Source organism: Salvia hispanica, chromosome 3 (assembly GCF_029641045.1).
Source record: "Salvia hispanica isolate PSC_SH4W2 chromosome 3, Shi_PSC_v1, whole genome shotgun sequence".
In the NCBI taxonomy this organism is placed as follows: Eukaryota; Viridiplantae; Streptophyta; class Magnoliopsida; order Lamiales; family Lamiaceae; genus Salvia; species Salvia hispanica.
In genome coordinates, this window is record NC_142694.1 from 21,868,308 (window position 1) to 21,940,147 (window position 71,840).

Sequence of the window (71,840 nt, forward strand, 5' to 3'; positions counted from 1 at the left end):
TGGACCAAATAATGGCCTTAAAATAGTACAAAATGCGAGCGTATCACTAGCCCGCACCTGATTGACCCGCAACCCGAGTAGGATTGGCCCGAAACCTGACGGGTCGACCTGATTGACATCACTAGCTGTGGCACCGCAGACTAGGGTATCCATCCTCGGGTTATTCAAAATTGTTTTTTCCAAAATTTTCTCTAAAGCCGTAGATAGTCCTTTAATTCGAGTGGTACTCATGTTAAAACTATTTCCATGCATTTTCAAGAGACATTAAACCGATTAAAACTTGTAAAAAAAACTTGAGGAAAGAATAGATCTTGCTAAACAGATTTAAGCATCTAACAACAGTAATCGACGTAAAATTACTAGATCTAGTTAACTAGGCAGAAAAGAAATCAACGATGATCAAAACATGAAAAGAAAACGAAATCAACTTCAGTACGACTAGATCCCAAAAGTAGCGAATTTAAAACAATGTAACCAACTTCACAAAGCAAAAAACTTCAAAATAACTAAAGATTCACTTCGAAACATAAAACATAAAGAAATAAGGATTGTTTTGCCCCTCAGCGATGTAACGAAGAGTTCTTCTAACTACGACAACTGCTTTGAGACGACGACGAACTTCTTCTGGCAAATGACAAAGTCTTCTGGTGATTCTAACTAAGGGCGAGAAACGAGAAGTGGTGGAGCTAGCCTCCATGTGTGGAATGGATCTCTCTAAGTGCTCTCTTCTTTCTTCATGTGTCCTCCTATTTATAGAGTGACGTCCCCTGATTCTTAGGGTTGCCTTTTGATGTGAATTGTCGCTTTTGCCCCTTTTAATAGTTGGTCTTTTCTAGCAATCCTTTCTCCTCCAACTCGAGCCCTGCGGCATGCATCCTGACCAGTATTGTACCCTAGTGTTCTTTTCACCTGAAACACTTTTGCACCTTTTTCCTAACTTGTACCATATCCTGCACACTTTAGCGGTCTTCTTGCACAAAATATGCGATTAAGTTCATCATACTGACCAGTAACCAAGGCTTAGAATACAACTTATCATATAGGTACAAACAAAGTAACTCTGATCATATCATGTTCCTAAAGAAAAAGAGAGGGAAAGATTACATGCCTAATCATCTATGTAAATGACATGATTTGAAATGGGTCAGCTAAGGAAGAACTTGTTTGTAGAATTTGAAATGAAGGACTTGGGGCTACTAAAATACTTTCTAGGTATAAAAGTCCTAAGATCTTAGAAGGGGATCTTCATCAGTCAGAGGAAATATGTTCTTGATCTCCTAACTGAAACAGGACTATATTCCAACGTTGCAGCTATTGAATTCAGTTGCAAGTCTTCAGATGCTAGCGATATCTCCGGCCATGAACGAAGATTGACTTCGGTTTATAAACAACTCAAGTTATAAACAAAGTACTAAAATAAAACAGAAAGAGACATAAATTCATATATTCATTCATTTATAGGAAATAATAACCATGTCACCTCATTATAATGCTAGTAACTTAACGAACAAGAAATAGATATCCTAAAGATACGACAAATCAAAACTAATTAATTAATAAAGATATGAGGATAGATATGCACGTATTAGGTTCAAAGTAAAATGAATAAATTGATTGGTCTGATATGCCTTGCAATTTCTGTCGAGCAGGTTGAGAAGACATAAATTAGGCATAGGTACCACCAAATTGAATTCCTAAAACATGGACCATAATCAAAACAGAATGCTACCCATACACGAAAAAAATAGACAAGATTGTAAATGACACGAATTTTAATGCATAATTGATAAAGTAAGAAAGAGGAAAAATATGATGGAAGTAGTGTTACTGGATTATGAGGTCCACATTGAGAATGATATGTACGGTTAATATTTATGTAAAAGTTGTCTATTTTCTTTGGACGGAGGTAGTAGTACTTTTTACCACTTTCTTCCCCTCCAAATCCTTGGTTCTTCTACAACTCCTATGTAGAATACTAGTACTCCCTCCGTCCCCAAAATGTATGAACAATTTTTTTTTCCGTACGTCCCTAAAAAGTATGAACTTTCTTGTTTTGGAAAATTCAAACAAAATATTACCCCTACACATAATTTTATTTACAACTTATACCATGACCATTAACAACTTATATCATTACAATAATGTGGACCTCACTCTCCATTAACATTATTTCCATTACCCTTTCTCTCTCTCTTTTACCTTTTCCCTTATTTATTAAAATTCGTGTCGAACCAATTGTTCATAATCTTTGAGGACAGAGGGAGTATAAATTTTCAACGTGCAACACCTGATCTCAAGATAGTGATAATGAATGATATATTAGTTCCTAATACTTAAACATTATATTGACTTTATTTATTTTGTTTTAAACATTTATTCTAATACTTAAATTATTATCGATGTCATTAATTCAATTTAAATAATCATAGCTCAGTATCCTCATTTCTACAACTCCAAATAAATTAATTAAATTAACTATTTTAAATTTTTTAAAATAATAATAATAATGATGTCAATAACAGTTTTTTTAAATATTAAAATTAAATTAAATATATAAAAAACAAATAACATTAATAGTGGAAGCATGACGTTTTAACTAAACATGTATCACAAATACTTGGGTTCATATGCAGACGGTGACAATCAATACTAGTATATGAGAAAATATGGTTTCTTACTTTCTTTCGCATTTTGAGACAAGTTTTGGAAGCATGAATGTTGTGGAATTGAAAATTGAATTGGAGACATGGAGTATTGTTTGGATAATTTTTTTTTTATTTGGTTAAGTATTTCTTAAGCTATTTGATGTAGATAAGTGACGTATATTTTCGGCTATCACATAGAATTCCGATTATGAAAAACTGAAAATCTTTTAGCGAAACATTTATTTCCAAAATTGAAAGAATAAGTATTTAATGATACTAGTAATTAGTAATTACAAAATCAAGTTTTTAAATTATTCTCGTTAGCATTTTGAATGATTTACTTAAGATATCAAGCTTAAGATAATTTGATAATTTGATATGTGTCTTAAGATATCATTTCTTCAAATAATACAAGAATTTATCGCATGGAGATGGACGACCTAAATTTATATGAAGACAATAACTTTATTCAGTAATGACATGCTCTCTATTTATTAAATTGGAACACATTCTTTCTTTAAACCATTTTTGAATTATATCATGAAATGAATTTCTAGCAGTAAAATGTCTATTCAACTCATATGAACTATCTCATGCAACTCATGAATTATTTCATGCCACATCTACATGAAATTATAACATTTCTTAGGTAAGGAAGACAACATTTTATAGTAGTACTTTGTTTTTAATTGGTTAGAAAAGTAAGGATGGCGACTCATGCAGCATAAAAACTCTTTCATCGGTCCTATTTCAAAAAGTTGCAATATATTTCTCCATTTTGAACCTATAAAATATTTGTATATATTGAAATATCATTTTTCATCCCAGTTCAAATCCACATGAAATCCGAGTAAACCATGAAATTAGCGTGTACTATTAACTTATTAGGTGAGAAGAAGGCATCATTATTGTCATTCAAAAATATTCAGTGCATGTATGTGTATAAAAGAGGCATCGACTAACATGTTCTAGACACAAAATAACTCTTATAGTGAGCAAATGGCATTCCAAAATGGAGAAGTGTCCACAGCTGACCTTCTTCAAGCTCAAGCTCATGTTTGGAACCACATGCTCGCCTTCGTAAGCTCGATGTCCCTAAAATGTGCGATTCAATTAGGCATACCCGACGCGATCCACAAGCACGGCGAACCTATAACGCTCTCTCGATTGGTTGAATCTGTTAATGCTGATGTCAGCAAATCCCAATGTATCCACCGCTTGATGCGGGTGTTAGTCCAATCCGAGTTCTTCACCGAAGTGGCCAATCAAGAGGAGGTGCGGTACTGGCTGACGCCATCCTCGCGCCTTCTCTTGAAAGAGGCACCTCTCACGGTGGCACCTCTCGCGCTGCTCATGTTGGACCCCGTCTTGACAGATTCATGGCACCATATGAGTGAATGGCTCACCAGCGAGAACCACCTCACGCAGTTTGAGGCAGTGCATGGGTCGATGTTCTGGGAGCATGTGGCACATGGGCCGGGCATGGGTACTTTGTTCGATGAAGCTATGCGTAGTGACTCAAGGCTCGTGGCCAGTGTACTTGTTCGGGACTACAAGCATGTGTTTGAGGGAATCAAGTCACTGGTTGACGTCGGGGGTGGTACTGGGACTATGGCTAAGGCCATCGTTGAGGCGGTTCCCAGCATCAAATGCATTGTTCTCGACCTCCCACATGTTGTGGCCGGCTTGGAAGGCACGAGCAAACTGAGCTATGTGGGGGGAGACATGTTCGAAGCTATCCCTCCAGCCGATGCTGTTCTTCTCAAGGTATGAATACGTTTTATCTCACCGTCCTTTCATTAACAAAACAAGCCCGTCATTCGCAAACAATACTAACAAGTGACAATAAAAACAGTGGATAATGCACGACTAGGACAGCGACAACTGTCTCAAAATCCTAAAGAGATGCAAAGACATTGTGAAGAGCAACGGCAGCACGGGAGCAAAGGTGATAATCATTGACGCGGTCCTGGACATCAACAGAGAGGATGACAAAGTTGTTAATGATCAACTCTACTTCGACATGACGATGATGGCTTACTTCAACGGGATAGAAAGAAGTGAGAAAGAATGGGCAAAGCTTTTCTCTGATGCTGGCTTCACTAGCTACAAAATTACTCATGCATTTGGTGTTAGGTCTCTACTTGAGGTTTATCCTTAGATACATACCGTGGGCCATAACACCGACGGTCTATATATTGTCTATTCGCACATATACGTGTGGACGTATTTCACAATGCATAGCATGATTATAAAAACAATGTACTAGTATATTTACCTTTCAAGATTGATCTTCATGCCCAAAACTCAAGAACAATTGCGCCGTACAAGATCAACTGTAAATCATAACAGGTAAACTGAAGACAAACCATTATTGCATTATATAGCAAAGACCATTAACATTTCATTTAGCATCATCACCAAACAAAACTTTGTAAAATCGTTTCCTTTCTTCCGCATCAAGGATGCCACCTAAATTACCTTCTTGATTGTTTTGTTCAGAGATTTTTTCATCATCGTCTCTACTCCTACCAATAGGCCTAACTTTTGTAACCCCTTTTTTCTGTTTCTTCTCTAAGTTCATTAAGTAGTGCCTTCGGTTGTACTCGTGCAGGCCTTCCTGCATAAGCTCCCCAAACTTATTCTTCACCACAACAAGCGGATCCTTCTCTATCAATTCTGAACCATTGTATGCTTCCCTAAGAAGAACAGTGTAAATCTTGTATTTGTTCGAGACATAGAAAATACCGGGATGCTTCAGCAACAAAACATTCAATTTCTCAGGAAAGCCAAACTCTCTCTTAAAATGGCTTAATTTGGAAATGGAGAGTTTCTTCCACAAAGTCATCGATAGCAATTCGTGCACTAAAGCCACGTTTCGTTTATCCATTTCAACTGATCCCTCTGCCAAAATGCTCGAGTCTGCATAAGGTGAAATATAGGGAGTCGAGTTGAACTCTAGAAACCTCTCCCACGACTTCACCCATGTAGCTGGCAACAAACATGAAAAGGCCGGCTCAGAACCCTTCTTCTTAGCTGATTTCTCAACAGCAGAAACTGCAAAATCTGGATTCCAGGATATAAGCTCGATATCCATTGAACTCCGCTTCCCAGTATGGTTCACAACCCGAAACATGTCAGCGTGCTTCGGGACAATCCTTAGCAAATAATCATCAGGAAACCCGAAATTCCTTTTCAACTCATTGACCTTTGAAATGTTTAGCCTATGGTTTCTGCTCATCATCAACAACTTTGCTAGCCGCTCAACAAATACAAGCTCCTGCGAATCCTTAATTGATTCTTCCTCCTCAACCAGAAACCTCATACGCTTTGTCAATCGACAAAAGTACTCGTTGTTCTCACGATATACCTCAAAGCAGCAAGGATACTTCTTAAGCCAGTTAGGTGCCTTCCCCTGAAGGTCGAGGCTCTTGAACTTCTTCTGAATGTGATTGATAGACGTGACTTGATCAGGGCACCTGAGGATTATGTTTTTGATCTGATTATTCACCATCCACCTATGGTTTCGTGATAGGGCTGATTCAAGATCGGGATCTTTCTTCATTGACCAAAGGGAAAATTGTCTTTGTAAGTTGGGATGATAAGGTGGTGCGTATAAACAAAAACTCCACCATTTTAATCTTCTGTGGTATTCAAAAATCACCATCTTGCAGCATTTCCTGAAAATTGAAATTATTAGCATTAGTAATAGCCAAAGGCTAAGAAGTTACAACAATTTTTTTTTTCTTTTTGAGTAACTGTAGCAGCTAAATAAACTGTCTTTAAATAAATTTAGGATTGCAAAAATATTGACATAGAGCTAACAAAATGCATTAAAGAAGATTTTCAACAGCCCCAAATTCCAAATTGGCAAAGAGAAGCTGCAGTTCAACAAATAATGCCAAAAAATGAGCCAAATTCAATCTAATACAATCACTACTCGATTAATTGAAACTGAATAAGTGGTGTCACATTTTGGTCCACTCAACTAAAAATCATCAAAAACCTGCAATTTACCAAGCAACTTCAATATAATTGGGCAAAAAGCCTGTAAAATATAGCTATATCTCGGCCGTCACAAAAATACAAACCCCAAGATTTACTCTTTCTTTAAACTTAATACACATTCATATAATGAAATTCATTTCCAAGCTACATTGAAAAGATAAAACCTAGTATTTCTCAATCTTAATCTTTAACACATCATTTTGTGGGGTAATTAAACTTTACAGACGAAATGTTTCACCAATGTTTCAATTGAGTACACAATATTTTGAGTTAACAAATATCATACAAAAAGTTTGACTAGTGTTGCAAATTAGTACATTCCGTCTAAAAATCACTAACATCGTTACTTTTTCTTATTTTTCATCATTTCGACTCTAAAGTTAGCTACAAATATTAGCCGAAAATAAAATGTGAATTCATTGTCTTGATAAAATGCTCATATGGCAATGCATAATTTATTATTTAGAGAAATAATATCATGTTTTTAGGGTACAATTTTAGAGAAAAATAAGAAAAAGTAATAGTGTTAGTGAATTTTAGATGGAATGTACTAATTCGTAACACTAATCAAACTTTTTGCATGATATTTGTTGACTTAAAACATTTTGTACTCAATTGAAACATTGGTGAAATATTTTGTATCTAAATTGTAATTGCCCCTCATTTTGTTATTATCCAACACGTATAACTATTTTACCTTATCCTTTTAACAATTCTCAGTCTGTATACGCAATAACAAGCAACACAAAACTGCATTAACAACGCAGTCTGAATACACCAAATTTAGCTCATAATCCACAACATACTAACTTGAGCTTAAATCATGATTCATGACCAATTGACCATGTTTTCAATAGTTAAAATATAGCTTTCAGATTGTATAACAACGAATCAAACAATTTTCCAAAAGCAATTTAATCAAACATCTCCAAAATTTACATAAAAAACATTAAATTAACACATCATCCCCAATAATCAGATTTTAGTATATCAAATTCCAATCTTCAGCCATATCTATAACCTCAATTGCATAGTTCCGAACTGAACTCACCCAAAAATATAAGATCCTCAGATTCTAAGAACCCTAAATCTAGTTACCAACACAATCCACACTGAAACATTTTCACGCCTTAAGTACAAAGTTGTGGTTCAATTATCAACAACCTAGAATGAATTCTCATCAATTATTCACAATAACTAGCTCCAGGAGAGTAAAAACAAGATTCTAACCTTAATTTTTGACAAAATCCGAAATGGGTATCTGAGCTTGAATCCCAAAATCTGAAAGTGGAAGCATGTTGAGGGAATTTGAAGGTTAGGGCGAGTGGCGCGGACTGGCGGCGTCACGGAGAAGTCGCCAGTTGGCTCGGGCAAAGGATGAGGCGGCGGAAGTGAAGGGGAGAAGAGAAAATGGCGTGAGAGAGAGGAGAGGTGAAGAGATACCGAGATACAGGGGTAAAACAGGGATTTCAGTCAAAACAAACATAAGGCTCGGGAAGGGAAGGAAGTGGCAAAAGCAAACCCCTTGTAAAATTTTAAAATCCGCAGCCTCTACGCCGTCGCCGTCCACGATTGGCACTGCTCTTCATCAATTTATTTATAGTCTCCATGGAGGTGGTGCCAGGCGCCTCTGAAGTTCCGCTGCCCGAATCGTTTCTCGAATTTCTCCATCAAAACGGCTTGGATCCTTCGATTTATGCCGCCTCTCACTCCACTCCTCGTTACATTAGGTACTACTCTCCGGAAACTGGTTTATTCTCAATGGAGTAATGAATATTCCTTACAATTTTTGGACTAGAAAGCGAGTGGAATCTGATAAGGATATTTTGATGTTCACTTACACGCGAGGTTTTCGTAATTAGAAGGTGTTGATTAGGTGTTTTGTTCTTTCTTCAAGGTTAAAACCAGGGTGTAAACTCGAGAAGGAAGAAATTGAAGATGAGATTAAGTGTAGACTTGAAGAAGTTTATTGGCTGCCTGATTTTTATTTTCTTCCGCCTGATGTTCGAATCGCAAGCACAAAGGCGTATCAGGAAGGAAAGGTGCAAACGAGACTCCTCATATTTTTCGATAATCTGTTTCCGAGATGTTAGGGTGCATCTTGTTTAGTGTTCCCTTGTTGCTGTTTTGTGTTGTGAAGAATTTTTGCAAAATAGAATTTGGATAGAATATTGAAGTTATGTTACTTAAATTTATCTTGTAGATATATGGCATAGATGCAGCTTCAGGAGCTGCGGTTTTAGCTTTGGATGTTTCACCGGGTGATCACGTCCTTGATCTTTGTGCAGCTCCTGGTATGTGTTCTTTCATACTGCTTATATGCTTCTGATTGTGCCTTGTTATGTGTGTAATGTGCATATGTTAGTATCTATGTAATCTCTTCAAATTCACATGACTTATCGATTTCATGTGTTTGCAGGTGCTAAGCTATGTATGATACTGGACCTTCTTGGCTGTTCAGGTTCTGTGACTGGTGTTGATATTGCTAGGCATCGGCTAGCAGCTGCAAGAACTATGCTGCAGAAATATGCTATTGGTGACCAATGCCGTCTCTTTGTTGCTGATGGAACGACATTTTCCCTTATTCCACTCAGGACTCAGTCAAATTCTAAATCATGTGGTGAATCAGAAAAAGAATACAATCCTTCAATTTAGTTTTGAAAGTTTGCTTCTACGTCATGATCATACTGAGCTGACATGTGAGTATTTCGTTGTTCTGTAGCCGATACTGAGGTGGGAGAAAAGACCGAGGTATACAACATGTGGACTCCTCGAAGACCATGGAAAGAACGGAAGAGGATAGCTAAAGCTTCTAAAACGTTTTCACAAATTCAAGAACCAGAACTTATATTTTATGGGCAACATTCTGGGGTGGTTGGTTTGAGCAAACATAATGTGTACAGAAAAGTAAATGACCAAGAAATTTCGCAATTCGGCTATGACAAGGTGAAATCATAATCTGTCAGCCAATTTTTTTTATTTTTTTTTTGCTCTTTGAGATTCTTGCAAATGTAACATTTTGCACCATTATTTTGTCTTGGAATTCACTTCAGGTCCTTGTGGATGCAGAATGCACTCATGATGGCTCGATAAAACACATTCAGAAATTTGAACAATGGGGTTGGACAACACTTCAACGCCGTGTACTGGAGGCTGAGAGGACTGATGACTTGACTGTTCTTCAGGTACGTGTCTACTTTTATTTGCACATGGTGTTCTCGCCTAACTCTACTCGATGTCACTCTTAAGACCTAAGCCCGAAAGGAAATCAGGTCTGAGAAACTGATTTTATTTGTTTATATGTCTCTCCATATGCACATGTTTACCCTTACATTAGGATGGGTAACTAAAAACCGTATACTATTGATATTTTTTTGATTTATATGTTGTATGTATCATTCTGTCTCGTTCCAATTTGAATAATTCAGATAAAAGCTTATTGACTTGTGGTGTGACTTAACCTACTTGGTTCAGTATTCCCTCTCTCTCAGACACAATTTCCCCACATTTTATTAAGGTAAGATTCTCTCTATTGCAGTTCAAATTGCTAGTCAATGGATTTAGATTGCTTAAAGTTGGAGGATCACTCATCTACAGCACATGCAGGTTTTTTCACATATTCTCGCTTGAAATTTCCAAACCTTCCATCGTTTTATCACTGAAATTACTCTTAACCATATGTTCATGTTTTCTCCTGTGGTGATTAGTTTGACCGTTGCTCAGAATGAAGATGTGATAGAACGTTTCCTCTCAGAATGTGCATCCGCTAGTAAGATTTTTCTATCCCTAGTTACTTTGAGACCGATTCACCTACTCATGACTCTGCCTAAACAGTCTCCTTGCTGGTATAATTGTTTGGAAATTGTAGTAGCATAAGTTAGTAACCCTTAACCCGCAGTTTTCAACAACCAATTCAAATGATGTAAATAGTAGTTCCTCTTGTTGCCTGAGATGATGGTGATATTCGAACTTTTGACTTTCCCTACTTTGGGGCCTATTTCTTCGTGTCTAACGTTATGATCTCTCACACTCACACTCACACTCACACTCACACTCTGTGCCGTTATGATCTCTCACACTCACACTCGTCCGTGCTGTGTTTTGCAGAGTTGCTGGAGATAGATGCTGCAATGAATTGGCCTTGTAAGCAATCTAGAGTAGCAAATGCTTTACGTTTTGATCCGGTGACTTCATCAACGAGTGGACTGTTTGTTGCCAAGTTCACCAAGTTGATGGCTTGATCTTTCCTCAAAGCTAAGTTTTGAGGAAGAATAAAATTTTACATCCTGCACCTGTAATTTTTCAGTATTAGATGAGTTCTACATTTTATAATATAAAATTAAATTTGTTTTATGCCTTAACTGAAGTTATGCTTTTATTTGTTCTCTTTTGTAAAATTTTACACCCTTGTACCTGTAATTTGTTATTAGATGAGTTCCATATTTTAATTTTAATTTTAAATTAAATTTGTTTTCTGCTTTTTGACTGAAGTTTTGCATTTATTTGTTCTCTTTCGTAAATTTGTGTTATTGTGCTATGGATTTTGTTAAATTGGATTACACTAAAATCCGTAGCAGTAATTTCCAATCATATTCGATTATGAAAACAGAAAATTATTTCAAATTCGCAAGGTGGTTACTTAAAAACAATCATCTAGACTCTAGAGTGTATTACTCGTTTTGTTTTATGAACATTTCAATTATCTTGGAGTGTTTCAGAAAAATTACTTATAAATTAATTTAAGACTATCAATTCAAGATAAAATAAATTGTCTTATTAAAAGGAAACCGTATTTTAATCTCATTGAAAATGGCACATTTCTTAATGTAGAAATAATGTAATCTACTTTTTCCATGCTCATATTTTATTTTCTTCAGAACTCACAAAATAACACTAAATAAAATCATGTATCGAAAAACAAACATTTCATATTTAATATCAATTAGCCGTCTAGAAAACATACATATCCTTAACGCCGATTAGAGTCTAAAAAAAAGACTCACACAAAAATAGTTAAATTAATTAAAAATAAATTTAAGATACAAATAAATCTTCACTTAACCCTCTCTTCTCTCTATGCTCCTAAACTAAAAGAGAAAACCTCTTCACTTAAAAAATTGGTTGCCTTTAAACACCGCCACCTAGGATGTTAATTGGGTCAGTCCAACGAGTTTTGGGCTGCAAGCTAATCTTGTGCGGATTAATTAGGTTGTAATTTTATAGGGTTATAAATATTCAATCCTAACCCTAAATTTTCGGATTTTGGGCTACTCCAACGGGCTAATCGGGTTGCTACGAATAAAATTAACATGTGGTCAATCCAATACATAATGAAGAAAATAGTCATTTTTATAGGATGTAAATCATTTAATTAACCCTTTAAATTTTTAGCAGACTATTCGGGTGAGCCCACGGATTGCGAGCTGCACTGATATTCCTACCACCATCCTATTACCCCACCGCTTTGCGTCGTCTTGCATTCGCCGCCACGGATCAATCGTCAAAAATATAGCAACGAGACATCAAAATTTAATAATATTATTGTTGGATAATGTGTTTAATTGGAGAGAGAGTGAATGGATGCAAGTATTAATCAGAGAGAGAAAAGAGTTAGAATATTTAATTGAAGATAGAAAAAAGTAATTAGGTGTGTTAGTTAGAAAGGGAAAGTCTTAAAAATAAAAATATATCATATTATTTGAGACAAACTAAAAATAAAATTACGTTGTAATTGAAATCAAGGGAGTATTTATTTCGACATTTTGACATAAAATTTTGATAAAATGAAATACTTTATCAAGCACCATCTAATTTAATCCAAATTCTTTGACATGATATTGAACAAGTTCCTTAAATTGGTCTAAAATTTTAGAATGTTGTAATCAAAATTTGAAATGTTGTTTTCCCCCATAAATGACGGCACGTTTCACTCCCATTTCCATTTCTGATAAAAAAAAAAACACCACCATAACTGCTCCTCCCTATCAAATACAAATCCCCGCGACCGAGGAGGAATGAGCTCCGCCTCCACACTCGTTAGCTGTGGAATGAGAAACATCACCTCATGCCTCTTCGCTCGCTGTCTACGTTTTGGTAATTTTAATTTTTAATTTTACAATGAGATGATCGAATTCAATCGCTCACTGTTTCGACTTTGTGTTTGCTTTATACAGAGGAGAAAAAATCCAATTGTGTATCGCCCGAAAACTCGAGCGGCAGCATCGTTTTCGACTTCACTGGCCGCCGCCCTGCGAAAATAAGCCCTGAAAATGTGGTCCACACCTCTCCATCGCGTTCCAACGCGATCGATAATGAAGAAGATTACTTAGTTTTCCTCTTCAGGGAAGATGGAGCTATTGATCTCATAAACGACGGCGAAGAAGAAGAAGATGATGAAAATGTAACATATGCTCATATTGTAACGGTCTCATATTTACGGTTACAATATGAAAAGATTGGAATTAAAATATTATTATTGCAATAGAAGAAATGTGGCTAATTTAGAAATGTTTCTTTCTTTAATTTGTCTTCACAGGATGAAGAGAAAGAGAGCAAAGACGAATTGGAGGATTGTGATTCTAATATTTCAGATACAAGCTCGGCCTCTTTTTCTTTTCCAATGTGAGTCCATAAGTTTACTAACAAATTATGGAAATTGGTATTTGAATTTTGTATTTATTGAATAATGCAGATTGAAAATTGAGGAATGGATGGGGAGTCCAGTTTACATGCCCAAGCAGGAAAATCAAGGTGTTCGTCTACACTGCTGTAGATTCTAACTTCAAGATGTAGTTTTCAAAAACTTTTTTTGTTTGATCAGTTTTAGTTTTCATAATAATTGTTAGTCGATATTTATACATTGGAAGGAGAATATTGATTTTGTGTTTTTATTTATAGTATTTCCGTACGTTTTACTCCATCCGTCCCCTTTTAGCAGTCCCATTAACTTTTCTGTCATCATTTTGTACAAAATGATAAAAAATAATTAAAGAGGAGAAATGGTAAATTAAGAGAGAGAATAATATAGAGAATAGTCTTATCTACATTATGTCTATCTTACTTTACCATTTCTCCACTTTAACTATTTTTTATCATTTTTAGAAAAAGAGGGCAGAAAAGTCAATGGGACTGCTAAAGCGGGACGGATGGAGTATCATGTTTAAAATATACGCTTCACAATTATAATAGTAATTAAAATAATTAATTATATAAAGGTAATTATATTTTGTTCTCAATTAATAAAATACTTACTAAGCAAATATTAATATAATTTTAAAATAATTAATATTATTTTATCAATTAGAATTTTTTACTTTCCTTGTCTTTTTAAGACAAATAATATATTTATGAATTTAATTAATAAGATTCGAATAACTTTGATATTTATCTGAACTGAATTTAATTAAATAAATATTAATTCAAGATAACAACTTTGATATTTATGGTAATAATATCTCATAAATCAGAATCACACCGCCCTTATTAATGTTGTCTCAGGATAGCTTCTGTATATAATATGCTTGTATCAAACGATCATATTTGAGTTGTAGAAAAAACACAATATCAAGATAATAAAATTGATTGAAATTAATTTTTTTTATTAAAATTGAGCATAATCAACTTAAATTGATTTCAATAAATATGTTTTTGATATTTAGTGTAGTTTAATTTCTTTAGCGAGAGCAGGTCGTCGCGTGCCGGCCGGGGGACGGACTGGGAACCCCGTGCCCAGTCCTCAGAGCCAATCCTTTTCCCGAAGTTACGGATCCATTTTGCCGACTTCCCTTGCCTACATTGTTCCATCGACCAGAGGCTGTTCACCTTGGAGACCTGATGCGGTTATGAGTACGACCGGGCGCGGACGGCACTCGGTCCTCCGGATTTTCAAGGGCCGCCGGGGGCGCACCGGACACCACGCGACGTGCAGTGCTCTTCCAGCCGCTGGACCCTACCTCCGGCTGAGCCGTTTCCAGGGTGGGGTTATATTGGAAATAGCTTTTCTTTCCATAAAATATGATACACTTGTCAATTTTTTAATGGTGTATTATGTAGTGTAGTATACAATGCATGAGGTGATCTCTTCCGGAGAGCTACCGCTGGAAAATATCATAAATTCAACTCAACTGATATTGCTGTTGTCATAACTACCTGCTGCTTACGTCATCATCTCCTCCGATAGCAATAGCATCTTCAGGGTATGCTCTTCCACTGATTATCTCCTCCCCTTTTCTGCTCCTACTTTCTTTCTCTTTCTGTGTTTTTTTTTACCAATTTAATTAGCCATTTTACTATTGGTTCCGTGTATTGGATATAATTGCTGCTAATTCCATCAATTTTTTCAAATTTGATGTCTAGGGTTTTTATTCCTTGCTTTTTTTCTTTTTTATTTTGTTGAAAATTGATGTGTGGTTTTTCTTTTGTTGTAATGTGTGGTTTTTCTGTTGTTGCAATTTATGTTTATTGGCAATTTTGGGTAATTGATGTTATCTGTCGCATATATTAATATATGTGTTGCCATGTAAGTTGATGTCTTTGGTGTTTATTTCGAATGGTTTATTAAATGTGATGAAATCGGTTAGGTTATTTTGTTCTGGTAGGTTATACAAGTGTAATTTAGCTAATGGATTGAATTTTTTGTAATGCTTCAAGTTCTAGCAATGTGATTTTTGACCTCTATTTTCACTATATTACTTGAACGAGATTTAATCTACTGCAGAGATTGATTGTTTTCCTGTTGCTTATCTTGTGACATTGTAGTCTTAAAAGGTTCCGAGGTGAAAGAAGAATGACGAGAAAACCACCACTGTTAGTCGATTTGTGTGTTAATTTGGCGATAGACAATGTTCGGTATTTAGGAGATGTTGGACACACCGACCACCATCTCTTAGAACGCATTTTATGCCACTGCACACTTGATCAGTTGATGCACATCGAAAATAGCTCGACAGTACGACATTTTGCACATCAATTCACCATTTAAAGCATATTTCTGTACATATATCGTTACTGATTCTCGATTTTATTAAAGGATAGATCTTAGCCCAGTCACCGATAAATTCTGGAAGAAATTTTTCAAGGACAGTTTTGGTGAGGATAGCTTCAATACTCTTGTTGCGAAGATGGAGCAGAGAAAAGTATCCTTCAAATGGATAAAGTTGTATAAGGTACTCGACTTGCTCCATTGTACAATACAGCCTTTGCCCTTCGCGGTTGTGTTATCTTTACATCAGTTATACTTTAAAACAGGCAAAGCTGAAAGAGAGGGAAGAGGCTAGACCAAAATCTATTGTTCGCTTAAAGAAGCGATATCAAGAAGAAGATGCAAGTCAGTACATTTTTCGATCTCCTCTGTTACATACTAGGAGATCTTGGTTATAAACTTATACTCCTCATTGGTTAACCTTGTAGGAAAAAGAACTAGACAAATACAGTTGTGTTCGAAGGTTCCACCTTCTAGCAAGAAGCGAAGCTATTGGGGCAGTACTTACTTCCTTCGCCTTGGCTCAACTATAACATGTTTTTCGATTTTTGGGAAAATTAAGTGTAGTAAGTGTTTTGTTTGAACATCCGTAGGTGATACCACAAGCAATATTTACAACACGAAAAGCAGCATAATGAAGAAGTCTAAGATCGATTTCATTAACAGGTGACGACTTTTATGTTATAGGTGATGTAATTTTATACTCCCTCGTAGAATTAGTATGTATCAACCTTTGAATACGATGGATTGGATAAATTGGTACAACATTTGTGTGAAAAAGCTGTAATTTATCAAGAAATCGTAGAGTTCTTCTCATCCTAGGAATACTTCTTACGCTTCTTTCGTTGTGCAGTCTCGAGGTGAAGAATTTGACTGCCATGAAAAGAAGTAGGCTGTGAACAAGAATCAGAGGTAATGCTAACAAATTCCGTAACATGGTTCCGTTTTGTATTGATCTCTGTGTCTCCTGTTCGTAACCATGTTCTGCGTGTTTATTAGTGTTTTGTCCAAACCGAAGTCCGTTACTGCTTCTGGATCTGCTCCGTCGTTGCCATCATGGAACAAAACGATCGAGCCAGTTCGAAAGAGATTCTGAACTGTCGAGTTCTGTTTCTTGCATATATAACTTTTTTGTACATAAGTACTGATTTATGATGTTCCAAGAATTGTACATAACATTTTTTTTGTAGATGTCGAGCATTTATGATGGTGTTTGCTACATATTTTACTACCATCTTATATAATGTTTTTTTATCTCAACCTTCGCCTACACAAATGGAGTATCCAAGAATTGATCATCGTGGGGTTGGATAAGACGATAAAGTATATTTAAAGTAATTAATTTTAACAAAACTATGTTAGAATCTAAATAATTCTATCTTATGTTGTGTGTGATAGCTTGTTTCCACAAATATAAATACATCAAAACTATCAATATCCTTTTGTAATTGATGATCAACATCTTCATATTTGTCAATTTTAATCATGCTTAGTTGTTATTGATTACCACATAACTTTTTATTTGTGGCTCTTGTTCAACACTAGCACTAAAAAAGTATACAAATATTAGATGTCTTCTGAAAAGAAATTTATCTATTAACCTTTAATTTCAGATAGCATGAATAACTAAATAAATATTACTATCTTTCATCATTAAGGAGAAAGTAAACATTATCTTTCATTGTCTCTAAAGTCCCTGTTTTTAGGGAACTAATGGAGTTCGGTAGTCCCTCCGTCTCATGTCATTTGCACTTTTCTTTAAGATTGTATATTTGAGATTGATTTTTTAGTATAATTAATTAATCAGATTTCACTTTAAGAGTACATATTTTATCCATAATAATATGGGAGTAGTTAATTCTATTTATCATTCATAAAATTTTAATTATATTTAAAATTAAATATTTTATAATTATATTTTTTCATTCCATAAATTTTACTACCTCCGTCCACGAAAATTCGTCCCACTTTTCCATTTCCATCCCTCCCCCAAAATTTGTCCCATTTTATTTTTACCATTTTTGGTAGTGGACCCCATATTCCACTAACTCATTCCTACTCACATTTTATTATAAAACTAATATATAAAAGTAGGACCCACAACCCACTAACTTTTCAAATCACTTTCCATTACATTTCTTAAAACCCGTGCCCAACGAATTTTCGTGGACGGAGGTAGTAATATTTTATGTATAATACTTATCATCTTAATTATTAATTTATTCATTAAATTTCAATTATATTTTTTATAACATTCAATTAAATTTATCATCTATATTAAATTTATTCAATTAAATTATATCTACCGTCCATTAACTGAAATTCAATTCATGAATTGATTTTTCAAATCACACAGGCACATCATATTAATTGCTTGCGTGCACCATCAAATAATTTCCATATTTTATTTAATTAACGCAATCAAAGTATTCATGTATGCTTCGAATTTAGTATAGTTCACGATGTGTATAGGCGTCGCTACATTATTGTTATTAAAGATAAATGAAACCAGATAATAGGATCTAGTAATTGTTTAATTTTAGTAGTAACTTCGAATTTTAGCTTTTCCGATTTCAATTCTCCTAAAATAAATTTGCTTCATCATGGTTTATTGCTCTACATTCAGATTCCAGAAAATATATTTCATTGATTCCAAACAACAAGACATGTCTCTTTGATATGAAAATTAAGAAATAATTGCAAAAAGTCTGCTACAAAACATAGCAGTTTAATACTGAACAATACAACAGAAATAGAATAAAATCTCAACCAAAATAATCAGAGTGTGGGATAGGTTTTGGCCTCATTAGCGAGCTTGAAGAGGCGCGCCTGAGCTGCTGCGGCGTTGCTGGAGGTGAGCGCCGCCGTAAATGCATCCCTGACCTGCGCAGACGTGTAAGGGAATTTGGCATCGATCATTGAATTCAGCAGCGCAGCCGTGCCTTGTCTGCAGATTTCACCGTAACCGTCTGTTCGCGTGTTGGAGAGCGCCTGCAGCAGGTTCATCTTCGCTCCCATCCCGGGAATGTTGCTCACGCCAAACGAGTTCCCCACCGATCCCCACCACCCCAACAACCCCCATATCGCACTCGGGTGCGTCTTCCAGTACCTGTTTCCAAGGGCGGAGCCAGAATATTATCTTAGTTACCAAAAACATATTTGGAAAATTCACACAAGGGCGGATGCATAACAGTATAACAGTAGATCGGTAGGGGCTATGTCTACTAAAATTTATTCGAAAATATGTCTACATAAATTTTGCATAAATTAAGCGACAATATATAAAGAAAAATGAAAAAATATTGATTCATTAAATTAAGCTAAAATATATAAAGAAAAATGAAAAAAAATATTGATTCATTAGGGGCTTAAGCCCCTTGATTGTTACATGTGTGTCTGCCAGTGAAAGCACGTGATAATAGTGAGATACAGTATGAGATGAGCCACAGTAGAATATATCTAGAATTAAATCATGAGATACAATCTAATCTTAACATTATGGAGGCATGCCAAGATACAATGTAACTAACTGAGTTTTAAAAAAAAATGTAACCGAAAAAGAGATAAGAATGCCATAACCTTAAGTCACAAGTAAATATGGCAACCGAACAGCCTCTAAGTGTAAAAATGGAAGTGATCTAGTGTACTCACGTGCAGGTATAGGGAGGCGAGGTCGGATCAGAAGGTGGTGGCGGTACTGCAACGCCAGGTGTAGATGGCGGGCCCGAGGTGGATCTTGGGGGAGAGTGGTAGTGTCCGCTTCCGGGTGATGTCGGATTGGATGCGTGGTGGCCCCCGTTAGCTGGGGGAACACCGCAGTTAGCCGGAGAAGGTGTTGAAGTAGCTGGAGGGGTGTATGAAACTAGAAGCACATGTTAGTATTCATCATGAGCAAACAAAATTGTGAAAAAAAAAAAACAGAATTTGAAGTATATACTCACCTGGGTTTGGATCAGAGTAGAAGAAGTTCTTCTGATCCTCAAACTCAAAGCCACTCACCACACAAATCAAAGCAAACAGAATCACTAAACGGCGTCGTTGCATTGCTACTAGCTTTGAAGAAGAATACGAGAAGGATAAGGTGCAAGGAAGGAGGGTGTGAGCGCCATCTATATAAAGGACCAGTTTATACATTGAATCTATTTTATTTTAGTATTGCATTAATTTATTTTGTGCAGATTTAACTAACACACACCTAACTGTCTCAATTTATTGCCCATGTATCTAATTTTTCTGATTAGCCTATTATCCTCTTAATGAGAGCCATAAGATTCTACAACACTCTATAGCGATACTTATACTCAAAAGACGATTCCCTCGCCCCCGCATCCCGACCAGACAGAGCTGTGAGGTGTAAATCACGGTAAATCTCAGTCTGTTCTTCAAGGAAGCAATCGCGCTTCCATAAGTAGCCATTAATTAGGCCCACCACAATGGATGAAACTTCCACATAGCCGTTGCCGGAATTCAAATCTGATGAGACCTTATACTCAATTACCTCCTTGAAGCCCGGGGACAATGTATAGCCAACTTAAATCTGGACTCACTTGGTCTTAAACTCAATTTAGTGTCAATTACTCCCTCCGGCCCTATTAATTGGCACAAATTTTTCTTTTTCGTATGTCCCCAATTAATTGGCACTCTTACTTTTTACTACTTTTGGTAATGGACTACACATTCCACTCACACTTTATTATAAAATTGACGCATAAAAGTATAACTCACATTCCACTAATTTTTTTTCCACTCACTTTACACGACAGTTCTTAAAACCCGTTTCAGTTAACAGAGGACATGAGGAGTATAAGTGTTTGATTTAGAAATCAATTATCATTGTTAAACTCCGACAAAATGGATCATACTTTCTCCCCTTCTCATAACTGAATTTTATGTGAGTAGGTGGTGGATAACTCATGGCGCTGCTGTAGTAAATGAGAAGAATTATGCAGCTTGCAGCTCTGGCAATGCCACTTCTCTATTTATTTAAATAACTGTGTGGCTTCAAAATACAGCTATTATACAGACTATTGCAAAACAATTATTGAGTAGTTTTTGTGGATCATTTATAGTGCAAATCTGTCTAAGCAAATAATATAATGTGTGATTGTCTGAGCTTTTACTCTTTTGTAACTCCACGCTTTCCACAACTGTTGTATATGAATGATAAATTATTATGTACCCTTTTTTAACCAGTAATTGAACCATATATATTCAAACCAATCAACTACTGATGCTGTATTTTTTAATGTGTGTTTCTCATAGTATTGTATATCTTATTCTAATTTTTAGACCCGTTTATAATTCAATTCAAATTTTTTTGTTTGGTAAAATAAAGCAAGTGGTATGAAACTGAATTTGAAGAAATTGTGCACACCACACTAATGACGGAAGCAGGAATTGAAACTCGTGGGGTCGAATATAATAAAAAATAATAATAAATATAATATTTAAATAATTATTTTTAAAATTTTTTTACTTTAGATAGTTTATTTTCTAACTTAAATATTTTAAAACTAATATGTTTATCAATAATTTTACAAAAAAAGTTCAAAAAAAATATAATGAAATTATCATTAATATAATGAACATTATAATTATAATTACTCTTAATTAATCAATAACTTATTTTAACTCTTGTCAATTTTTTAGAGTAGGCCCAATTATTTAGCCATTTTATAGAAAAGTAAGAATTAGAACAGTCTTCGTCTCCATCGTTCTTTCCACAGCGGCGACCTCTCCTCTTCCTCTCCGTCTCTCTCATCTATTACCTTCAATTGTTATTCTCTATTTATTTTATTTCCCGCAAAGGATGAAGAATTGCGGTGGAGATCTGTCCCTTGGCGTCAAGGCGGAGCTCCGTGGGGTCGAAGGTGGAGTTGCACCGGATCTCGGAGGTCCTTTAATGGAGTTTCCGGCAGCTCTCGGCGGACGACGGTGGGGTCGGTCGAACCCACTCGACCCCACCTGGGTCCGTCATTGCACCACACACTGTACACATTCACTAAAAACACAATGTACGCATTCACTGAAAATAAATACACTGCACAAACACATTGCACACATACAACACACTGCGCACACAAAATAACTAAGGTAGCTTGAAGATACACATTTATACGGACGTTACCAATTGCCTAATTAGTTGTAAACACGGAATTTCTATGTTTTTACGGTCTAAACTTTGCATGTATTGATTACATATCATGTCAATTATGTTCCTTATTACACGTGTTTCTTCATTTAGTATTTTGACGTGTTTATCAGGTTTTGATACAAAAAAAAAGACTGAAAAGAGATAACAACGAAGAAACAAAGTTTGGAGCGGAATCTCGGCCCTGACAAGGTTTAGTTGTACGCAAACATAGTTTTTTCTACTCCCACCTTCTGCCATTAAATGTCTCATTTTTCCTTTTTCACCCGTCCGCCAATAAATGTCTTATTTCACTTTTACTATATTTGGTAGGTGGACCCCTCATTCCACTAACTCATTTCACTCACATTTTATTATAAAACTAATACTCCATATAAAAGTAGGACTCAAATTCCACAATTTTTTTCTATCTACTTTTATTTACAAAGTCAAACAATTTCTTAAAACCCGAGCCAATCAAATATGAGACATTTATTCATAAACGAAGGGAGTAATTTATTCCGGTACAACAAAAAAAAGTTCTTGGACTAAACCAAAAACTTGTAAAATATTAATCAAATTAAACTAACATTGATGTTGAAGATCTTAAATACTCCCTCCATCCACGAATAAGAGTCCCTTTTTTCCATTTTAATCCGTCCACGAATAGGAGTCCCGATTCATCATAATTACCATAAATGGTAAAAAGTCCCCACATTCCACTAACTCATTTCACTCACATATCATTTAAAACTAATGTGTACAAGTGAGACTCCAATTCTACTAACTTTCTTCCATCCACTTTTCTTAACATTTCTTAACACTCGTGCCGAAAAGAAATGGGACTCTTATTCGTAGACGGAGGGAGTACAAGGAAATCATTTAATTATAAGGAGCTTCAAATTGATTTGTAATTTGGTTACAAACATGTGGTCAATATTAATTTCCAGAGAAGTGATAATTAATTAATACTACATTCGTCCACCATTAGAAGTCTCATTTATGGGCGACACGAGTTTTAAGAAATGTTAAGAAAAGTGGGTGGAAAAAACACTTGTATTTATTAGTTTTAAATGAAATGTGAGCGAAATGAGTTAGTGGAAGGTTGGTAACCTATTACCATTTATAGTAAAAGTGAACCGGGACTCCAGGGACTCCGATTCGCAGACGGACTAAAATGGAAAAACGAGACTCCTCTTCGTGGAGTACTACTTTTGTCCCACAATAGGAGTCATATTTGGTGTAGGCACGAGTTTTAAGAAATGTAAAAAATAGTGGATTGGAAAAGTTATTATGGAACATGAGGTCCACTTTTTTTATATTAATTTTATAATAGAATGTGAATAAAGTGAGTTAGTGGAATGTGATATCTACTTACCATTTATGGTAAAAGTGAAATGTAACTTTTATTGTGCGACGGACCGAAATACAAAATGTGACTCTTATTGTGAGACGGACTGAAATGGCAAAATGCGACTCTTATTATGGGACGGAGGGAGTATTTCGTTGGGTATTAAATAAATTATTTTAATTTAGGAGCAAGATGGATTAATCTTGTCCATAATTCCTTCTATCCCTAACCTAACCTAACGATATATCTACTTATTTATAATGAGGAAGAAGAAAATTAGGAAAATACACTTAGCTCTCCATTGACACTTGGCAATTTCATTTCTCTCCACTCGTAAGAGCATCCGCAATTGCGGACAAACGCACGCCCTAGCGACCGGCTAGCAACTCGGGTTTCGCGTTTGTCGGCTATTGGAGTCGGCGAACGCGGGTCGGACGAACGGGGTGGACGAGCGGTCGTCCCCGGTTGGAGGGCGTTAGTCGATCGCCCGTCCGCTATTATGCTGACGCGATCGGCTAACCGTCGGCGAGCGGATTTTTTATTTATTTCCAACTCTATATATACGGCTCGATGCCGCCGGGGATGGCCAAGGCGGCTCCGAAGAGTGAGACGTGGGCCGCGTGTGTGAAGCTTAAAAATGGTATTTTTTTTCTTTTTTTTTTTGCACTAGGTATTTTTTAAAAAAATTTGAAATATGTATGTTTTTTTATATGAAATAAAATAGTTGTATTTTCTCCGTATTTGTATCGAAATTTTAATTCCGTATTTGTGAATTTGTTTTATTGACTAGGGCGTCGGCTAGTCCTAGTGCTAGGCTATTACTAGGTTGTGGGAAGGGCTGATGATGTGGCAGGCTGTGGGAAGTCCTAGTGATGTGCAGGATGTGTTTATGGTTAGTTCTAGTACTAGGCTATTGGCTAGGGTGTCCTACTGTGGATGCTCTAAAGAGCTCGTTCTTTTGTTCCCTGTTTTCTAGTCCGAGTTCTTCGCAAATTATTAACTAAATGAAATAGCCAAAAACGATATATGGCAATAGGCCAGATCTATGAGAATGAGTCAGAAGATTGATGTTTGGTATTGAAGATGTAAAAATATGGATCCTCAGTCCCAAGTTAGAGAAGGATTCAAAGATCGACATCAGGTCGAAATTGTGCATTATGATTTTCATAAGAAACAATTTCTAGTAGGTTTAATAAAGCTGATATTACATTTTCTGGAAGACTTCTATTTAGGAGTGCAAGATCTCTTCCGAAGACATAGAGATCGTATTTGTGGCCCGGACGACAATAGAGATCATTTGAGTGGTCAATCGTGCTTTAAATTCATCGATAGGAATTGGGTAAAAAAGTTTCTCCACATAGAGAAGTGCAAGGCATCGTCCGATCTTTGGATATCATATATGTTAATCTTACTTTTGTTCACCGTCCGTCCCATAAAAATAGGGACACTTTCCTTTCCGTCCGTGCTATAAAAATAGCTTAAATCAATTTATTTATAACTTATAATACTAGGATCAACCATTAAACATTAATAATAATGTGAGTCTGACGATCCACTGACATTATTTTAATCACTCTTCTTCTCACTCTTCTTCTCATACCTCTTACTTTACTAAATGTCCTTATTAACTACTGATCTCTATAAATCATATGTAGGGTATAACTCTATATATCTAATTAAATACTCTCACTGTCCCAAAAATTTGCACTTTGGCTTCAACACATGTGTTTAATGCAAAATTAGTAAGGTAAGAGAGAAAAGAGAGAAAAAAAATTAAAATATTTTTAATGAAGATTGAGTCACACCTTATTAGATAGAAAATAGTTTCCAAAATTAGAAAGTGCATATTCTTGTGGGACGGAGTGATGTAAAACTAATTAAATTTTTATTAATAATAATATAATTAATTAAAAATAAAGTAAAATTCTATCATAAGAAAATAATAGTAATAATTATTACTCCCTCCGTTCCACAGTAATAGAGACATTTCATTTTCTGCACTCGTTTTGATGAATTACTTTTCTTTTTTGTTTGTCCCAACCAAGATAACTCATTACTAAAATTGGAAACACATTTATCTCTAGTTTATTCTCTCTATCTTACTTTATTCTTTCCACTTAAACACAAAACAAAGCTGCATAATATCTCATGCCGCCAAGAAAGGGTTCATCTTCCTTGAGACGGAGGAAGTATTATATTATATTAATTTTTATAAGACTCTTACAAAATTCAAAATAATTAGATTTAGATAAAATAATACTCCCTCAACCCTACCGAAGATGACTCACTTTTCTTTTTTGTTTGTACCGACTAAGATGACTCATTATTAAAAATATAAATACTTTTATTTCTAATTTATTCCCTCTCTTTTACTTTATTTTCTTCATTCAATACTAAAAATTAATTTGTATAGAATCTCGTACCGCCTAAGGAAGTGGTCATCTCCTTGGGACGGAGGTAGTAGTAGTAATAATAATTATATAGTAAATAATTAAAATTAAATCATTACTCCCTCCGTTCCTTATTAATTGAGGCATTTCTTTTCGACACGGAGATTAAGAATAGTGTGTTAAGTGGAAGGTGAACAAAGTAAGAGAGTATAGAGTAAAAGAGATAAAACGAGGCGGTGGAGGACGTGGGTCGTCATCCATACAGCTCCGCGGAGATGATGGCACTGTTCGACGCTTGGATCAGCACGTCGTACGATCCCATCGTCAGGAATCAACAAACCCGCAAGTGTTTTTGGGATAAGGTCATCGACGTATACAATGAGAAAAAGCCGAGGGGGACCTTCTGCCGCAACATGAAGATGCTTCGTAGTCATTTTGAGTGAGCCGACGAAGATATCAAAATATTTTGTGGGTTCTACAAGCATGAAGCGGAGAATTACCAAAGCAGAGCCAGTGGAGCCAACATTCCGAGAGCGGCTTTGCGAGTCTTTAAAGCTGACACCGGCAAAGAATTCAAATATCCCGATGTTTGGCAGTCGGTCAAAGAGCTTGATAGGTGGGCTGCCGGTGTCCAGTCTAGCACGGGCTCGAGCTCAAAACGCACGAAGCACAAGGCAGGTGGCCAATATTCGTCGAATGAGGGTGGGGAAGGCAACACCTCACAAGAGGTTGAGTTCCTGACATCCGATGCAGGGGGCTCCTCCGATACACGACGTCGGCCGCAAGAGAACAAGGCGGCAAAGACGGCTTGAGCTCGCGCAGGGAGGGGTCGAGGCGAATCATGCCAAGTGGGCTCCCCAAGGCACGCCGCCGCCCTCCCTAATGTCTATGCACTTCACCGCCACGATGACTGAAACTTCCCACATGACAACTGACCAATATGAAGCCCATCTTGCCTGCATTGCGTATCTGGCAAGACAACTTGGTATTCCGCCTCAAACGGGTGCACCGCCACCGCCTTCGGGGGATGATTCGTCAGTGGAGTTGTTTTTATAATTTAAGTGTGTAGTTTTTAATTCTAGTATTTTAAATTATATCTTTTTTATTTTTTTAAGATTTTAATTATGTGTTTTTTTTTGGATTTTAAATGGTAATTTTCTTTTATTTAATGAAGTGTGTTTTTATTAATTTAATTTGTTGGAAATAAAAATAAAAAATGAAATTGAATGAATAGTTAAGGGATGAGATGGTTAAGAGATGAAAGGTTGCAGGTGTTGTCTCTTAGTTAAGAGATGGTGTAAAAAGTGCAGAGGGGCCCATGAATAGTTAAGGGATGAGACAGTATTGAACAGGGATGTGGATGGCCTAGAGAGAATTACTTTTTGCCTAAAATAAAAATTACTCAATTACTCCATCCGTCACTTAAAATTTGTCACTTATTTCCTTTTTCGTCGTCCCAAAAAATTTGTCACCTTTCACTTTTACCATTTTTGGTAGTAGACCCCACATTCCACTAACTTATTCATACTCACATTTTATTATAAAACTAATACTCCCTCCGTCCCACTCAAGATGGCCACATTCTTCAATGGCACGAGATTTTAGGAAGTGTTGTTAGGTGGAATAATGTAGAGAGGAAAAATGTAGTTGAATATTTTAATAAGGACAGAGGAGAGAGGAGGTTATATTTAAAATTGGAAAGTGGTAATCTTGATTGGGACAAAAAAAAAAAGAAAGGTGGTCATCTTGAATGGGACAGAGGGAGTATAAAAATATAGGATTCACATGCCACTAACTGTTTCAACTCACTTTCTATTGCATATCTTAAAACCCGTGTCGGGTCAAATGGTGGCAAATTATTAGGGACGGAGGGAGTATATTGGAACGTCCTAAAAAAGAAAAATGACTCTATTAATATAGAGGTTGTGCTTGGTTTCCAAGATAAAATAATACCAAGATACAATCTAGGATTGAGTTGTGAGATTATTTTAGTCATAGCCTATAGCTATGACTAATTATCTCATGATTATCTATCTGGTATTGAGTTGTGGGGGTTGAATCTCATGAACCAAACATAGTACAAAGTTAATTTCGGATACAATCTTGCAAACCGAACACCCCCAGAATGGATAGAGTACGCGATATAATCACGGGAGATTGAAAACAACATTTCCATTTTCAAGTGAAAATCCCATAAACCCTACAAATCTGCCGCACACCACAGGTCGCTTATAGCTTTCTCTTTTTTGGTTGTTGAATTTTTTCATTTCACGAAATCAATCTGAGAACAACTGAATCGTAAATCTCCATTTTTAATAGTTTTCTCTCTGTTTTATTTTGCAATTCGATGATTTCAGGATTTGCGATCGAATTGTGTTATTTTAATTTTTGGATTTTTGTGTGTGTTTATAGGAATCGTTAATGGCGGGCGATGCTGAGTATGCAGATTCCAACGAGATTGGTGATCTGGATCAAAAGATGAGTGATATGGAGGAGCATAATAATATAATTAGGAAACATAAGGATTACATGCTACAAATAAAGATGCTGAGGGCATCTGTTGGCGAATTGAGTGCCGATACGACGATTCATATGGACAGTGATGTGGCGGATCTCAAAGGAGAGATTCGAGGCTGCGTCACATTCTGCAGGAATCGGACGCTGAATTGGAGGCAGCGGAGAGGAAAAAGGCGTCGCTGGTGGTGGAATTGGATGCTTGATGCACTATTTTTTAGCACTAAAAATACCTGCAAGTATACATGGTAGATCTAGTATAGCTAAACGTCAGTACTGGGATATCGAACACGGGGAATATAATTGCAACTGGCTATTATGTACTAAGCATCAAATACTATCTAGAGAAATAAGAGATTTGGTTTAACTAAGCATAAATAAATAAAGTAAAACAATAAAAGCAAAGAAGATAGAATTAGGCAAATAGAGGAATTTCAAGTATAATGATTTCACTAACTCTTTAGTTATTCTAATTAGTTCTACGTTCATCCGACTCAAGTTTTACCACGATTTCTCCCTATCATGCATCAATACTCATGTCACAATTATTGTATGAACATATAAGATAAACCAATCAAAGCTATCACCGATCAAACTTTAACAATAATCAAGGTAACGACCAATTAGTCGAACAAAAGTTCAAGAAAAATCAGGTGGAAACGAGTTCTGAACATTAAACATAAAAAGAACTACATAAAAGTCAAATACTATCAAAACCTCAAAATTCTATTGATTAGCAATCCATAGAAGAACTAAAACAGTAATTAAAGTACGAGACATAAAATAAACAAACAAAACCCAAAGATGAATCTTGAAGTCTCCATGCTCCTCTTGCCTTGCTTCAATCCCCAAGAATGGTGATGGAATAATGGATGAAGAAATTAGGGTTGGAGAATGGAGGGAGGAGCCATGAAGGCTCCCCTTTTGGGGCTATGGATGAGGTTATGGGTATATATAGGCTTGAGAAAGATTTCAATTTGGTAATAAGTTTCCTCCAATCATTAGGAAAGATGAAATTTTCGTTCTCCATAGTAGAAGGAAAAGATTTGGCTTCACAAGGTAATATTTCTTTCCTTCTTTAAATTTCCGCCTAAACTGCAGCTGGTAGCTTTGCGCGACTTTGGTAGAACGGTCATAACTCTCTCCACAGAACTCCGATTGAGATGATCTTGGTACCATATTTAAGCTCTTTTCAAGACGAACAGAATGGTATGTAGAACGCCCTGATCGAACTTCAGGATCGCCGGAATATTGAGTTTGAATATAGCTATCGTGCGCTGCGTTTTCCCAGCGGTCGCGGGCAAGGGTGTAGCGACCGCTGGAGAGTGTTAGAGCCTTCTGGAGTCTTTGCAGCGACCGCTGCACTTGTTCCAGCGGCCCGCTGGGCGTCCTTCAGCTCCTGCTTCCGGATTAATTCACCTTTTCATGCCATTTTTCTGCTCTGTTTTGCACATTTCTCACAAAACACGTCAAAATACCAAAATGGATAAAATATGCAAATAATGGACATGTAATGCAGCTTTAACACTCAAAACGGGCCAAATAATGGCCTTAAAACCGTGCAAAATCCGAGCGTATCAATGCTAGAGATGAGCGAATCTAGGTTTTGGAAAGGAATATGGAAGAATTAGAATCGGAAGATTTGGCGGAGGAGGAAATGCAGAGGTGCTTGGATGAGAAGGAGAGGGTGATTTGGGAGATCGGCGGTGGAAGGAGGTGGATGGTCACAGCCATTGCCACTGCTGCTGCTGTCACATGCTACTTCAATGCTCACAGAAAACATTGATTTTTGCTGATTAGAGTTTCTGTTTTGGATAATTGTTGCTAAATAATGCACTTAATTTGCTTCAATTTTGTCTTTGGTGCACTGGGATTAATTTTTTATCACTACTATTATGAGAATTTGATGAATTGATTGAATCTTGATGGTGCTTGAGTTTGGTTCACTTGCCATATTTATGTGTTGTTCATTGTGCTAGGACCTTTTTCTTGTTATTATTGATGGAATTATCAATTGTGTTGTACCCTACATCCACACCACCTAAGTTTGTGTTCTTAACATTAATCTAATCTCACTCTAAATTAGGAAAAGGTATCCATTTCTTTATGCTATTTATTTTTTGGTTTATACTCTGTTTTCGTGTTTTAAGTTGGACTAGCTTCAACCCAACAGTCACAAGAGAAGCACCGTTGAACTAGTTGTCAGAAACCTCAGTCTCACCGACTACCGCCAACAATAGCCTACTCAACACATGGATCAACACGAATCACTTGGATCTCTACTTCACAACACAAGAACTCTCAAGAACATCTCCAATCACAACCGGATCTAACACCATAGTAAGACCTAACCCTAGATCTGAGAAGGAAACTGAAGAAACTGTCATACTCAAGATCTAAATCGAGGAATTTTTCTAAAACCGAGAATCATCGGTGGAAACAGAAGATCGGAAAAGATGACCAGGAACAACTGTTGGAGAACAAGAGGGAGAAAGTAGAGAGAAGGTAGGGAGTATCGCAAGAGAGAGAGAGAGAATATCAGTTGAATGAGGGAACAGAGAAAGACGTGGTGTACATAACACACAAACCAAACACAATTCTCATCCAATGACTGAGACCCATGATCTGCGTGGAGGTGCTACGTGGCGGCCATCAGCGACACCAGGTAAGTAACGGACCAGTCAAGCAATGGGCTGCCCTCACCAAATATTGGGCCTAAGTAATTAATTAAATCAGCCCAGCTGATACGCTCGGATTTTGCACTGTTTTAAGGCCATTATTTGGTCCGATTTTTATGTCAAAGTCACTCTACATTTCCAATAATTGCATATTTTATACATTGTGGAATTTTTACGTGTTTGGTGAGAAATGTGCATATTGGAGCCAAAAAAGGGAGTCAAAACGCAAATTCTGGAAATCTGGAGTTCAGACGGCGACTGGCGACCGCCGGCGCCCGGCGGTCAGTGATCTGTAGCGGCCCACCTCGGAAATCCATGCTTGGAAACAAGTCTCGCCCAGCGACCGCCGGAAGTCATGCGGCGGCCCGCCGCCGAAGGTACCGACACTCTGGACTGCAACGCAGCGACCGCCGCGGAATGTGCAGCGGCCTGCCGGAGAAAGGCGACGAATCTTAATTGCCCTAGATCTACTCCAAGATTTACCATATTTTAAATATCTTTTCCTTCTACAATGAGGATTGACATTCCCCTATAAATATGACCTCAAACTTCATCAAAGAGAGAGCTTCTTTTTGCAAAATAATTCCCAGAGATTAAAAGCTAGAGTACGTCATTGTGCAAGGAGTTGAAGAAGAATTTCAAGAACATCAAGAACGACAAGGATTTAAGCTACGGGTTTTATTTGCTTTAGTTTTATGTTCAAATTGTCTTCCCTTCAATCTATGTGTTTAGCTCATTCCTCCATGTGAAACTAAACTCACAGGATTCTAGGGATGTGTTAATAACGACTTTGGTTATACAATTTCAGTTTTCTATTTAATATCCGTTTTGTTTTTGCTTTGTATCTTCCCTAAGTTAATCTCGAAGCTGCATGATTTAGTGACACAATTATGTATGATTTAATATAACTTGCTTCATAACTGTGAGAGAGTTCTAGCGAGTTAGGTCCACTTTGTAGACGCTACAATTAGCTTCCCTTAAAACGGCACTGTTAATTGAGAGTGAGGACTTTTCAAGGGTCTTAGGAGCTTTTTGGAGTTACGTGTTAGGATTGACAACCCTAATATTGTAATCAACGTTTGTATCGCATGAGTATAAGCTAGATGACTAGTTCTATCAAAGTAATAACTGTGCTACGGTATTGTAGTTTGGAATTTGTATAACCATAACTGTGAACACACATCCCTGGAATTCCCCTTATCTCTATATTTTATCACTGTGATTTATCTGCAATTAGTTGTTATTTTCTTTCTATTGTTTTCATTTTTCAAAAAATTCCCAAAACTTTCGGTTTTTGAGATAGTAATTGAGTCTTAGTAGAAGATAGACAGTCTGTGTTTGTTTTCCCCGTGTTCGATAACAGGTAATGACCTTTAGCTATACTATTCCTACTTTGTATATTTGCAGGTATTTATAGTGCTAAAAAATAGTGCATCACCAGCCCAATTCAATTAATATATAAGTCCAACACAATGTCCACATATTATTCAACATAATCAATTTATTTACGTAACTTTCCCCGTACAACATTTAAAATTTTACCAGAACTAATACTCCCTCCGTTCACGAAAAATACAGCACATTTGCTATTTTTTGTTGTCCACGAAAAATAGAGCAGATTCAAAAAAAGAATGTTTTCAACAACTCCTCTCTTACTTTTTTCCCTTATCTCTTATTAATAATATGGACCCCACATTCCACTAACACTAATTCTCTCTTATTTTTTTCCTTCTATCTTACTTTACCAATTCCATATTAAAACTCGTGCAATTCACAATGTATCTTATTTTTCGTGGATGGAGGGAGTACATTAATTTAATTTAATAACAATGATATTCTTGTTACTTCTTTCAAAACTTGCATTTTACTTTGTATAGATACTCAGCACACCAGTTGAAATTTTGTAGGTGCCTATGATCATATCAAAATAAAATTATTATTTCCTCGGTCCCATAAAAATAGGTGCACTTTCTATTTTCGTCCGTCCCACAAAAATATGTGCATTCTATTTTTAGAAAGTTATATCAATTTAATAATGTAGGTCTCACTATCCACTAACACTACTTAACTATCATTCTCCTCATTTCTCTTATTTTACCAATTTTGTATCAATTCTCATGTTATATTCATTGTCATATTTTTATAGGACGGAGGTAGTATATAATTCTAAGATAAAGTAAAGGTCAATTTTGGTCCTAAACATATGATCGAAATACGAATTTGGTCCAAAACATTCACTTTTTGAAAATGAGTCCATAAGAAATGAAATCTGTGTCGATAAGGTCTATTTTTGACGGTTCCGTCAAGTTTTGACGGTCAACCGTCGATTAACGAAATTTTGACCTGATTAGGCAATTTTGATTACCGTAGCTGATTTTATTTTTATTTTTTTAAAAAAATTGAAAATGTAAAATTAAAAATATAAAATTAAAAATGCAAAAAATTAAAAACAAAGTTTATAAGATATTTGAAAATGCAAACTTTAAAATGTATTTACGCGTTTCACTTGACATTTTTCATTTCTCCTTCTCTTTTTTCCCCAAGAACCCAAGTTTTATCTTTATCAACAACACCAGCATGTGGATGGATTTTGTATCCGAATTTGATTTTCAATCTATCTGCTACGATATACCATTATGATATGAATTTTTTAATTTCGATTAGCAAATCTGGATGGAATTTTGAATGTGAATCTGAATCAGAAAACATACAAGTTACTCCCTCCGTCCCGCTTTAGCAGTTCCATTGACTTTTTTGCCATCTTTTTGTAAAAATGATAAAAGAATAGTTAAAGATGAGAAATGGTAAATTAAGAGAGAGAATAATATAGAGAAGAGTCTTATCTACATTATTGTCTCTCTTATTTTACCATTTCTCCACTTCAACTATTTTTTATCATTTTTACAAAAAGATGGTAGAAAAGTCAATGGGACTGCTAAAGCGGGACGGAGGGAGTAATAAACATCAAAGTAGTCCATAATATTCATAATCAACATCAAATAGGTTCCAAACATTTTACAATATAATTCAAGTCCAGTGCCAAATGATGTTAAAAAAACAAGTTTCTGTGTCACTGACACAATCAAAAACCACCATCAAAGTCAAGTATCCACCATAAAAAAATAAGTACTACCTACCATGGAAAAACCAGTGCACACCATCAACATAATAAACATCAAACTAGTCCATGGTATTCATAATTGTGATCAAATAGGTCCTGAAAATTGTGTCAGAGCTTAGTCCTCCTCTCAAAATCCTCATCGATTTCTGGAATATTGAACAGCAGAGCTCCACGGTCGGAAGAACTAGGGTTCGTCGTCTTCTTCTTCCTTAGGGACTTCGTTGTGGGGCTCGACTTCGACGCCGACACTAGGGTTAGCCGACGGACCTTGTTCCATTTGCTTTAGATGAGGAGAATGGACTTCATCTTCCTCAAATATGTTGCTTTGACATTGATAAGTCCGTCGGTGGAGCGGAACTGAGGGTACGAAGACATCCAACTCATGGCCAACAAGAGATAATCGGCGTCGGCGGCGTTCTCGATCGGAATCGGACTTCTTGTTTTTGTGGATTGTGTGGAGAACGGCGAGAAGAGAGATAAGAGAGAGTTAGAACATAAATGGATATATATCTATATGAAAACAATGGATTAATGACATGATCCCTAGTTTGATGTTTGTTCACTTCGTCATCGTTCAACATATAATTTAAGATGATGGTATAAGTTGTAAATAAAATGATGTATCGAGATAGTATGATGTTTGAATTTTTTAAAATTGGAAAATTCATGCTTTTTAAGGATAAACGAAAAAGAAAATAATTCATACTAAAGAAAATAATTCATACTCTTTAAAGACAGAGGATTAAAAAAATCCAATATAACTATCTAAATAGTACAATGGATTAATGACAGGAGAAATAGTCCCTAGTTTGATGTTTGTTCACTTCGTCATCGTTGCATTTCAACGCAACATATTTTCATTTGAAATACCATTTGAGACATGTGCTTATATAATGGACACACCAACACAAGTTGGAATTGGAACATCAGAAAATGTTAGGCAAATAGCAGAGAATCGTAAGTCTAATTAAAACTGCGATTTAATATTTACACAAATGTTCTAAAACCCACCTTTAATGATATACTCACTCAGTCCCACAATAAGAATTACACTTTGTCATTTTGATCCATCCCACAATAAGAGTTATACTATATTTTTACCATAAATGATAAATACGTTGGTCTCACATTCCAGTAATTCACTACACTCACATTTTATTTTAAAACCAATATAAAAAAGCGGATCTTATATTCCACTATTCAATTCATTGTGCTTTACATTTTTTAAAATCTATGTCCACAATAATAGTAATTTCTATTAAAGAGACGAGGAAGTAGTAGCATTTACTTTTTATGAGTAGATGCATCTACTCATGAAAAGTATGCTACTCTCTTATTCCAAAAAAAAGTAGACAAATTAACATATTGCATAAATTTTAATACGTAATTAGTAAATAAAAGAGAGATTAAAAAAAGGTATAAAAAGAGAGAGAAAATAGGTAATGGAATATTATTTTGAATTACGGAATTTATATTATTAGTGGTATATACTAGTTAAAAAAGTTATATATTTGAACTTAATTTAACTTATGGAAATGACTCAAAATCAAAATGATAAAATAGTGTAGGAGTATTTTTCAGGGACATAGAGACTAAGTAGTACTCCAAAATTGTGTAGGAGTATATTACTATTATTCTTGAAAACCATATACACCAAAATTCGTTTTCCTCCTCCTATCATGACGTACTATATCTAAACCGACTATTATAATTCAGTGTGATAAACCATTATTTATTTATATTTTTGGCCTAATGAAATTCCATACATAAAAAGGAGGGATGGACAGATAGACCAATATGAAAAAAAAAGAGAAAAAAAGAATTTAAGAAAAAAAGGAGCAAAAAAAATCAAGCACCGAGCTTCCTGTTTGTGCTGTGGGAAGTTTGAAGGAAGGCAGCAAGAAACCTCAATGCCTCGACTTGGCTCTCCAACGCAAATATATACTCCGCCGTCTCTTGAAAGAGCTCATCCACCGCCAGCCTCTCGCCGCCGGGAATTATTTTCTGCAGCGCCACTATCTTCTTATCCACCTCATCCGGATTTTCATCTCTTCTCCTCTTGCTCCTCCTCTTCCTACATCGGCAGGCGATGGAGGTGGAGGTGGCGGTGGCGGTGGAGGAGGAGAGGTCTTGGGAGGTATTCATGGTGTGGTGGTGAGGTGAGGGAATGGGAAAGAGGAAGAAGTGGTGTTAAAATGGGAGTTGGGGAGAAAATGTCAAATGCCAACGGGTGTGGGGCCTACTTATAATACCCTGATCACGGATTTTGTTTTAGATTAATTACCCATCTCCCGTTAATCCACGAGTTTTAACCAAAAAAATATTGGTCAATCAAGAGAGAAGAGCATAAAAATGTGAATAAATTAAGAGACATGGAGAATAAATAGATATGTAAGAGAAAGAGAGGAGAAAAAATGAGAAAAGTATATAAAAAAAAAAAATTGTTTAAGAAATTGAACTATTTTCGTGGATATCTCATAATGCTAAAATGATACTTCATTCATCTTAACGAACATGACTCATTGTCTTTTTTTAGTTCGTCCAAACCATCTACTACACAATTATAACTATTTTTTCTCCTTTGCTCTTATTTTACTATTTTACCAATTATATATTAAAATTCGTGTCAACCCCAAATAATTTATTTCTATCAAACGGAGGGAGTATTATTTTTTCGCCCTATTCAAAATGTCCATATTTATTTTTAAATTTATCTTACTCAAGATGTTAACAAATTAATTTCTCCTCTCGCGTCATTAAAATATTCAATCACCTTTCATTCTGCTTTTTCATACTCAACAACTTTATCTAAAGTACTTCCTCCGTCTCACATAGTTTGTCACATTTTGACTGGACATGATTCTAAGAAATATAATGAAAACTGAGTTGAAAAAATTAGTGCAATGTGAATCTTATTTTTATATATTAATTTTATAATAAAATATGAGTAGGAATGAATTAGTTAAATATAAGATTTACTATTAAAAATATAAAAAAATGAAATGACATAACAGGCAGACTGAAATGGAAATGAAATAAACTATGGTCTATGAGGGAGTAATTACGAAACGGGAAATGAAAGGGGAACCGGATAGGGAGGCGGTTGGGTCCACGGGAGTTCATAAAGAGGCGAAGAGCACATGCGGTCACATGAATCCCTAGAACCCATGTGACCCTCCCCTTCTATCACGCCGCCACGTCTACTCTTTGAGCCCCACAACCACCTTTTGCTTCCATTTCATTATTATCGCTTATTTGTGCTTCCTTATCTAACATCATTTCATTATATGGATATTCTTTTTATCTTTTAATTATTTTTTATCTCGCCCGTTTGCGCACAGCCCCGGAAATTACTATGCCCGAACGTACATACGTAGTGCCATCGATCTCGGCGAACGATCGCGCTTCTGGTATACTTCTTTTGTTGTGTTCTTTGACTCATCATGTTCATCATAAAAATATACTTTGTATATAAATTTTATTAGAATAGCATACTTTGAAAACAAAACTATCCTGGTGGTGGGCGCAAAATTTCGAATCTGATGATTTCAAATTACTATTATTTTTTAATATTTACCTCAATGCAAGTAGTTGTAGTATCAGTGGTAAGAAAGCTGTGAGATATATAGTAGGAGTTGATTATAGTGAATGACAAATAATAAAAGGGTGATGACAATATTTAAAAATACATATGATCATTGTCGTTAAGAGTAACATCGAGATTGTTATGAATATTTATAACGAGATTGTTATGAATATTTATAATGTCAACTAAGTACTATGTATGTATTGTTTTTTATAATAACCAAAATTTTTAAAATGATTTATATTAAATAACATTAATAATAAATACAATAGCTATTAAGAGAATAACTATTGCAAAAGTGTGCAATTTGGAATTAGTAAGTGTTAACAAAATTTATTATTGCAAAGTGTATCTATTTGAAAAAAAGGAAGTGTTAGTATATGCATGAGAACTAAATTGTGCAAGAATTAACGCCCTTCATAGATTCGAACTCGGATCTCTCCAACGAAAGACTGAAATGTCAGCCACTTGATCTAGCTGAAGTACATATAATTTTGGTGAACAAATATATATATATAGGGTGCGTTAGGCTCCTTTGCACCCTAAGTGTCCTATTTCCTTCTTAATCTCAGTCCTTGGATCCTTGAATTGGATGGTTGTGATCAATGCATTATTAGTCTATAATGTTGCATTATTAGCCGTTGTGCATTATTAGAATGAAAATGTGCATTATTAGTCTATAATGTTGCATTATTAGCCGCTGTGCATTATTAGAATGAAAATGTGCATTATTAAATGACACGTGGCATTAATCTAACCGTCAGATGACAAAATCGTGGGGCTAGGATTAAGAAGGAAAAAGGACAAAAGATGTGAAAAGGATTTGAATACATCCCTATATATATATATATATATGGTCTTGTTAGGATGAGATTTTTGGGCATAATTGAGAAATGAGATGCAATCTCAGCCACTAATTCACAAGATTAACTTAATGTCAACAGCTATCACATTATGTCAACACGGGGGTATAATTGTCTTTTCATTAAATTGTATTTGAAATCATTATCTAAAATCCTCTCTAAAACTCTAGCTGCAAAGTCTTCAAATCTTCAACATTCAAATATTCAAATCTTCAAATCTTCAACATTCAAATATTCAAATCTTCAAATCTTCAACATTCAAATCTTCAAATCTTCAAATCTTCAACATTCAAATCTTCAATCCTCAACATTCAAATCTTCAAATCTTCAACATTCAATAAAATAACACTTATTAAAATGTCAACAACTAAAAAATAACACTTATAATTCACATATCAATATCGAGAATATCTAATGTCAACAACTCGTATTAAAATGTCAACAACTAAAAAATAACACTTACAATTCACATATCAATACCGAGAATATCGAATGTCAACAACTCGTATTAAAATGTAAACAACTAACAAATAACACTTACAATTCGCATATCAATATCGAGAATATCGAATGTCAACAACTCGTATTAAAATGTCAACAACTAACAAATAACACTTACTATTCACATATCAATATCGAGAATATCGAATGTCAACCACTCGTATTAAAATGTCAACAACTAACAAATAACACTTATAATTTACATATCAATACCGAGAATGTCGAATGTCAAAAACTCGTATTAAAATGTCAACAACTAACAGCAAACGTTATTTATGTCAACTAGGGGGTATAATTATCATTATCGCACGATGTCAACTACAGAGACATTATGTCAACTACGATGTCAACAACAAACGTTATTTATGTCAACTACGATGTCAACAACAAACGTTATTTATGTCAACTATAATGTCAACAACAACATTTTTACAGATATTTTTTACATATAATTCATGTCAACAACAATGTTTTACTTATAATTTATGTCAACAACATTTTTCATAAAATTTATGTCAACGACCTATATAACTCATGTCAACAACAAACGTTATTATTTCAACGAGCTATATAATTCATGTCAAGAATAAACATTTTCATGTCAACGATTTATATAATTAATGTCAACAACAACATTTTACGTATAAATTATGTCAATAACAATAGTTGACATGAATTGTTATGTAGTTGACATTAAAATTTTAAAAATAGGCAGAAAAACTCCCATTCCGGAACGAGAACAAACTCTCTTCCCTCTCTCACGTTTTTGGCCTTCTCTCTCCTACCTTCTTCATCCCCAACACCTCTCTCTCGATTTCTACCACAAATTGGACAGATCCTAGATCTCCAAAATAGAACACACCTTCACAAAATTAGATACACTCAAGCTCAAGAAACCCATTGTTTCTCCAAGTTGCTACTCTATCAGAATCGACGCCGCAGCTGTCGTCAGTCCAGATCCCCTCTGCGTTCACGTGAATTCAAAATGCCAGAGACGAAACGGAGACCAAGGCAGAGGAGATTGACTCGCTGGAGGTGAAGCGATCGGGGAAGGATCTGCTGGACGGAATCGACGAGGATTCCGATCTCTGCACTTCCATCCACGACCTCGACTTGTTCATGAAGAGCTTCGAGGAGGAAATCACTGCATCTCCCACTTTCGGTCAAGGATCCGGAGCGGCTGAGGAAGAAATCATCGAATCGGTGTCGGATTGCGGCGAATCCGGAGAGGTTGAGGAAGGAATTGTCGAATTGGTATCAGATTCCAGCGAATTGCGGCCGGATCTAGGCTATCTGCTCGAGGCGTTAGACGACGAGCTAGGGATTCCACCTCTGGCGGCAACTCCGGCGAGGAAGGAGTTGGTTGGATTCGTCTGTGTTAGGATGAGTTTTGAGAGGATGAGTAGCTGAATAGCACAAGCTTAAGAATCTAATTAAAATCATGAAATTACCATTCTGCCCTTTCATAATAAATTAATCTAAAAATATTTTTTGTGTGGCAAAATCTGGACCACTCATTTAATAAAAATGCGTATATATATATAGGATTGTGATCAATTGAGATTATTTCGGCTAATTGAGAAATGAGATGCAATATCAGCGACGCATTTTTATTAAATGAGTGGTCCAAATTTTGCCACACAAAAAATATTTTTAGATTAATTTATTATGAAAGGGCATAATGGTAATTCACATCCATCTCTCCTCTTCTCAAAATTCATTTTTTTCCAAATCGCTACCACCAATCGCCCTCCATCTTCATCTTCATCCCTCCAATTTCGCCGACGACAATGGCGATTGCCGCCGCCATATCGCTGTTGTTGATCGTCGTCAAACACTACTCTCGTTCACCAGCGTCGTCTTCATCTCTCAGTTTCTCCTTTTCGTCAATTCATGAAAATCTAATCTTCGCTTCTTCTCCGTCTATCTGTACGCAATCGGCCGCTTCTTCACCTGCTCTGGCCTGACCGATTCTTCCGACGATGAAACCGAGGCTGGCTCCTTCTCCGCCGCAATGTCTCCATCACCACCGCCTGCAGGTACGACAAATCGTCGATCCGCGCTTCCTCGAATCCGTTGCCTTCTCCGACGACGCGGCGGAGCTCGTCCTTCGCCACCGGGTGGCGGAGGAGCTCCACCATCGCCCACTCGATCGTGCTATTGTCATCTCCGATCTAGCGAGGAATAACTCTTGTGGTACATTGAATCTCAAATCGATGAATTAGGAGTTTAATTAATTGTTTAATTCAATCAATTACCATGATGATAATGTGGTGTTGATGATCTTCATGATTAGAAGCAACTAAATCCTTCTGACTATATCTCAATTTCATCAGCAACAGTTGTTCTCAATTTCAGACCTGTCTCACTGATTTTGAGTGTTGAAGGTATCCTATGTTTTCAATTGAATACTTCTACAGTAAAGAGAGGTTTTGTTTCTACATAAATTTCCTAGATCTGAGGCTTCTTTATTCGTTTGGATATACCAGTTGTTTTGCTTTGATCTTTCTGCAAATTTCTTCTTTGTTTATTAATTTTTGTTTGGCTGAATTGAATTTTTTATGCAGTTGTTCAGATTTCAAGAAATCTTGTTGCGTTTGCCTATGAGTGAAGGTTCAATTCGTAGGAGAAATAGGAGTACACTTCATATTCGGTTCAATTCGAATCTTCCCAACGCTGTTGGTGGTGGAGCTGCAGCGGCATCGGGTCGGTGTGAATGCGATTGCGTGGGCGCCGCATAGCTCCTGCCACATTTGCACGGTGGGAGATGATTCGCAGGCTTTGATTTGGGACCTCTTGTCGATGGGGCAGCCGGTGGAGGACGGATTGGTCCCGATTGTGGCGTACACTGCCGGGGCAAAGTTTGAGCAGCTGCAGTGGTCGTCTTCACAGCCAGATTGGGTGGCGATTGCGTTTTTGAACAAGCTACAGATTCTGAGGGTATGAGTAGAGTAGATGATGATTCTATTTGTGAATTAGTGGTGCTTTACTGACCATTGTTGGTAGCCAAACAATGTTTATTTTATACAAACATTGTTCAATTTTGTTTAGTCTTTCAACTCTAATTGCAGTTTCTTGATTGCACGCCAATAGAAGTCGTCCTCGGTGAAAGCTGTTGACATTTTGCTATTAATTATTGACATTTGATGTTCTGGCTAGTGATATATGAATTATAAGTGTTATTTTAGTTGTTGACATTTTAATAAGAGTTGTTGACATTTGATATTCTGCCTATTGATATGTGAACTATAAGTGTTATTTTTTAGTTGTTGACATTTTAATACGAGATGTTGATATTTGATATTCTGGCTATTGATATGTGAATTATAAGTGTTATTTTTTAGTTGTTAACATTTAATATTCTGGCTATTGATATGTGAATTATAAGTGCTATTTGTTAGTTGTTGACATTTTAATAGAGTTGTTGACATTTGATATTCTGGCTATTGATATGTAATTATAAGTGTTATTTTTTAGTTGTTGATATTTTAATACGAGCTGTTGACATTTGATATTCTGGCTATTGATATGTTATAAGTGTTATTTGTTAGTTGTTGACAGTTTAATAGAGTTGTTGACATTTGATATTCTGGCTATTGATATGAAATTATAAGTGTTAGTTTTTAGTTGTTGACATTTTAATACGAGCTGTTGACATTTGATATTCTGGCTATTTATAACTGTTATTTTTTAGTTGTTGACATTTTAATACAAGCGGTTGATATTTGATATTCTGGCTATTTATAAGTGTTATTTTTTAGTTGTTGACATTTTAATATGAGCCGTTGACATTTGATATTCTCGGTATTAAATTGTGGATTATAAGTGTTATTTTTTAGTTGTTGATATTTTAATACGAATTGTTGACATTTAATATTCTCGGTATTGATATGTAAATTATAAGTTTTATTTTTTAGTTGTTGACATTTTAATACGAGTTGTTGACATTTGATATTCTCCGTATTAAAATGTGAATTATAAGTGTTATTTTAATACAAGTCATGTCAACTACACTTTCAAATCATGTCAACTATACGTACAACTCATGTGAACTACACGTACAAGCCATGTCAACAACAATTATAAGTCATGTCAACTACATATACAAGCCATGTCAACTACACGTACAAGCCATATCATGTCAACTGCACATATAAGTCATGTCAACTACAGTACATATCGTCTCAACTCCACATACAAGTCATGTCAACTATGGTATATAATATGTCAGCTACACGTACAAGCCATGTCAACTACACGTACAAGCCATGTCAACAATTATAAGTCATGTCGACTGCACTTTCAAGCCATGTCAACTACACGTACAAGTCATGTCAACAATAATTATAAGCCATGTCAACTACACTTTCAAACCATGTCAACTACACGTACAAGCCATGTCAACTACACGTACAAGCCATATCGTATCAACTGCACATACAAGTCATGTCAACTGCACATACAAGCCATGTCAACTGCACATACAAGCCATTAGCTTCTCCAGTGAATCTGCAACCCTACCATGGACTCTCAACCCTATTTATAACCCCTTCCTCCACCCACAAACACAACAGCAGGGGCTTTTGACTATTTTGTAATAATTTGATATTTGAAAATTTTGTATTCTTATGTAAAGTTGATATGATTCAATGACATTTGTTTCCAGCCCAACTTGACTCATTCCTGCTACCTTATTTCTTTATGTCATGTGCCACAGCATGCAAAGTTGAAAAATCTACGAGACAATTGGGTTAAAAAAACAATTGGAAAGAATGAAAAATCAATCAGAAGATTACAACTCAATACAACAATGCAACTCTCACAAATTATCACGAAAAACAAGTTGAGAAAAAACTAAGCTGTCCAAGACTAGTGCAAAAATGAGCCAACCATTAGATGTCAAATAATGTAATTACTTTCCAGTAAATAATTTATGCCTTGACCCGACCATAATACTTCAGCTTCTCCTCAGTGGTCTGGAAACATCCATGTCCAAACTTGGATGAGGTATCCACAAACTTCAGCTTAATCTCCTCGAGGGCAACACGAGATGTCTGTTTGAGGAGAGATTGACGAAGAGTCACAACACTTTTCTTAGGACCCACACACCCGCATTTGATCATCAAGTAATCATCCTTTACTACACCATAGTGAGGGAATCCACCTATTGGTGTAATATCTTTCTCAGTCCTGCAATCAATCAACATACAAGTCATTAGATAAACAAGAAAAACATAGTATTTCCATACATTAGATTGTACTTGGATCTGTTCATTCACAAACTAACAAATCGTTATTTGTTTAAACTGATATGATCAATTTCAATGGAAAGAATTGACAGATGGAAGTATATATAATGCAAATTGCAAAGATGCTAGTGTTGGAACCTGTCAAACTCAGTAGAGGATGTGTGTTCTTCTTTCCCAACCTTGCCAAGCTTATAGATCTTCTTATTCAGTTCAGTTCGATGTTGGTATCCATTCTGTCCAGCCCTAGCAACAGTGAAGGAAACTCTAGCAGGATGTCTTGCACCAATACAGACGACCTTACGAAGTCCCCTGTGGGTTTTGCCGGGAAGCCGGGTGACTCCCCAACGTGTAACCACACCTTCGTACCCTTTGCCCTTTGTGACACCAATAATGTCAATCATCTCATCCATCTGGAAAACAGCATCAATGGGGACCTATTTCTCAAAGAAACCATATGCAAAATCAACCTTTTGTGCTATAGTCCCACCATTCACTTGTATCTCCATCATGTGTGCCTTCTTTTGCTTCAATCCCTTCATTTTTCTTATCTGTACAATAGCAATAGAAAACTTTAAACTTATAGTCAAATTTGATGAAAAAAATAATTAGTGATAAAATTTCAAAAAAAGGAAATTAGTTTATACCTTAGTGTGAGCCAGGACACGAATGACGCAAGAATATTTCTTCAATTTCTCCAGCTGTGCCTGGGTGTGTTTCTTCCCCTCGTCAGTCTCCAGCTTCTTCGAGTATTTGGAAAATGCCTTCTTCATTGACTTGCACCACTTCTAGTAGAAACTTCTCTTTACCTCCTCACTCAAGTGCTAAGCCCAAACTGTATTTAGGCAGCGAAGACTACGAGGAGTCTTCACATACCCAACGACACCAACAATTACCATAGGTGGTGTTTTAATCATGGTGACAGCTTCACATGTCTCCTTCTTGTGAAGTTCTGCAATAAATATTTCAATACAGAATATTCACATTTCGTGCTTTCAATAAAACTTTAGCCTAGTTCAACACAGAATCTCTGTAATATAATGGAGCATGTCTACCACTGGAATGACAAACAAATTAGAAGTCAGTAGGAATGCACATCAATTCAAATATCAACAGATTTGCATTTATGTGAACAAGAAATTATCATGATAGCAACAAAGAGTATACATGATATCAATAAATTCTACATAGAATGTCAGCAAATTTGCATTTATGTCAACAGAGTATAATTCCCCAACAAAGTACAAAAAAGTCATGTTAATGAAAATCAAACCAAAATACCTTCAACATTCATCGACGTCAACTCTGAATAAGATGAAGAATCCATCAGATAACACCTTAGACTTTGATTATGAAGTGTACTAGAACCTAAAAATGAAAAAGCAAAAAAAAAAAAAAAAAAAAAAACTGTTTAGGAACAAATTTGACTGGGCATCAACAAATAAAGCATAAAAACAGAATCGAAGTCGATAAAATCAACCTAAAAACTTCAGATTCAACCAAACTCCATCGAATTAGTCGTCTGTTGTTCAAAAATTCTTCAATTTTCGGATGAACGACGATTTTGAAAATTCATCAACCTGAAGAAGTCGCTTCAACCACCGCCGATTTGGAATGTCGATTCTCTTCGATCATTGCTTCAGCCGATTCAGCTACAATCGTCGCTTCAGCCGATTGTCTTCGATTTTGCTTTTCTATCGTCATTGCACAAAACTGTTCGATTTTGCTCTTCGATTTTGAAGGTCTACGAATTGAAATTTGAAGATCAGCAGATTTTCAGCGAAATTTGCAGGTCTTCGATTTTGAAGGTCTTCGATTTTATGAAGATTTGTATGAAGATTTGTAGGTTTTTAGCGATAGTTTTAGAGAAGATTTTAGAAAATGGTTTGAAATATATTTTTATGTTTTCTGCCTTTTATTAATGAAATTACAATTATACCCTTTTGTTGACATAATGTGTTATCTGTTGACATTACATGAATCTTATAGATTAGTGGCCCATATTGCATCTCATTTCTCAATTAAGGTAAATAATCTCAACCTAACAAGATCATATATATATAGGGGTGCACTAGGGTGCCACTATAGTTAAAATAACATCATACCACCAATATCCACCCTTAGATCCGGAAATCCAACGCTCAAGATTTAATTTCGTGAACAGAATTGAGATTGCTGTCTAGTGTATACCGAATTGCAGTCCGGGTCATTTTAGTCATTTCAATCAGATTCAAATTAGGGTTACCCCCAAATTCGCCTCCATTCTCCAAATTCGCCTCTCTCTCTCCCCAACTCTTCTCTCTCTCCCCGACTGCACCTCTAGATCGCCAAATCTCCAAATCTCCGATCAAAATCTCATCCCGCCGCCTCCACCTCTAGATCCCGCCGCCTCCAACTCTAAATCCCGTCGCCTCCACCTATAAATCCTACCGCCTCCGCCTCTATACCGTGTAACTTCAATTTCCAGCCACGACTACACCGTGAATCGCGCAAATTAGGGCTAATTTCTGGAATTCCGAACGCCTATAACAAGTAATCGGTGAAAATAGTTCACAAGGTATGTTAATTGGATTCCGTTTAGGGTTGAACGAAATAGGTTTCCAGAATGTTACTTTGTTGTGAATGCAGATTTATATATGTGTATTATTCATTCAATTGATGCCTTGTTTAACGTTTCGATCTGAGGTTTTAGTCTGTTTTTGGTGATTTTCGAAATTCTATAGCTATTTGCTCCATGTATGAGGGTTTTTTACACGTTGTGACAGACTATTGTGATTTTTTGTCTATTGAATTAAGTATTGTTGAACTCGAAGTGGATTGCTGATTTGGTGATTTGCTTAGTTAGTGATTTGCTTGTATTAATGTATAAAGAGGTTATGTTACTGCATGATTCATTTTGTGGATGATTTGGATGTTATTGGTTTAATGCAGTGTAAAGACAAATTTAAATGGCAAGAAAAAGAACAAGATCACAGGTAGAAGAGGAAGAATCTAGAGGGGATACAAGTGAAGCTGAAACTAGAAGTAATCATGAAAATATGAATGAGGAAGAAGAGGAAGCTGAAACAAGCACGAGAATAAACACGAATGAAGAAATAAGAGGACCTGGAGGTGAAGGTATTGTGAAAAATATTGCAGTATTACTTGTTATATATTGCAGTGGGTCATTTATAATAATGCAGTCTTATTTGATATATATTGCAATAGTCCATTTAGAATACTGCATCATGATCTTGGAGTTTTCAATATTTACACAATTGATTTGGATTATATGACAGATCTTTGTCTGACAAAATTAGTCTATATATGTGTTAGTGCAAGTAACAAAATAGATAACAGTGTTTACTGTATAGATTAAATGAACTTTTGCTAATTTTAAATTCTGTTTCAAGTGATATTAGTTATAGCAATTATTGATAATTCATACCTAAATCATGACATGATTAGATACTTATCATTCTACTAGTTAAAATGAGGGACCAACAAATAAGATAATTTATGTCATATTGTTATGTTACTTCTTATACATTGCAGTGCAACATTTAAAATAATGCAGTCTTGTTTGTTATAGATTGCAGTGCAACATTTAGGATAATGCATCATCTTGTTGTTTTGCATGCTATATTGCTTTGTTTAATGGTATATATTGCTGTATTCCTTGTTATACATTGCAGTGCATCATTTAGAATAACGCATCATCATCTTGCAGTATTTGTTGTTCTATATTGCAGTCCATCATTTATAATAATGTAGTATTGAATTTTTTTTTTTTTTTTTGTAGTTTTGATAAGATTAAACAAGGGTGTGAATGCCCTGCTATTCAGATTAAAGCCAGAAATATTTGGAAATACCATGGAGTATCTAAATGGAAAGCAAAAAAGGGATATAATTGACCTGGGGTTTGGGGCACTTCTGAATTTCAAGTTAAATTTCATACCTCCAAAACTGGGATTCTGGGTTGCATCATACTTCAATCCCATTGCTTGTGGGTTACCTATAGGGGGGCCAGGGACAGAATGCAGGCACATCGACGAAGTTAATGTGCATCTGACGCTTGGCCTTCCTAAAGGAAAAAATCGTATTGAACGGAAACTCCGGAAGCATGATTTGTCGTGGATGGAAGCCGTTGCAAAGTCTCTTAAAAAACCAAGGAAAAATATATATGTTGATGACATTGCCATACTGATGTTGAATGAGGTAGATGGTGGTGACCAATTCAAGAGACTGTTCTTGGTGCTCATGGAATACTGTTTTATAGAGACCCCAGCAGATGGACCTGTTATCCCAAAGATCCTACATATCTTGGATGATTTGTCAATCATCCATGAATACAATTGGTGTGAATACGTCATCAATGTTCTGTTAGATGTGCATAACAGATGGCTGAACTCCTCTAGCAGATACTACACTGGTCCAATAGTTTTCCTTTATTGTAAGTGTAACTTTCTTTAAAAAAATTTAAAAAAATGCATATACTAAAGTTTTTTATGCTTCTGTATGTCAGGGATGTTATGTGGACAGGATGATAGTAGGAATAAGAACAGTTGAACGACGTTTTCCATCAATTAACATGTGGGAGTTGGAGGCGTTAAAAGCAAGAGAAGCCCTAGAGATCAATGCTGGTGGATTTGGGCTGGGTTATTATGATGACAGAATGCCACAACAACTTGTTGATGATGACAAAGCATTAATCAGAGCGCAAGAGCAACAAATCTTGGATGAGGTGAATGATATGGCCGGTCCTTCAACTTCAGCAGAAACAAAGCAGCAACACAACGAGGAAATATAAGCAAGGCAATTTACTGCTGATGTCTATCGTGCTGGAAATCTTTTGGCTGATGGAATATTCAAGTTTGCTGCTACGTTACATGCACCACCAGAGCACATACGTGGAATGAATAGTTTTAAGGTAGCATCTGCAGCGGGTTTAATAATGCTGACTAATGGAAAGAGAGAGATGAGACGGATGAAAACAAAAGATCAAGTTGAAACACTTGCTCAAAATTTGGATGACGAGGATCTGCAAAATCCTGACTGGCTGGCAGCAATCGAAAAAATGATGAGTGCTCTAGATAAAAAAATTGAATTGGAAAATTATATGCCTAATTGGAATCTGTTTGATGATGATGACCGTCAAGTAAGTTTTTCTTATTGATAACAATATTTGGTTTATATATATTGTATTTGAAATTTCACTACACTTTTGCAATTGGAGATTGTTCATAATGATGGTTTTATGGATATGCAGAATGTGCAAGAACAAGGTGGCCAGTCGAGAGGTGAGAAATCACCTGTTGCAGATCAAAGTCGTGGAAAGGAAAAGATGGGTGATGCAACTGAAGCAAGGAAGGAGCCTTCACAGGCTACGTGCCCATCGAGCCCAGCTGCAGCTGCTGCAACAAATGAGCCTTCAAAGGATAAAACTGATAGTACATCGGCTCCTGCAGAGGTATGATATACATTGCATAACACAGTTTGAATTGTTGCAGATTAGTATATTATATATTTCACATTATAATGCATTTGTGTTTGTGGCTATTGTAGAATGTCTGTGAAGAACCTTTGAAACCTCCACAAGGAGTGAAAACTGCTGCTTCAAAGGACACGCAAAAGGCTGATGCTGCATCAAATGTGAATGATCCTTCCAAAGAAAAGGAGGAACATGTATATAATGCATCTTGCCAAATTATACTATGCATTCTTAAGTTTAATAATTTTAATATTGTTTGCTGTAATTTCCAACAGGGACAAAAAACAATCTACACCCGTAACAAGACAAAACATAAAGTAAGTGATGCGACCAAATCTCCTTATGCCGTGCGTGCAGTTACAATGTCAAACAAACTGACGGGGGATGAGAGGGAACTGTATTTTTGGATGATGAGCACTGAAATCAATCCCACGTACGTTTTCGTATAAAATTGTTTTTAATACCAAGTATTTATTCAATAATTGTACAGAATGATAACATCCTACATTTTGTAACAGGGAGCTGATTGTATTCAACATCAACAACTTCAAAATTACTCATGCTCAACTAATGTCAATGTTGCCATATGCAAGGATCCATGTTGCAGTCATAGATGGGTGGAGTTGTTACTTAAATTTGAATGAAAATTTCAAGTCCCGTACATCACCCAGCAGATTGTTTATGTCTACTTTCACCTCCGTATGTCTCAAACACTTAATGCATATTAGACTTCTCGTATGGTTGTCCTAATTCTTATTTTCTTTGGATGCAAAGTGGTACAGTTGTGGAGCCAAAGACTGATTGGAGCAATGATCAGACAAAGGAGGTCTTTCATGAAAGAATCATTGATGAGCTGAAGTATATCCAAAACTTCAAATGGGAAAATTACAGTCTGGTAATAAACTATCAATACATTGAACTACAATATGTTTCTTAGTGGAATGCAATTAAATATGCTCATTATTATGCACCAGGTTTTTTTCCCTATATATGCAAACGACCACTACTATGTGGTTTGTTTTGATTTCTTGAAAGCAACAATCAGCGTGATAGATAATGTTAGATCAGAAGAAGCTGATGTTGGGGTTAGATATGGCGACCAAGTCTATAGGCTGGTAAGCAAGCAATGTTATATATGTTATTCTGCAATATACAGTATATAAATATGCAAATATCATCAACTTGACAATGCTTATTTAATAAATTGCAGATAGATTTCTTTGTCTACACTCTGGAAAAGTATGGTTGTGCTAGCTATGGTCGCATGCTCCAAAAAGCAACTGTGAAGGTTCTAGAAATGAAATGGAGTGCTAAAGAAGACACTACAGATTGTGGCCTGTATGCAATGCGCCATATGGAGACTTATATGGGCATGAAGGTCACTGACTGGAAATGTGATCTGACAAACAAACAATCAAGGCCTCTGCAGCTTCTTCGAGCCAAATATTGTACAGCAATGCTGTATAACAACAACAATAGGGCCTTTAGGTGTGTGTCAAGACTTGCCTCACATCAGTATACAGAGGCAAAAAAGACAAGACCGATTGATGTGGAGAATATGGCAGCGGAGTACAAGAACAAACCATCTTGGCATGCCTCACAATGAAAATAGGGCCTAAGGCTGCTGCAACAATGAAGTTTTGGATGTTTGCCATGAAGTCTTGGATGTTTGAATGAACTTGTGCTGAAACATTTAGTTTTATAGTTTTATTTTGGGGTAGACAATGTAACTGACTTAAATCCATAATTGTTTTGATGGCAGTTACTCATAATATGGTTGCATGCTTCAGATTAAATACAGATCATATTAGTTTCTGGGTGTAACAAAGTGTTTAGGACCTATTTTGATTTGAAATCTGAGATTCAGTTAGAGCAGGGAGTTCTATTGGGAAATTATTGCAGTGTAAATGTCATGACTTTGCATAAAAGAAACTTAAAAGAATCATCTAGTGAATGAAATTAATGGAATTTGAGTGAACATTTCTTTAAAGTCATGTGATGTTTTCCTAGCACTTGAAAGCTAATTATGCTTTGGTTGTAGAGAATACTGACTGACTTTAAGGTTGTGTACCACCTAGCTATACTCTCGTTCTATTAAACTACATCAGAAAGAACAATTGTAACAATAATATGTAAACTGCAATATTGTTTTTACATATTATTGTGGTAACACAGCAATATTCATTGAATAAGACTGCAATATAGTACTGTAAAATTTTGTAATTAAAAAAGATTGAAGTTAGACTATTTAATGGAATAAAAGGCAACTAGGAAACAATAGTATAAAATTAATAATAATGAAGGAATAGAAAGAAGAAAATAGTGTGTCTGCAATCGTTTCATTAGACTGCAATATATCTACCCTAATACTGCAATATCTTCTGTATAAGACTGCAACCTAATAATGTAAAAATGAACTAACAATTTTATTTTCCCATTTGTCGACCACAGTTCCTAGAGTCATGGTGACCAAATTCGCCACATTTTTTACACTGACGCAATGGTTTGCTGTTCAACTTTATAGCCTTTTCCTTCGCGGACACCAAACGGCTTTTGGAATCACTTTTCGAACCTTTGGTGGACACAACTGATGGTGGTTGTACTCTAACCACAGCTGGCTTTTCAGCAAAATAGAAATCTTTAACTGGCTTATCTTTGTCTCCTGAAGATGGTTCATGGATTCTTGTCATAAGACTCTTCCCAAGCTCATCAATTCCAGCTGAAAACAAATCAATAATGTCACTATCAGCATCAAATTTTTTCATGTAACTGAAAAATATGTCAGCAACTTTATTCTTTGACTGTTGCTTTGGATCTGATAAAAGTTCAGGATCTGTCAAACATCGAGCTGGTCCACGAATAGCATCAGCTAAGGCAGTCTTCAACCACCTCACATGGAAGTACTTATCAGGTATAACCTTCAAAAACCTGTTCTTGAAAACCAAAAATATATGACTACAAAGAATTCCCTCTCTCCCAAACAATTTGCAAGAACAGGAATACGAATCCTCACTGGTCGTGTAGGTAACAACCCAAGATTTACTATACTTGTCCTTTATTGTGGAGATCTCTAACACATCATCTTTCAACAAACCATCAGTGCTACAATGGTGCAATGCGTCCACTATCTCACGTTGCACTCTCTTGAACATGTGATCAGTGTACTTTGTTGCAGCATGCCTTTCTAATAACAACTGACTGGAGAACGGTGGTATAATAGTTGAATCCATATAATCTAACTTCGAGCTAGAATTTCTCTGTGCAGCCAAGGCATGATCAAAATTCATGATGAACTCAACTAGATTGGAGCGAGGTCTGGTGAATGTTTTATAAAAGCTATTCTCAGACTTGGAAGCAGACGTCGTCCTAATAAGAGACCCCATGGGAAAGTCTCTAAAATAGGCAGGGACCCACATCTCTCTGTCGCCAAACATTGTTACAAACCACTCGACATGAAGAAGCTCATAACGCTCCATTATCCCCATCCATGAATCTTCAAACTCTTCCGGCTCTAGTACCCCAGACCACACACAAGCACTGATCTCTTTTTTCAACTCTTCATTTTCTAGATATCTCCTTGGAATTTTGTCGGTAAGTTTAAGCATAATGTGCCACATGCACCATCTATGCTTTGTATCCACCAAAACATCACGAATAGCAGCTCTCATACCTCTATCTTGGTCAGTAACAATCATCTTAGGAGCTTGACCCATGGATTCCAAAAAATGCTTGAAGAGCCAAGAATAAGATTCTGTGCTCTCATTGGATAAGAGTGCAGCTCCAAATGTGACTGGCTTTCCATGGTTGTCCTTGCCCGTGAAGGGTGAAAATATCATGCAATACCTGTTTCATACATATAAATGGTAGACTGCAATATTAGAGTCCAAAACTGCAATATAATACACAATAGACTGCAATTATTAGAGTCCTAATCTACAATGTTATCCAAACAGAAACCTAACACATGGAATGCAAAATTTATATATAAACGAACAAGGCATTACCTATTGGTATTGTATGTGGAGTCGAAGGAGACAACATCACCATACAGTTGATAATTCCGCTTAGATTTTGCATTGCACCAGAAAAGCGCTTTCAACTCTTTTGAACTCCCAAGCTGATAGTGATATGTGAAATCAGGACATGCCTTCTTTTTCCTCGCCATTTCATCTAACAACATTTGTGCATCAGAACCTTCAACATAAGTTTTCAGACCTTGGACATAATTCCTAAGTTCTGCCACGGTGATTCCAACAGTGTCATAGCCGCCCAAGAACTCATTCAAGAATTTGAATGTCATGGTGGGTCCAATATTGGCTTTCGTGCAGTCCCATATGAATCGCCTGTGTACTTCACCCAACCTACGGTTAATATGCATGTAACGTCTAAACGGAAGTTCAATCATACTATGATTGTGAACTTCCACAAATTCTTGAACAACATACCCCAAAAATCCAGCCTCAAATACATACTTCAGTGATATTCGCGCCCTACATTCACACCTTTTGGATGTGCGTCTACGTTTGGTTATAAAACCCTCTTGTGCATGCATCTCATCCATTTCAATTCCCAGCTTCAATCCCTCTCTGTTACAAACAAGATATTGCCACGTAACAACATCTCTAGTAGATTTAATTCCACGTTTACGCACATCGAAACCAGTTTCACGACCATAAGCTTCATAAAAGGCAATACCCTCATCTAATGAATGGAATTTCTTACCAACATAAGGACGGAGTTCGTTGGGGCATGCTGGCACACATGCAACTGGATAAAAAGATAAAACATGAGGCAAATTAGTTCAGATACAATTGTCTGCAATAAACGATAAGGTGAACAGCAATGTGATACACATAAACCAGCAATTACTACAAACTATACTAAACAGAATCAGAATCACCAGAAACAGAGTATTGCGATGAGATCATAGGTTAATACTCTGCATTATACTTTATGAAATCGAACATTACTCCTCTACCAATATTGAACAGAAATAGAAACATACTCTACTAAACAAGTATTCATCGAAAACTACTCTTCAACAAGTATTGAACATAAACAGAATCATAATTTTTCAAACAAAACATCAATAATCGTCATCAAAATTCGTCATCACAATTCGTCATCATAATTTTTCCAGCTAAACATGTCGTTACTCACCTTCAGGAAAAACATCCAAATCAAAATTGATGATCGAGTCGCCCATAGATCTTCAGAAACCTATGAAGAGAGACAACGATTTGGAGATTTCTCGGTTCTCAAATTAGGAATGAAATTGAAAATTCGGAATCCAATTGCAGAAAACGAATTGTGGAGAAATTGAATTGCTGAATATGGATCAGAAATTGAAGAGTGAAATTCAGCTCAGTTGTTGATGTTGAGAATCCAATTGCAGAGTGAAATTCAGCGTGAAATTGAGAATCTGGATGGAGAATCCATCGATGAATTGAGCGTGACTTTGAATTGATGAAGAAGAATCCAGCGAGCGATGAATTGAGAATTCATCGTCGCGATCAATATCCCAGAATGATCATCTAATTTCTGCCGTGTAATTCACAAAACATAATTTAAGGAATAGAGAATTACTATTTTACCCTTCAGAGTTTTAATTGGGTTCAAATTAATTAAAATAAGCTGCCACATGGCAGCTTAATAAGCCTAGGATTTCTAGATCTAAGGGCCTAGAATGGTGGTATGATGTTATATTAAATGGTGTTGTCATTTTAGCACAACCTTATATATATATATATATATATATATATATATATATATATATATGGGGATGTACTAAGATGACAACCCTCTTTATTGTAACACCATACCACCATTTTAGGCCATTGGATCTGAAAATCGTGTGCTTGTCATGCTGCCACGTGTAAAAACACGGAGGGGTAAAATAGGAAATTTCTAATTTTACGTTACCAGATTGCAGTGCTGTTTATTGAATATTGCAGTCTTACCACAACAATATTGCAGTTTACCACGGCTGCAATATCTAATACAGTAGACTGCAATATCTAATACAGTAAACTGCAAACCCGTGTTTTTTCACGAAACTTAATCCTAGGCGTCCATATATGAAATCTAACGGACTATATTGGTGGTATGATGTTATTTTAACTATGGTGGCACCCTAGTTCACCCCTATATATATATATATATATATATATAACATTTAATTCCGATACCAACTGTTGGAGGATGCAACACAGATTTTGCAATTCAATCAAATCAAATTACATGGTCTATTTTGGTGAACTAGGCTATATCTATTCATGCAATATTACATGTTGCATGCTAAGACCATCAAATAATTCAAGCAATATACATATAAAACCCTAGAACATGAATAGTACAGGGATTTTCCAAATAATCGAAGTTGCTTGTTGCTTATGCATATAATGATGATTAAAACTTGACCATGCATGGATCCTTTAACTATTTCCTAAACTTCAATTTTATCTTAGAGTGGAATGAGCTTATCAAACATTATCTACGATTTAATTAGAGAATGAACAAAATTCCTAATTTAAGTTGAATACAAAATTTTGCATATCTGAATGGAGGAAATAATACTAAACCACTCAAAACTAATACCTCAATTACCAAATTTACGAGCTGCAACCTCAATTTTCAGTAGCACCTACAAAAGAATCAATCTTTCAATAAAATCTCAAGAACCCATAGTTTTAAATAAGAATCTACAAAATGCAATAAATTTTAAGCAATGTTTGATTTCAGATATCACTCAAATGGTTCCGGTTTTGTGTTTTAAATAAAGTTGGTTTTATTTTAATAGTATATTATTTTATTTTATTATGTTATAATAGGTTTTAACGGTGCAATATCATACTATTTTATAGTGTAATTAATATCATATTAAATCATGTAATATCACGTTCTGATCGTTATCATGTCATTTCAAGGCAAATTGTATAGTAATCTACTAACTAACGATAGGCTAACAATTTTTTTATATGATATTAACACGCACGAAGTTAGTGGATTGAGACCCAACAAGAATCTGATGGTTTTAGATTGGGTTAGGGTTTGGTCTTATTGAATTGGGTTGATATCAGGTTGACCCCAATATGCACAATTTGCCAGCCATATAGATTTCAGTTTCTAAACTGAGAAATTTTATTTCTTTCATTATTCTCTCTACTACTTTATTCTCTATTTGTTTCTCTACTCTATTTTCTTTGCACTTAACTTTCATGTTTTTTTAATCACAGTGATTAAAATTTTTTTGTTTATTGAGTAAAATATATGTAAAATAAACTTTTTTTACAAACCCTAAACCCTAACCCTAAAATATATGTAAAATAAACTATTTATATATATATAGGGGTGCGATCATATCATAACTCATATTTATTTGATAACCTAATAACCCTATCATTTTATGGGTCAAAAGTATCATTTTTACTAAAAATGATATTTATACACGATAAAATGATATTTTTTCAGCATGCATAAAATGATACTTTTATTCCATAATATGATATTCTGTTCCATAAAATGATATTTTTCGTCCATAAAATGAGGGTTATTAGGTTATCATCATAAATATGGGTTATGATATGATCACATCCCTATATATATGTTTTGATCTATGAAGACCAGATTTAAATACAGAAACGTAGAACAAAGTCATACGTATGGCATTTTTAAGTCATAGTTAGTTTATTTTTAGGTCAGGCATGACCTAAAATGATCTTAACATGACATAAACCCAAATCTTATAATATGACCTAAAACTGCTTAATTATGACCTTCCGTATTTTTGGTTAATTATTGATCATTAGATCATCTAATCTCAGGGCTAAGATTTGGGCTGCATTTATGGATTTAAACACATACTTATTTTGATCATCTCCATATATATATATATATATATATATATATATGACCCTAAGTTCACTGATAAGTATTGTTTTATAGGAAACCTTTTTTATAAAAACTGCCAAATTTGAGCTTACATTAAATTAATTTATTACAAACATATTTTCGTTAAGTTCATTACATCCTACCAACTTTCAGAAATAATTTTCTAATAGAAGCTTCCTTAGTTATTAATTATCTCATTTTATTATTAATTACATTATATTTTATTCTTTACTATATTATGTAAATATCTCATACGTTCCAATAACTCATTTCACTTATATTTCATTAAAAAATTAATTTATAAAAATGAAACACATAGTCTACTACCCTTTTACGCACACACATATTACTTCTCAGGATAGTGATAAAATGCAAACACATTAATTGTACAAACTCCAAACTTTTCAACACATTGTCAACACAGTGTCAAATATCAAGATTTTAATGTCAACACAATATCAACACAATGTCAACACGGTGTCAACAGTTGACACTATGTTATTATTTTGTAATCTATTGACATTTTTTAACGATAAAGATCATAGTTTGGAGTTTGTACAATATTTAGAGTTTGTATTTGATTACATTCCTTGCTTCCCATTGATGTAAATGTATATTAACGTGACAATATGAGCGACTAAACATAGTTTTAAACCTAAAAGGTTAATTTATAAAAATGTACAATAAAATATATTAATAGGATATTAAGAATTTTTAAAACTTGATAATTTAAATTTGAAGCAAAACAAATCAAAATTGGGCTAAATATCGTGATTTTATACATTAACCTTTTCAATTTTAAAGTCCTAAACATTGTGATTTTATATATTTACCCTTTAAAATAAGGAGTATTGAATATGATTATATGTATGGTGGAAAATTAGGTGGTTCGTAATTTGGAGTGGTGGTGTTGGAGTGTAGGGGACAGCAGTTGGCATGTTGGGAGATGCATGTGAGGGACATCAACGAATTTGCTGCTCACTCTCGGGACATTTTCTTTTCTTGTATATTGTTTATTAATATTATTATTTGTTTAATTTTATCTTCATTGGAACTTTTCTTTGATCAATTATGGACTATTAGTGGATTGGGGTCCGCCGCAGCCAGTTTTTTTTTCAAACCTTCCCCTTTAACATATGTTTGGGGTTTTTTTTCATTCACATGTCTCAATTGTTTATTTGGTCCGTTCATGATTTAAAATTCTATTTTAACTCGAGTTTTAAAAAAATATGATGAAAAATAATTAAAAAAAATTAATGAAATGTAGGTCTCACTTTATATATTGATTTTATAATAAAATGTGAGTGTATAGGTTAGTGGACATTGGTGTCCATTTACCAAAAATAAATAAGTAAATATAAATACTATTTTATGAACGAACCAAAATGGTAAATGTGAATATTATTTCATTAGACAGAGGGATTAGTTTAATTTGTGTATATACGTGAATTTGTATCAGTTTATTATTAATATGCATTCATCCAATGTATATTCCTTTGTATAGCTACTATTCGTCAAATAAAGGTCCGGAAAAGATTTTTCTAAATCTATGCAAAAAGGTAAATCCTATTGATGGGGCAGTTGGAAATATACAGATTTTTAATAGGTACATAATATTTTATTTTACGTGTATCATGTAGACGTGTGCTAGCAGTGGAAACAGTAAGGATATTCACAACAGAACTTCAAATTCCGGTTGCGTGCGATGATTTTTGAAGCTCTATTACGGGAAAATTTCACAATCACACTTTATTAAGGATAGCAGGATCCGCTAAATCGTGACTAGAGGTGAGAATTAAGAAGATCGGATAGAAACAAGGAAGGATACATAGATTAATCATATGTTTAAATAGTATTTTAAAAGGGAAATACTAGAATAGAATGACTCGATCATAGAGTTAAAGGTTCATACAACACAACTTTTCAAACATCAAAGCACATCAGGAACAACTGAACGTGGTTCCATGTATGAAAATGTGATCATCTGAGAGTATTGCATAAACACAAGAGTAAGCCACTTGGATCAGCACCCTCCACTTCATCACAACTCAACCTGTGACAAACTCATATTTTTGTCGAATTAATTGGTTTGTTGATGTGAATATCATTGAGAACAAGTTATACACGGGACAGTAAATCAAAGTGATGTTTGATTGATTTTGCGTGTTGCCATGCCATGAGAACTTGTCTTTTAAAATCTATTTCTGAAGCAAAGCTCAATTCCACATCTTTGTATGAGTTTATTTCTTTGTGATTTTCTTGTTCTTAATTGAGGACAAACAAGGATTAAGTTTGGGGAAATTGACAAACTCATATTTTTGTCGGTTTTAATTGGTCTGTTGATGTGAATATTATTGAGTTTTATTGTTTGATTTAGGTATTTTCAGTCAATTATTTGTTATTTTGGAGTTTGATGTGTTTGTTGAGTTATGTATAGAAAACAGGCAAAAACAAATGAAAGGTGATTCCCAAGAGCTCCCACCCGGTAAGGTGCTATTTGGACAACACACCCGACCGAGTGCTAAACTTAATGAAGCAGAATTCTAGAGGCATTTCACCTGACCGGGTTTGTTTGTGGCTTATAACACCCGGTCGGGCGTTAACTCTTAAAGCATGCGGAGTCCAGAAGCATTTCGCCCGACAGGGCGTGTTTATGGCTTATAATGCCCGATCAGGTGAAAAAAACGCGTTATGACGTGAATTTCGTAGAAACGGAAAAATAAGAAGAAAAAAGGGATCTAGGTTTGATTATTCAGTCACCAGCCGCCTCCAACACTTCACAAACCTCGAAGAACACCCTTAAAGAGAGAATTGAAGATTGAAGACTTCCAATCGGAAGATTTAAAATCCATTCCATTGATTCACTCCACATGAGTACTTAATATCTATTATTCATGTATTTGTTTCGATTCTTTGTGTTTTAACTTAGTTCTCTCCATGAGCATTAGTAGCTAAACCCTTCTTCTTGGTGATGATGCATTAATTTCACAGTTTTTATCTTATCGATTTTGTTCTTACCTTCCACTTGTAGTTGTTTTATTATTCTTGGGTTTATTTCTTTCATTTTCTTGATCGCCACTTGATTGTATAGGATTAATTAGATTAATCGGTAGATGAAATAATTAATCTTGAAATAAGAATAATTTAAACATTAATTCAATAGAACTTGGGAGAGTTGAGGTTTTGGGTGAAGTCATTGATCTTTCTTGCTTTTAGGAGTTAGGAGTTATGGGTTAAGGGTTAGAAGGGGACTTCAACCCTAGCGCCTAATCTACTAGTTTCTCAACTCGGAAGGGGTTTAATCTATATTTGTGATCGACTTAATAATTCCATGGACACTAAAAGGCAAGACAAATAGATGGGATAAGAGCTTGAAATTATGCATCGAATCCTTAGGTTCCACATTTTCTCCATATTATGTTTTCACATCTTGTTTACTTGTTCTTATTTGTTTATTTTCTCACTATATGATTTTATTAGTTGTAATAATAAACCAAATCCTTTTTAATTGTCTAGGTAGTAGTCAATATTTGTCCTTGGTACTTAAGTTGGTACAAATTTGTCTTTGTGGGATACAGTATCTTGCTTACTAAATTTTGTACTAGTCCTGTACACTTGCGGGTATTACTTGTATTAAAATAAGTTGAGTCAATCTATACATTTAGAAATACATGCAAGGATGAGTATGCTCAGTGAATACATTGCCAAAATATACAATTTTACATTTGAAAATATTGTTAAGCCATCACTGTAACACTCGGGGGATTTTTTTTAAAGGCCCAACCGTACTAAATTCTCTGTGAGTTAAAGTTTGACTGCAATCTAAGTTCTTTGTGTAAATCGTCATATCTAAACATCTTGTGTTGGGAAATGGTCACTTTCCATAGTCACCAGACCAGCTAGGCCCGTTTCATGCATGTGTTTTATAGCAAAACCACACTGAATTCAGCAAATTAACGACCCTTTTTGAGCTAGGTGTGTGTAGATTTCTCCGGAAACCGAAGAACACATCAATTCAGAGGGTGAAGGCAAAAGTTCGAAAAAGAAGAGAAAAGAGACGGCTTTCGAGCTGATCAAGTCACATTCCACCCGTAGCCAACCAACCTTGCGCTGGAGAGAAGATTATGAACTCCACTCTAGAGTGTGAAGGGCAAGAGCGTCATTTCAGGGGTGTGGTACCCTAGGGATCAGAGCCATATGCTTCCCTATATAAAGGAGCCTTGCAAGCTAAGAGAAGGGAGTTCCTGTTGGGACTACCGCAGCGGAAGACACGGAAACCAAATAGGTCCTAGAACGGATCTATTTAGGTGATTATGCATTCGACTCCAATTTCATGCAATTTACATAGATCTATATATATAACATCAAATAAACACATAATCATGCATATTCGATGTAGATTCGATTGTTACCTCATAATCCATCATTGGATTGACGTTGCTAGTTGCACCACCCAGAGATCCTTGGTTTATCGACCACGAATCTTCCGTACTATTCCTCGTCCTTGATTCTCCATCCGTGTGGGCGGATCTTAGAAAACCAATTAAATAACTTTGAATGAATCTAGGGAAACCCAATACAAACACCAAATTGTCTAGATCTAATCCTATTAATTAGGATAGATCAAGAACAATAATCAAAACCCTAATTCTCTCTCGTGCTAGGAACGAAAATCGAGACCAAGAGAGAGAATGAAGGAGGCGCCGATTTCAAGGCTAGGGTTAGGATTTTTGTGTTGTCTTGGATTGTTTTCTAGGGTTTCCCTTTCATTCATTATTTATAGTGGACCTTATTGGGCTAGTAAGGGGATCCATGGAATGACTTAAGTGTTGGGCTCACCCATTAGATAAATTATAAATTAAATCAAATGACCCATGATTTAATATATTATCAATGGAATATTATTTTATTCCACTAAAGAATAATATTGCACTCCCACTTAAATCACCAAATTACAAATAACTTGGGTCCATTTTATTTTATAATATTTCCCGCGTTTAAGATTATCTTGATCCGTCAATTTAATTCTTTTGTCTGCTATGCGACTAGAATTAAATTAATTCTCCAAAGAGTTTTTCTAGTTTGAAACTTTATTTATTATTCATGGAATAAATTCCAACTGCGCAGATTTCTGAATAATAAATTCCTCTTTCAAACACCTCTTGGTGATCCCTTAGGGATATAATCATACCACACTGGGCACGCGAATTCTATGAAATAATATTCCAATACCTTCATGTTATTCAACTACTACCACCCAATATATCATGAACTTGAGTTACGTACAAGCTCTCACATATTGATAAGTCAAAGTGGCGTTTGATTGAATTAACAATATTGATATTAATATCATAGACTAGAAAATACTAAACTTTCTTGAAATATATTCTTTCAGTAGATAGCAATAAAGAATACATTTCGGATTAGATCCTTTCAGTGCTTTACCACACCGGTGTTACTAATCTCATCTTAGGTAAGAGAGAATTATCACAAACACCGCAACCGTACCAATAGGTAGCCAAAGCCTATCTAGGTTGTGAATACGTTTTTCTTCTTACTAGATCTGGCCAAGTCCCCTATTGGAAAACTCATGAGGAGATTCATCGAATTTCCCTACTTGACCTTCTTAGTAAAAAGCCTTAGACTTGTTTATTATATTTCAATAATAAACCATTATATTATATTATTTATTCTCATAAATAGGTAAACAAGTGGACGTGGCGTTTCTCGTATACATGCACAAGCTGACTGTACAAAGGCATGTACGCTCGAAGCATCTTTTAGTATACAAACCCCAACAGTTCCCCCACATTTCATTTCTTGCTTAGTAATTTATAGGGGTTCTCTTTAGAGTAGGTAGGATTTCTAGCTCTCTTCCAGAGCTGATATCAAAGTTCTCTTCAGTTCTAAGCTTTCCAAATTTCTGCACACACTTGGTTCCGTCTAGAGTAGCTGGTAGTTATATGTGGGATCGAACCTTACTTCCCTATACTAATCAAATAGTATTAGTGGGTTAAGGTTTTTGACGATGCCACATCCTTTTCAGCCTCTCATTTATCCTCACTCGAGTCGGAGCCACTCGGCTTGATCAGCCTGAGCTTTTACCGGATCCACTCACCCGCATTTTGTAGGTGAAACAGGCAGGAATAGGCTGACTTGATCAGGTTGGACGCCCAACTTGAGCAGTTCGCGACGATAAACATACCAGCTTTAAAGAGGAAGGTAGACAAGAGAAGAGAAAGGGTGGTCCCTAAAGGAACTGGCAGCGGAAGCGCAAGAGCACGTTGATTATCATAATTTAATAATTATTAATCGAGCAAATAAATCACATAATAATCAAATCTATTTAGCAGATTATTTAGACAAAATCTATTCGCGTAATTCTCACATGTATCATGCTCATAACTTGAATTAATCATGCTGTAAGAATATTGAAACCTAAAACATGCTTTTCTACGGAGCAGGAATAATACCTAATTAATTCTCAAAGAAATGATGATGGCTAGCAACTTCTCCACGTGACGCTTTGAATACTAGACCACAGATCTTCTCTCTAGTTCCCAAACTGTACTCCGATATCAGTGTGGGCTGATCTCACCAGAATACTAGGACTTAAATAAAGAAGACAGAAATTCTACTCCACGGAGGAGAGGAAAATTCGACCAACACCTAGAAGGGGGGGGGGTGAAAATTTTTAGAAAATAATAACTCTTATTTTCTGTCTCCTTTATTCTCTTATTTATATTAAGTTCATTTTGGGCCCAGACAGGGATCTAAGGAAGGTTTTGGATATGGGCTCATCCAACTTACTTTATACGAATTAAATTGAACCCACAATTTAATATAAGCTTTAATTGGAATATTACGAGCAGCCACTACAGAAGTAATATTGAACTCTCCCCATCCAAATCCGAGATTATAAGTAATCCGGATTTCCATTTTAACATTCATTTCCCGCGCTTAAGATAAAAATGTCCATTAATTAATTAATGTCTGCTATGGACTTAATTAATTAATTTCTTATTAATTCCAAAAGTGGACTTAGCATGAAACACTTATTTATTATTGATAGAGTGATCAAACTCCAACTAGCTAGCTTCCGAATAATAAAACATTGTTTCGCGCTCCTCTTGAGGACATTATCAAACGAGACTCACCTCGCGCACGATTCAATATAATAGCAATCCTAGCACCGCTAGATATTAATCACCACTGCCCAAGATTATTGGGTTACGAAAAACCCGCACCATTTGATAAGTCAAAGTAATGCATAATCAATACCGTATGCTCAATGCTAATCTACATTGATTAAGAAACAAATATTTATCAAGATCTCGCCTTTCAGTAGATAGCACAAGGACAAGTCTTGCTGTTAGATCTGTTCAGTGCTTTACTACAAAAATGTCATCTTATTTCAGTAAGGCTTAGAAATATGCGGACTGACATTGCAACCTTTCACGATGGATAGTCTAATTCCATCTAGGTTGTGAAATTCTTCTTTTCTTTGTTTAGGACTGATCGTGTTACCTTAAAGTGGACGCCGCCCACAACCGGTCTACTAAAACAAAGACTTAGACTTTGTTAAGTTAACTTATACATTTAAACATGCAATTAACATCCATTAAATGTAAGACATAACAACATTATGACAAAAATAATCTATTTTATTACTTGAAAAATAAAATAAGAGTTTTACAGTATTCAATCACTCGAAACGTGATTTCTAGTATACAAACTCTAACAGTCCCGTCACCAGCCAACCTTTAAGATGACACACAGTCCACGTGTACATTGTTCCGAGTAGGCACTCCCCTATTACTAAGACCCGAATTCGATTTGAAGTTTTTTTTTTTTGGCATAACACATTCATTATAATTTATAACCATCATCACATACAAAGACGATATCATTTGCATAAATAAATATCATCTCAAAACTCATATTTTTATCTATAATTATATATAGGATAGAAAAGTTTACCTTGTACACTTCCAAACTTCGTAAAACAATAATGTGAAACGAGAATCGAGCAAGAACAGATGAATCTTTGAGCAACCAAGAACTTGGACGAAAGAAGAACCCCAAGAATTCGAAAGAATACTCAATCAACACAAGATGTACGCGGTTCGACTACATGATTTTAAATCCACGTAGGAACGAGAAAAACTCTTTATTCACAAAACGCACATACATGCAACAACTTAATCACTACTCGATCAAGACAACTCTATACAAATTTTCACTAAAAAACTCGATTGAGGATCTAATGCATAAACCACACTTTGCACCGGTATTTACACTTGCAAAGAAACTAAATTCAACTTTTTAATGAATTGTTTGTTGTGTGTCTTCTTGTAGAGCATATGTACTCATGACTTCAACTTCTCAAACTTGAGCCTAACAAACCAGCTTTACAATTAACTCCTTGAAAATGCTTGTAACCACTTTAACTGCCAAATATGGAGTTCATCATTTGTCATGCAAAACCATCCTCATTGATAAGTCGCATTATAGGTTTTGGTTACTAGTCAGTATGATGAGTTTAACGTGCATTATCTGCAAGAAAGTTGCTTAAGTGTGCAGGAAAAGGGGTACAAGTCAGTAAGAGAGAAACCGGAAGATTCAAGTGAAAAGGACGCTAAAAGGGTGCAATACTTGTCAGGATGCATACCATAAGGCTCGAGATGGAGAAGGGAGGATTGCTAGAAAAGACCGACTATTCAAAAGGGAAAAAGCAACATTTCCACATCAGAGGAAGCCCTAAAAACGAGGGCAAGCCAACCTATAAACAGAAGGCCACATGAAGGGAGAGAGAGACTTACACACACTTAGACGCTCACTTAGATAGAAGGCTCACTTCACTCTCAGAAATCCCAAGTTCCTACCGTGGAGACTAGCTTCGCCACTTCTCGTTCCTCGTCATCATTCCTGATCACTTGAATACTTCGGTACTTTGCCGGAGGGAGTTCACCACCGTTCTATTCAGCCGTTGAAGCCACCAGAAACACTGTTTTATCGCCCAAGGGGCTAAACAATCTTTACTCGCTTTTCATAGCTTAACTCTAGTTTTACTTATTTTATTTGGATCTTTTGCTTATCGTCATTGCTACTTGGATTTCTACAAACTCTGTTTTGGATCTGATCGTTATGAAGTTGAAATTTACTTTTCGTTTATATTTCGGTTGCAAATGCTTACTTCCTGCTTAGATTAATTAGATCTAGTAGTTTAGCGTAAATTTCCAATTGTTTGAGCATGGATTCTCTTGGATAGGATAGATCTGGTTTTATTTAGTAAATTTCCAAGTTTTTTATCGTCTATTTCGAAGTGGAATGCATGAAATCTGTAATCGCGTAGTTTTCGTCACCTTGCATGTTAGTCAGTTTGCATAATCTAGGATTTCCGGTTTTAATCTTCTCGATTTAGATTTTAATTTTAGATTTAAATTTGTGGAAAGTGTTGATTCAAGATGTTGTTCATGGAGTTTTTGTGTATCTGCAATTGTTGCATACTTGTTGGAGAAGATAACACCCAGATCTGATTTTGGGACCACTTTACACTTTTCAGCTACTTTCCCTTTGTGCTTTGCTTTTCGCCAACTTTTCTGCAGATCTAGCAGTTAATCAGCTAGTTCGGTCAAATATTCGTGGCAGTCGTTGTTTGTCCATTTTTAGTAAACTTTCACTTTTCACATGCACTTCAGTCTTACAAACCAGCTTTTCACGTACTCGACTTAGTCCTGATATGAAACCGTCTTACCAGTCAGGATAGTATAGGTCCCTTTGTTTTTAGTTTTGTGTCTAGGTAAATCTCAACCCAAAGCGTGGTAGCTAACCAACCCCTTCCTGATTATCACCTCAATCACATTTCGCACTCTTCCATCTCTGTGGGATTCGACCCTTACTCCACTATACTAGCCAGTAGAAGTGGGTTGAGGTATATTGTTGATAACAGATTTTTTTAGGTCCTTTTGCCAACGGCACGACTAGGTTTTGGGATCTCTCCCTGATCAGTTGATTACACGATCCCGCAAACAAAACTTGTCAACTCAATGCCTCGCTAAGACAAAAGGCTCTCAGCGACTCGCTAAAACCAACAAGAATTCCAAAGCCGAGCCAGTGACTCGCTGGAACATAACATGTTGTTTTCCAGGACCACCTAGCGACTCGCTCAGTGTCAACTCAATGCCTCGCTAAGACAAATACGAGAAGGATTTGGAAACCCACGTATAAAATGGCCAAAAAAAACTCCAAACACAACCATTCATGTTGCAAACATCATATCTTCGTCTCAGAGCAAGAGGAAGGCATCCGGAAGGCTTTGATCACCTAGTTCAAGACTTTCATCCGCACAACTCTTCCCCGAGACATTCATCTTCTCTTTATTCATATTTTCTTTTTTTCTACAATATTTTGCAAGAATACTTATAAACATGTGTAGCTACATTCCAAAAAACTCCTCCAGAGAGAGTTCAATGATCTAGGATAGTTTACGCATGAGAATTTAGCCGAGAATTGGTTGATTGATGTTTGAGTTTTCATGAAAAGGCTACATGCTCTTGAACTAAGGATTGGAATATGAGTGATTATACATACGCTTAATTAATTGGGCAGGAAAATGGATGGGGAATTCCTCTCTTGGTTTGGTTTGTGCCATGGAACTCTTCATAAGTTTGATTGAAAAAGTTGAGAATTAGAGAGATAGATTGTGTGTGAAATACTCTCTTCGTCCACCAATAAAACAACTCATTTTGTTATTTGTGTCCGTCCACCAATAAATATCTCATTTACTTTTCACTGCTTTTGGTAATTGACCTCACATTTTACTAACTATATTTTAATCACATTTTACTACAAAACTAATATATAAAAGTAGAACCCACCTTCCCAGCTTCCACATTATTTTTCATTCACCCTTTGTCCGCAAATATGAGTCCTGTTTTTCTATTTTAGTTCGTTTGCGAATATGAGTCCCGGTTCAACCTTACCACAAATTGTAATAAGGTCTCACACTTTCCACTAACTCATTCCACTCACATTTCATTTGAAACTACTACCTCCGTTCCACATTAAGTGTCACATTTAGTGCGGGCGCGGATTTTAAGAAATGTAAAGAAAAATGGGTTGAATAAGTTAGTGGACAATGGGTCTCACTTATATATTAGTTTTATAATAAAATATTAGTAGAATTGGTTGGTGGAATGTAGGGTCTACTTACCATTTATGGTAAAAGTAAAATGTGACTTTTATTGTGAGACGCACCAAAATGGCAAAATGTGATACTTAATATGGGGCCAAGGTAGTAATATAAACAATTGGGACTCTTATTCCACTAACTTTTTTCACCAACTTTACTTAACATTTCTTAAAGTTCGTGCCGCTACTACACTTGCACACGGTTCACAATTCAATATTTCTTTGAACTTGAACCATACCGGAACCGCCGATTAACGGTTCAATATTTCTTTGAACCTGAACCAGCCCGACAAGGTTCTCAGCGGTTCCGGTTCCGGTTAAAAAAACCGTCGGCATGGAACGGTTCAAACCCAATTGGTTTGATTAATACTAATAACTATACATTGATTTGTCGAATAAAAGGAGGAATAATTGCTGCTTAACAATGAATAATTAAAAGGATTAATTTTGCAGGTGGTGGGAGAAATGGGAGGTACCGGCATTAACGCCCGAATTTGGGGAGGAAGAAGATTGGGTTCAAAGGAAATTTTATTATTCAGGCCCCAATGGAATGTAATTTGGGTCAACTTAATTGGAACCCAACTCTTTTATTTTATTTTAATTCCCTTGCTCCGTGTTACTCCCTCCGTCTCAATGAAGATGATTCCTTTCTTGGGCGGCATGAGATTTTATGCACTTTTATTTTTTGTGTTAGGTGGAGAGAATGAAGTAAGATAAAGTGAACAAAGTAGAAGACTATTATTTTTAGTAATGGATTATCTTGGATGGGACAAACTAAGAAAGGGAAGTGAGTCGTTTTTATTGGGACGGAGAGGGTACTATTTTGATTAAATTAGGCCAAAAGTACTTGCACATATTTAATTGTATTACTAAACAATTATTTCTTCTTGGGTCGGCCCAAATATTATTCGTTTACATTTCTTTTCTTTCAAAGTCTTACGAAAGACTTAATTCGCACAACCAAAATTAATTAACTTGGTATTGTATCGAGTACTAATTCTCAAATAATTTTATACTTGATCGCCAAGTAAACGTGCTACGGTGCTACCTAGCACTCCCATCGATGACAAATAGAACAACTGTGATCTAATTACATTGTTTATGCATAACACAACACCATCCATTTATTGTTCATAACATAATATTCCTCCGTTCCACAAGAATACGCACTCTTTCCTTTTCAGTCTGTCCTATAAAAAAATGCACCTTCTAAAATTGGAAACTTTTTTCCCTTTAATGAGGTGAGTCTCATTCTCCACTAACAAATGGAGTACTTTAGTTACTTTTTCTTTATACTTTTCTCTTACTTTACTATTTGTGCATTAAACTCATGCTTGATCATATATGCATATTCTTGTGGGATGAGTTAAATAATAAATAGCTATTTATATTTATTGTACAAACTCTCTCTTTCACACAACCAAACGATTGGTACCTTGGTGTTATGTCAAGTACTACTAATATTCGAAAATCTCCACTCAAACAAACAACAATTACTCGTGCTTCATAAAGCATCCATAGAAAAACAATGACGCAAATCTGATCAAGTATTTTATTCTCATATATAGAATATTAGAGCATCCGCAGCGGGCTGCCGTCCGTCCGTGCCAGCGGCACGCCCCGCCGCTGTCCGCCGATGCGACCCGTCCGTCCATGCCGCTGAGCAGCCATACGTGGCATATCTTGATTGGCCAACGGCATAGCCATTGGCAAATTTGATTTTTTATTTTTTTTAAAAAAAATCAAAATTAATTAAAAAAAACGTTTTGAAATAAAAAAATATTTTCCCACTTCCCAATAAATTATATCCATTTTCTACACACTTTTAATTTTTTTTCAATTTTTTTTTCCCAAAATTCACATTTTCATCTATAAATACCCCCACTTCAACACAAATAAATTCTCACCACACTACACAATTCTCATCTATTCTATCATCTAAATTCTCTCATCTATTTTCTCATCAATTCTTCTCATCTATTCTATCATCTAAATTCTCTCATCTATTTTTTCATCTATTCTCTCATCTAAATTCCACCACACTACACAATGTCCGGCTCCGGCGATCACCCCTCCGGCTCCCGCGGTTGGAACTACGATTGGTTCGTCGGCTCCGAGCCATTCCCTAGTCCGGAAACGCAATTTTTGGCCCCTCCTCAAACCCAAGGTTCTCAAGTTCCGGGTGGCTGCCGGCCTTACCCGGTGGTGACCAAGATACCCCCGATGGGCAATACGGGTGGGGACCCGAACCCGGATCGGGAGGGAGCGGCAGCTCTACTCCTACTCCAACTTCTACTCTTACTCCTACTCCTCATACTCGTGGTACCCGCACCCCGTACACTCCGGATAAGATGATGAGATGTTCAAAGCCTACTTGGCAGTCTCAGAAGATCCGGACGTTGGCACGAACCAAAGCAGGGAAACGTTTTGATGGCGCATCACTCGTCTGTACAATGAAAACTGGCCCAGGGGAACCATCTATCGCAATGATAGTATGGTGAGCAATTGCATCTACAGAGCCAACGACGCAATTTGTAAGTACCTCCAGGAAGAGCGGTCGGCGGGGAGCAGCAAGAGCGAGCTCGACATCATCAGTGTCGCCTTGGTGACCTACCAAACCTTGAACTTGAAACCGTTCAAGTACCTCAGCTTATGGCAGGAGGCGCGCCATCATGAGAAGTATAGGGGTGGCGTAGTAGCATCCTCCTCCAGCTCCTCCAGCAAACGGTCGAGGTCGGTAGCCCTATCCGACGGCGCCTTCGATGATGTGGCTACCCAGCTTGCTGGAACTAACTTGGGTAGCCTAGACGCTTGCCCGAGCAGTTTCCGCCGGCCGCAAGGAAAGAAGAAGGAAACGGTCAACCGCCGTCGCACCCCGACTCCATTCGCCCCCGCTCCCGCTCCCGCTCCCTTTGTGCCACCTCAACCCCCGATCAACTCGTTGTGGGCCCTCTTGGTCAACTCAATGCGACCGATAGGTCTAGCATGACTCCCAACCAACTTGCAACACATGTGGTAGTGATACGGGGTCTCCGAAGAATATTAAGGATAGATGACTAGTCTTCCACGGGGGTATTTTTTAGTCTTTAATCATGTAATTTTTAATTTGTAGGATGTTAATTATGTATTTTTTTATTTTCTAGGATTTTAATTATGTAATTTTTTTTTTAGAATTTTAATTATGTCATTTTTATTTTTTTTAATGTATTTTTATATTGTAGAAATGTTTTTAGTAATTGAAGTATTTAAATTGAATAATAGAATGGTGGGACCC

The 71,840-nt window shown here is 35.9% G+C and overlaps 7 protein-coding genes and 2 pseudogenes across 8 annotated transcripts; 4 read left to right on the forward strand and 5 right to left on the reverse strand.

Moving 5' to 3' along the window:
- The first annotated feature begins 3,595 nt into the window (after positions 1-3,595).
- LOC125212725 (chavicol O-methyltransferase-like) lies at positions 3,596-4,930 on the forward strand (annotated as a pseudogene).
- Positions 4,931-5,003: 73 nt separating this feature from the next.
- LOC125212723 (Ubiquitin carboxyl-terminal hydrolase family protein) lies at positions 5,004-8,052 on the reverse strand. The gene is made up of 2 exons (XM_048112961.2): positions 7,884-8,052; positions 5,004-6,325 (listed from the first exon to the last, which is right to left on the reverse strand). Exon 2 carries the CDS (start codon positions 6,310-6,312, stop codon positions 5,050-5,052), a length of 1,263 nt encoding a protein of 420 aa, XP_047968918.1. The 5' UTR covers positions 6,313-6,325; positions 7,884-8,052; the 3' UTR covers positions 5,004-5,049.
- A 78-nt stretch (positions 8,053-8,130) lies between these two features.
- On the forward strand, positions 8,131-11,014 carry LOC125212724 (S-adenosyl-L-methionine-dependent methyltransferases superfamily protein). 2 transcript variants are annotated; one of them, XM_048112962.2, is made up of 9 exons: positions 8,131-8,383; positions 8,551-8,695; positions 8,857-8,947; positions 9,073-9,273; positions 9,376-9,599; positions 9,707-9,838; positions 10,192-10,259; positions 10,361-10,422; positions 10,761-11,014. In XM_048112962.2, the coding sequence occupies exons 1-9, from the start codon at positions 8,262-8,264 to the stop codon at positions 10,892-10,894; spliced, it is 1,179 nt and encodes a 392-aa protein (XP_047968919.1). In that variant the 5' UTR covers positions 8,131-8,261; the 3' UTR covers positions 10,895-11,014. The 2 variants fall into 2 exon arrangements, with proteins under 2 accessions (XP_047968919.1, XP_047968920.1); XM_048112963.2 differs by having other exon boundaries at positions 9,073-9,270.
- Positions 11,015-18,258: 7,244 nt separating this feature from the next.
- Positions 18,259-19,733, reverse strand: LOC125216621 (protodermal factor 1-like). The gene is made up of 3 exons (XM_048118375.2): positions 19,575-19,733; positions 19,285-19,495; positions 18,259-18,742 (listed from the first exon to the last, which is right to left on the reverse strand). Exons 1-3 carry the CDS (start codon positions 19,675-19,677, stop codon positions 18,412-18,414), a joined length of 645 nt encoding a protein of 214 aa, XP_047974332.1. The 5' UTR covers positions 19,678-19,733; the 3' UTR covers positions 18,259-18,411.
- Positions 19,734-21,442: 1,709 nt separating this feature from the next.
- Positions 21,443-26,418, forward strand: LOC148930371 (uncharacterized; annotated as a pseudogene).
- Positions 26,419-35,533: 9,115 nt separating this feature from the next.
- On the reverse strand, positions 35,534-36,037 carry LOC125210747 (transcription factor PAR2-like). The gene has a single exon (XM_048110330.2). It carries the CDS (start codon positions 35,960-35,962, stop codon positions 35,666-35,668), a length of 297 nt encoding a protein of 98 aa, XP_047966287.1. The 5' UTR covers positions 35,963-36,037; the 3' UTR covers positions 35,534-35,665.
- Positions 36,038-40,749: 4,712 nt separating this feature from the next.
- Positions 40,750-41,713, forward strand: LOC148930372 (uncharacterized). The gene is made up of 3 exons (XM_089066447.1): positions 40,750-40,963; positions 41,104-41,154; positions 41,394-41,713. Exons 1-3 carry the CDS (start codon positions 40,750-40,752, stop codon positions 41,711-41,713), a joined length of 585 nt encoding a protein of 194 aa, XP_088922573.1.
- A 1,985-nt stretch (positions 41,714-43,698) lies between these two features.
- Positions 43,699-44,432, reverse strand: LOC125216529 (large ribosomal subunit protein uL3-like). The gene is made up of 2 exons (XM_089069479.1): positions 44,155-44,432; positions 43,699-43,957 (listed from the first exon to the last, which is right to left on the reverse strand). The coding sequence occupies exons 1-2, from the start codon at positions 44,424-44,426 to the stop codon at positions 43,699-43,701; spliced, it is 531 nt and encodes a 176-aa protein (XP_088925605.1). The 5' UTR covers positions 44,427-44,432.
- A 7,477-nt stretch (positions 44,433-51,909) lies between these two features.
- Positions 51,910-54,689, reverse strand: LOC125209529 (protein FAR1-RELATED SEQUENCE 5-like). Its single transcript, XM_048109128.2, has 3 exons — positions 54,644-54,689; positions 53,488-54,250; positions 51,910-53,326 (listed from the first exon to the last, which is right to left on the reverse strand). The coding sequence occupies exons 1-3, from the start codon at positions 54,687-54,689 to the stop codon at positions 51,910-51,912; spliced, it is 2,226 nt and encodes a 741-aa protein (XP_047965085.2).
- Between the last annotated feature and the right edge of the window lie 17,151 nt (positions 54,690-71,840).

What these genes read in the sequence shown, in the direction of transcription:
- LOC125212723 (XM_048112961.2), bottom strand. Translation starts at nt 6,312, where the DNA reads ATGGTGATTTTTGAATACCACAGAAGATTAAAATGGTGGAGTTTTTGT.
- LOC125212724 (XM_048112962.2), top strand. Translation starts at nt 8,262, where the DNA reads ATGGAGGTGGTGCCAGGCGCCTCTGAAGTTCCGCTGCCCGAATCGTTT. An exon ending in TGATCTTTGTGCAGCTCCTG is followed by an intron (nt 8,948 to 9,072) that starts GTATGTGTTCTT and finishes ATGTGTTTGCAG; the next exon opens with GTGCTAAGCTATGTATGATA. An exon ending in GTCAAATTCTAAATCATGTG is followed by an intron (nt 9,274 to 9,375) that starts GTGAATCAGAAA and finishes GTTGTTCTGTAG; the next exon opens with CCGATACTGAGGTGGGAGAA.
- LOC125216621 (XM_048118375.2), bottom strand. Translation starts at nt 19,677, where the DNA reads ATGCAACGACGCCGTTTAGTGATTCTGTTTGCTTTGATTTGTGTGGTG. An exon ending in CTACTCTGATCCAAACCCAG is followed by an intron (nt 19,496 to 19,574) that starts GTGAGTATATAC and finishes ATGTGCTTCTAG; the next exon opens with TTTCATACACCCCTCCAGCT. An exon ending in TCGCCTCCCTATACCTGCAC is followed by an intron (nt 18,743 to 19,284) that starts GTGAGTACACTA and finishes CCTTGGAAACAG; the next exon opens with GTACTGGAAGACGCACCCGA.
- LOC125210747 (XM_048110330.2), bottom strand. Translation starts at nt 35,962, where the DNA reads ATGAATACCTCCCAAGACCTCTCCTCCTCCACCGCCACCGCCACCTCC.
- LOC148930372 (XM_089066447.1), top strand. Translation starts at nt 40,750, where the DNA reads ATGAAACCGAGGCTGGCTCCTTCTCCGCCGCAATGTCTCCATCACCAC. An exon ending in AGCGAGGAATAACTCTTGTG is followed by an intron (nt 40,964 to 41,103) that starts GTACATTGAATC and finishes CAATTTCATCAG; the next exon opens with CAACAGTTGTTCTCAATTTC. An exon ending in ACTGATTTTGAGTGTTGAAG is followed by an intron (nt 41,155 to 41,393) that starts GTATCCTATGTT and finishes TTCAATTCGTAG; the next exon opens with GAGAAATAGGAGTACACTTC.
- LOC125216529 (XM_089069479.1), bottom strand. Translation starts at nt 44,426, where the DNA reads ATGGATGAGATGATTGACATTATTGGTGTCACAAAGGGCAAAGGGTAC. An exon ending in TCCTCTACTGAGTTTGACAG is followed by an intron (nt 43,958 to 44,154) that starts GTTCCAACACTA and finishes GATTGATTGCAG; the next exon opens with GACTGAGAAAGATATTACAC.
- LOC125209529 (XM_048109128.2), bottom strand. Translation starts at nt 54,689, where the DNA reads ATGGGCGACTCGATCATCAATTTTGATTTGGATGTTTTTCCTGAAG. An exon ending in TTTGGATGTTTTTCCTGAAG is followed by an intron (nt 54,251 to 54,643) that starts GTGAGTAACGAC and finishes CTTTTTATCCAG; the next exon opens with TTGCATGTGTGCCAGCATGC. An exon ending in TCCACATACAATACCAATAG is followed by an intron (nt 53,327 to 53,487) that starts GTAATGCCTTGT and finishes TGTATGAAACAG; the next exon opens with GTATTGCATGATATTTTCAC.